Here is a 72,089-nt window from a genome sequence, read left to right on the forward strand (position 1 = left end):
TCTGCGTTTTTTAGTATTTTATTTAATTTAGGAGTCTTTAATTTATAGTTTAATTAGATTAGAAGAGTAGTTACTAATTTTAATTAGTTTAGGAAAAACCTCTTTTGAAAAACATGTTTTTACGGAAGACTTGTTTTGGAATTTCTGAATTTTTTTTAGACTTCCATAGAAATCATGTAAACCTAATATTTATATTATAAATAGTCTTTTTTCAGCATAAACCCACAATTTTACTTCTTGAAAACAAATGCAGTCATGTTCTCCCTCTTCTCTTTCTCCTAGGATTCGTCTTGCTTCTAACGTATCTTTGTCATCGATTCTTCTTGACTTACTGGATGAAGGTGTGCTTCTAAAGAAAAATACCATCTTCTTTTTCTTAACCCCTCCATCAAAAGTAAATCATGGTTTGCTTCTTTTCTCCTATCTCTGTAGTTTAGGTTCATTGTGTTTCATTGCATACATAAAAATCTGCATCGTCATAGCATATAGTGCATTAGATATTATTTTTTTAGTTTACATGCAGCATGCATATTGCATATAGGTACAGTTAGTTTAAATTTTTTTATAAGAACCCAACACAGCGTTTCACGTTGTGAAGAGATTTTCTTGAATAGACAACGTCAAACAAGCCAACTACATGTATGACGATGTCAAAGAACCAACGTGAAATTAATCTATGTTGCTAACGTTGTAATACCCATGATTTTTATCAGATAAATAAACTTGAAATTTAGGTCGTTAAGCTGGTATGAGGTTATTTTTATTGTTTTAATTGTTTAGTTGTACTTGAATCTCAGATATCCTATTTGGATCTTCAATGCTGGATTCTTAGTATCTTGTTAGGATTTTTAATAATCCATTTAGATCACAAATATTTTTAATTGGATATTTGGTAAAAGATTTCGGTCAAATGGATTAGATCTCTATTAGTGGATCCTCAGTATCATGATCAAGTGTGATATTGGATCTGGGTTGAATTGAGTGGATGCACAAAGTTTTAAATCAGATTCTTAATAAGAAAATTTTTATATCAGAATTATAACACCTTATGGGGATTCGTAATAGCCTATGCGATGTTTGGATCTACATTACTTCATTTGGATCTTGGACTTTAGAGATTTAAATATGGTAAGGGTCCAATTAAAATTCTAATTGGATCTTGGATACTGAATATTTTGAAATGTTAATGGAGATTGCACATTGGAAACCATAATGCCCAAATAAATATTTACTTTTGGATCCATGGTACTCTATTTGAAATCGTACCAAAAATTTTATAATGTTTTGGATCCTTCAGCTAATCTGAATTTGCTTAATTGGACCCATAGTAATTCAATTTGGATCCTTATTCAAAATTATGAATGTTAACACCTTAAAAATCTAAAAGAAGATCCAGATCCATCCATGGATCCAGATAGGCTAAGAGTGGACCCAAACTAATAAGAAGGTCACGGGTTTGGGTGAACCAAACTTGCACCCATTGGTGCATTAAAATGAAAGCACGAAAAAAAAAGGGTATGGCTCGATATGGGCTGCCCGATAAGAGTGTGTTAGGGTTCAGAACCCTAACACACGTTCAAGTAACAGAAAGAGGGAGGGGCGCAACATAGCCACCGGAGGAGAGCTCCTCTCTTCTCGGGCTTTCCCCTATAAAGGGGGGGGGGAGTCCGTCTCCCTAACTCACCTCTGCCTCTCATCTCTGATCTCTCTCTTGTTCTCGCCTCTACCCTCTGTCTCCCCTTCTTCATCTCGACTTCTCGTGTGACCCAACCACGACAGCCACCTTTCCTTCCATCATCGAAAGTAGTAGGGCCATCGAAACCGACGGCCATCGCCTCATGACAGCCACCTGCAGAGCGCCGGATAGTGGTAGGATTTCTTTTTTTTTTTCTTTTGGGTATGCTATGGGTCAAGAATGGGATGAGGGTTGCCGGGAAACCCTAATAGCAAGAAAAATGAGATTTGAGATACCCAAAAATCCAAATCTTTGAATTAGGGATCTTAGAGTTTCGATAGTGGGGTTTACGGTGATCCTTGCATGTAGTGGGCTTGTCGTGAGCCTCCAATAAAAAAAAATGGGGTTAGGTTTGTCGAAAATTCTAGATCTTCAATTCGGGGATTTTGGATTTTGGGTAGTAGGGTTGTTACGATTTTTGTAGGAGTATCCTGTTCTCAAACAGGAAATGTGTTACTGGTAAAGCTATCAAAATTTACTTTGGCAATTTTCGATTAGATGACAGGGTTCGATGTTTTGCATGATTAACAACCATCTGATTTTTGTTTTATATTCTTTTGATGTTCATTTGAATTGCATTTCTGCATCTTAATAGCCCATCGGCCTAGATTGAGCTTGCGTAGATGAGGTAGTGTTTTAAATGTTGTGGCTGCTGCGAGAAAAAAAATCCCTTGGGTTAACATTGTGAATTCATTTTCTTTTTGTTGTTTGTATTAACTGACAACAAGAACAAATGGTTACGTTTATTTTTGCATTAGTTGATTTTTAGTGTTGAGGTTCATGGCAATAAAATCGACTATTGTGTATGCTCTTGACACAGGGTCTGGGTGCATGCATTGTTCAAAGTTCTTTGTGTAGTATCAATAATGATAATTCATGTATGTGTGTTCTTTTACAAGTATTTTCTATTTTTGGTGTTAGATCTCCTGACATAGAAAAGTGGTTGCTGCAATCAGTGCCTTCTAAATTACAGTCAATGGAAATTATATATATATATATATATATATATATATATATATATAAAACAGAATCTTCATGTTACAGTAGCTAGTATCTTCTATGTAGATATATAAAAAAAAATACCAAGTTTTGCTTGAGTTAAATCGCAACCATTAATACATTAATGATACCTAGCCATATTGCGTGATGAGTATGAGGGATGCATGATACACTGCGTATGAATTGTATTCTTCTACATAAATTATTGCATACAAATATATTCCTGACTCAATTATTATTATTGCATTTATCAAACTCATATGTTGTTTTTTTTTTAGCTGCTATATCTCTGAAGTTGTAGGATGTGTATCAATCCTATGTAAATTGTTGAATTCTTAGTTTTGAAAAGCTGGAATACCTTGCAGAAACTAGAGCTATGAGTATGGATGTCAAATAGTTTTTCTTTTGCATATTACATGCTATCATATGGTACTGAAATCATGTTGTAACAAATGGTGCTTATACATGCATTACGAGGGAGGCATTGTAACATCCGAATACTTCAGAATTACTACCCTCATTTATTAAGTGAATCCATCTATCCTCAATCTCATAACTGAATGGTTTATCCTTTCGTTGATTTTGAAACTACCTCGATGAACCATGACATGTACTAGTGTATTATGTAAAAAAAAAATACAGGTACATTGGATTGCCCAAGTCTGGGCTCGAGGTTAAAATACACCAGTAAGGTGTCGTTGGTGCACCCGACTAAGAAAGTTAACTTTCTGCACACATATAATTAAATTTTTGAGCCTGATTAATTTAATAGTATTTGATTACTTAATGGGTTAATTTAAGAAGTTAGACAATGATTTATCCACTCCCATGAGCTGGTGGTTTGGGATCCTATGCCTTATAGGCAATGTGGTGGGGTACCTAATGTGAGTACCTGGGCTGCCAAGCCCATGCGAAATATCAATAGTACATAAGTGAAACTTAAATTAACTGTTTTGCCTGACTGGTTTAAAGGTACCGAGACTTGTGTGCTTGACTAGTTTAAAGGTACCAGAGCACTCTGAGTGAGTCTATGCAATCAAATAGACAAAAATTTAGCTTGAATACCCTTGTAAGATCACAAAGGGTGGGGATCTACTACTATGGTAGTAAATTTTGAGAAAACACCCTGGTACTTCGAGAAATTTAATTAAATGAAAAGATCAACCCACTTAGATTAAGACTTACCTTGGAGAGGGTAGGTGGTACAAAACTATAGGGACATGTGTTTAATTGTTTCGAGCAGAAATGACTCATTGGTCCCCAGTCCTCAGAGTTGGGGGACCCGAACTACCAATGTGTTCTGGGTGATAGCTCTTTGTTCTTCTGCAGAAGTTAGGGATGCATCTTGTTTTGGTTTGGGCCTTTGGGAGGTTCTCTCGGTCAGTGACCGCTCCTTTAGGATTTACAGTTTCAGTTAGAATGTTTGGGTTAATAAAACATCCATGAATAATAAACCCCCGAATGTTCACTTCCGTTATGGGTGATTCGGCCTGTGTGTACCCACAGGATAATTAAAGATAAACATTTGAATTAGATCATCTTAGGTATCACATCTGAATAGGTAGTGATAGATTTACAATTGTATATATATACAGTTACTTGTAACATGTGAATATTTAATTTCAGCATACAATAAAATTTGTGTCTATGTGATATTTAAATTCTGCTAACGATATTACTTACAAGTTAGCTTCTTATAAATTATTGACTGTTGTGGCATAGATCTTTACTTTTCGTTTGTATATGTTGGAAATCACACACGACACTTACTTCACATACTTGACACATGATGTACCTGTAAGAAAAATTACAGTAATTTCTACTTAGACAGTTGTAGTCTAATTCCTATAAATTTAACATTTTCAGATGAAAAATAGAATTTATGAACGGTTGTGGGATGAGACTTGGATCAAGATTTTGGATTTACTGTTCCTGAGATATTTTGGTTTTCTTTTAATTATTAGAACATGCCATTAAACTCTGATGTTATTATTCATTTGATAATGAAATGAAATAAATGATTTGGTTTGCTCTCCACTGTAATGTTCTGGAATGCTTAACCTCATAGTATTTGTTGTTTCTGCTGTTTTAAAGAGAAAAAAAAAATCCAAAAAAATTGGGTTAAAATTTTGGGATATTACAGTTATGGTATCAGAGTCTGGGAACAATAAATCAAAGATCACGGTCGTGCTACACCCTGTAATCGCTATGTGAGTATAATTTATTTTATTTTGTTAATGGTTATGTTATTTGTTCTTTTTACTGTGATGCTCATATTAGCATATAGGTGAATTCACGCTCATAAATGATTAGCTTTTAAGTTGTTGACTTATCACACCTACAAATCATTAGTATCGACCTACTAGGTGAATGATGTATCACCCCTACATAGTTTCATTATAGATGATTGTATTATGATTGTCTGAATGTATCTATCATACTTGTATAGCTTGATTGATGTATGTATCATGGATATCTGACTAAATTTTTTAGTAGATATGTGCATGTGTTTCACGTAAAAATAATCGAATAAGATATGATGTAAGAATTATCAATGCTTATGAAATGATCTGAGTGTCTTAGATACATATATGATTTGAATCCTATGTGCATAACTCAAACTACGTAGAAGTTACGTATCTTGAGGTTTAGTTGATTCTTGATATATACAGGATCACATTGTATAGAACTCATAGTTTGGTTACGCATGCTTTGAGGTTAAATTTGGAAAATGCAATGTTTTTGGTGTCAATGATGTGGTGCAAAGGATAATATGGTGGTATCAGAGTCAGGTTTACACAGAAAAATGTTTATTATTCATAACAAAATTCAATGACAAGATATAAGTCTCTGCTCGAATAAGGCACGTTAGTGATTAGATTGTTGCGTGATTAAGAATGGCTAGCGAATAAGGAAACAATGAAGACCCAAGGGCTCAAGACCCTGCTGAGCCTCTCGTTGGAGGGAGAGAGAAGTTCATCCCTGTAATGGCAATAGCTACCGAGGTTATCACAAGCATGGCTCAGGTAGTTAGAGATCTGACACCACGGCCTTCCTCGATCTACATTATAATTGGAGACTGATGTTCTTACCTTCATAACTACCCCTACACTAACCAAGGGCGACATCCACCACCTTACGGAAGTAGGACTCACTAGTTCAACTATCAGAGAGTGAGGTCTGCACGTGGGCGGATGATGAAAAACTGGATGGTGGCTCGAGGAGGAACCAGGAGAAGAGCATCCCTTGTAGTGAAACCTAATCCCTTATGAGAGGCATCACTATAAATAGTGGAACAGCTGGATCCAGAAGGTAAGACCAACACTAGAGCAGTGGTCAAACACTTCTTTATCTTCTGAAAACTTTGCTCACACTTGTCATTTCACTCAAACTTTATGTCTTTCTTAGTGAGCTTTGTCATAGAAGCCGCCAACAAAGAAAACCCTTCTACAAAATGTCGATAGTACCCAACGAATCCCAAGAAACTACAAATCTCAATAGGATTCTTGGGTCTAGACCAATTGGTGACTGCTTCAATCTTTATCAGGTCTACCATAATTCCATCTTTAGAAACAATATGTCTAAGGAAGGATACTTGTTCCAACCAAAAAACACACTTAGATAATTTGGCATAAAATTGGTGTTCTCTTAATGTCGGGAGAACTATTCTCAGATGTTCTACATGTTTCTCCCTCGTGGTGGAATCTATGAGGATGTCATTGACAAATACCACTATGAACTTATCCAAATAGGGTCTGAAGACCCTATTCATCATATCCATGAAGAATGTTGGTGCATTAGTCAGACCAAAAGGCATGACCAAGAATTCATAATGGTCATATCTTGATCTGAATGTCGTCTTAGCCACATCTTCTTTCTTGATCCTCAGCTGATGATAACCCGATCTCAAATCTAACTTTGAGAAGCATGCAACTCCTTGCAGTTGATCGAACAAATCATCAATTCTTGGCAATGGATATTTATTCTTGATGGTCACTGCATTTGGTTGTCGATAGTCTATATACATGTGCAGTGATCTGTCTTTCTTCTTAATGAGCAGGATTGGAGCACTCCAAGGAGATACTGACGGTCGAATAAAAAGTTTCTCTAATAGTTCTTGCAGTTGTTCCTTGAGCTCTTTAAGTTTTGCAGGTCCCATTCGATAGGGAGCCTTAGAAATGGGTGTTGTTCCCAGAACTAGATCAATTTGGAATTCAATCTCACGATCAGAAGGGAGGTCTGATAGATCTTCCAAAAAAATATCAGCATACTCACAAACTATGTCTACATCAAATATTGTGAGGTCATTTCTCTCTTTAGTTTTCATGTAGGCCAGGAATCTCATGTATCCTTTTTTAATATATTTATTGGTCTTTAGACAAGACATGATAATTGTGTTGGGTAACTTCCTAATACTCTTATATGTGAAAGTGGAGGTATGGGGTATTTGAAAGCTGACAAACTTTCTTCTACAATCGATAGTGGCATTATGGTCCAACAACCAATCCATGCCCAGAACAATGTCTATATCTTTGAAGTTGAGTTACAACAAGATCACAGGCAACTCACAATTTTTTATTTTCACTACACAATTAAAATACAATGTATCCACTATGGTGGTTGCTCCTATAGGTGTCTCTATTAAGTAAGAAACACTCAATCAATAAGGTGCCACTAGCAACCATTTTTTAAATGTTGAATAAGTGAAACTATGTGTGACTCCTGAGTCGAATAATACACGAGTAAGAACACAAGAAATAAGGAGTATACCTTTAACCACTTCAGGGCTAGCAAGAGCTTCTTAGAGAGCTACTGTGTAGGCGCGACCTGGTACTACAGGCTTCAACTTCGATGGGGTGTTGCTTCTCCGATCAGGTTGTGGGCAATCATTGGCATAATGACTCATCTGCTGGCAATTGAAACATCTCATGTTTCTCAAGTCACATTTACCCTTGTGCCTCTAGAGACCATAAGTCCTGCAAGTGTTGTTCAACTAGGCCGACTTCTGGATCTTTTGTTGCTTGGCTTGTTGATTGCCTGTTGTGATCATGCAAAATTTTTTCTCTCGTTCCTCTTTTTCTTTCTCATTGCCTTTCTAGCCTTTATTTCCTTTTTGAAGGAGAATAAAACGATAGAAAAGAAGAGAGAAAATAAAAGGAAGAAGAGAGAGAAACTCTTTTGTTAGGTCTCATTTGACCAAAGAAATGTTTTTGAAAATCACTCGCCTCCATTTTGAAAATTTGCGGGAAAATGGAGAGACGAGATTCGCTCGTCGGTACGAGGTTCAACCATTCCTAGCGCCTTTACCAGGGGTAATCGAACCAAGGATCAAATAAATGGCTTTTGCTTTGCCTAAATAATATCTAAGAAGTTATTCTAAAAGAAATGCACAAAGAATCATGCTTGTGCAATGCAAATGCAGATATGTATGCTTTTTGAGAAGTGCTTCAGAACTTTTGAGTTTTTTCCAAGTGATTTTGAAATAAGTTTGAAAAAAATATTTAAAGAAATTATTTGAATTTGGAAAAGAGCAATCTAGACTTGGAATCTGAAATGAATTTGAAATTAGAGATCGAATTGAGACTTTGATTTTGGAAATGAATTTGAGACTTGAAATTGAACTTAGAATTTAGATTTAAAAATGAATTTGGAATTTGAGATTGAATTTAAAATTTGAATTTAAAATTGAATTTAGAATTTGAATTTAGAGATAATTTTGGAATTTGGAATTGAATTTAAACTTTGAATTTAGAATCTCAAAGTCGAATGGGACTTTGATTTTGAATTTTGAAATAGAACAGAATTGAGAATGGAAAGATGAATTTGAGTTTAAGAATTAAAGATTGATTTGAGAAATAAGGAAAATATTTGAAAATACATCTCAAAATCACTTGGATTTTGAAGATAACTTGAAATAATTTGAAAGAATGATGCAATTCTATCCTAAATGATGAATTTAAAATTTATTTGAAGATTGAAATTTGAAAGCATGTTTCATTCTTTAGGTGAATTTGAAATAAGATTGAAAATATAATACATTTCTGACTAAGGCCATAAAATGTATTATATAATAATCATTTTTAAATTCAAATAAAGAATAAAACATATTTTTGGTGCCTTTATAGAGTTTAGAATGAAATTAACTCTTAATTTATATCCTGACTATGGCCATTGATATAATACTTTGAGTTGATTTTAAATTAAACTTTGATAAAGGAAGAAAATATTCGAAAAATATGATAATTTTGAGGAGAGATCCAGTGTGGATCCAATGTTATTCCATAAAAGATAAGAATCCAAAGCATTGTCCACATTTTGACTATGGCCATCAATGTGGGTCATTTGCTTAGAATTAATTACCTCTCATTAGAATGATGCACGTGTCATTTATGTTCCCATTTGTGAATTTTGAAATAGAAGAGAAAATGTTATGAAAACAAGCAATATCTAAGATATGTATGCTCACACATTCTAATCTAGTGCAAAGAATGTAAAATTCTCGTTATAGTCTTAGCTATTACATCATTGACTGAAAGTACAAAGAAAATGATATCTCTCTACATATTCTCTGCAAAAACTGAATTGATATGAAACAAGATGCAAAAGATGGGAGATAATAGGTAATGACAGATCAAAATTCAAGTGACCACATATATATCATACTGGAAAGGGAGATAATACAGAAATGTCAAATAGAAGGATATGCAAAAGCAAAAAAATGGAGAAGTATTAAATGGTTATGCAAATGCACTATCAATATATAAACATAAATTGGAAAGAAGATGAAAGTATGAGTGTTGTAGTGAGGGTGTGGCTAAGGTGTGGAAATGTAGCAAGAGATGATGAAGGTGTTAATGGAGTGTAATGTGATATGTTGCTTAGTGAAGGGTGACAACAAGTAGGGAGTTGATGCTGATGGTGGAGAGCATATGTTGTGTAAGTGGAGATACATGGAATGGATGTTGTAGACAGGTGTCGCTACCAGTGGGGTTTAGGTATACAGGGGAGGTTGTTGTGAAGAGTAATAAAGGGGTGATAGGCTGCCTGTGACTGTGCTATGCAAATGCAAGGCATGATACCGGGGTTTGAGGTAACAAAATGGCTGGAAGATATATGAATATAGGGGATATGATATAGCAAATGGTGTTGTGCATATTCAAGGGAAGGAGATATTATGCAATACAAGGTTGGATAAGGCAAACATAGGTGGTTGTAAAGGTGATATTACTATAGAAGCTTGTAGCAGGTATACAGGATGTGTACATAGTGTGGAAGTCCCACAGTGCAATGTTGTGAAGGCTACTGTGGAGAAAACAACGCTCATATAGAGCCTACTCCACCAGCGACTATTGTAGTGGGACCTTACCTGATTAGCAGTTGCCTGCCAGGGCCTTGCATGAACCAGGTAAAGTAAACTCAAAACCTGTTTTGCTGCTTCTGCAAGATGTGCAGGAAAAGCTGCAACAAATGGAATCACTGATGTCCCAGCTTTCGGCTATTATGGCTGAGATTGAAGACGGGGTCTGGCTGTCATTGGAAGCTTTATAGAGTTGAATGCAAATGCTTCTGCAAGGAGAGGCCTGGTTGATATCTTTGAGGTTAACCTCCACCTTCTTAGAGGTCGTGGCTTGAAAAACTTCAATTGTTTCCAAAAGGGTACTCTGTATCAGCAACATGAACCTGCGCAATCTTTACTATCTTGGTGCATTCGGTTACTTTGACAGCCATGGAGTGAAATGACTCCAGAATACAACAAGTACAAACAGTAATATCAGTCTGTTCATCTTAGATGTAGTGGCAACATAAATTTACCCTTCACTCTATATACTGCGAATCTTGGATCAATGATTCCAAATTCTTGACCTTTAAAAGGTTTTAACTAAAAGTTGGCCAAACATCTGGCTATGCTACTGTGGCCACAAAAAGGGGTTGGATATAATGAATAAAGAGAAACTGAAAACAAAATAAAGTGAAAGGAAGGCTATGAATTTAATTTAAGATGATGAAGCCTATGCATGGAATGCAGTATGGACATAGTGAAATATGATAAATATCCAACAAACTAACTTTTAAGCATTAGCATCTGCCCCCCCCCCCCCCCCCCTCTCGATTGAATTTCCCATATCACAAGATGCCTTGACATTTCGAGTGATAAAAATCTTACTCATTTCAATTTTCACAATGTCTGAAGAAATCTTATGGAAGATCATTCGTCATACCTGGTTCCTTTCTCTAGATGGCTTTGGTGGAAAGGTCCAGCTCATTTGCAGTTACCAATTTGCATAACATCTATAACAGGGAAGTCGTGACCACATGAGTTTGTTGCTCTACATAAAGAGATTTTGATACATGACACCTCTAAACCTTGAATACACCTCCCACAATTTGTTCTCCCATCTAACTTACATACTGAAGCATATATTTGATCATACCCCTTTTCAAAACAAATCTTAGAACTCATTCGGAAATCAACTGTAATTTTCCCTCAAATATTAAAGTTACTGGTGGCATGGTGTTTTTTTTAGCCCATGGAGCGTTGAATGTGGTTCAGTCATGTCGCTCTTCACACTGTGAGATTGACAGATGTTCAACAATCGGGGTCGAACAACCCCCAATCATGAATACTCTTCATGGGAGATTATTTAGCGCAAATGAGATAAAAGGAAACATGAATAACAACGGAATGCAAATGCACATGCACCTAATGGAGATACGATAATCTATGAAGAGGAAGTGTTGTGAAGAAAAGGGTAAATGTGTGTGACGTGATGAGATCCAAAGGATGTGAGCTTGTGTTTATGCTATGGCAAAGCATAAACGCATGCTTGCAATGAAACTTGAGTAACAGGAACACATGTTTGTATTACAGCCTCACCTGAACACCTATTGTAAACAAAAGTATGAGCCAACAAAAGAAAGAGGACAATAAATCAGAAGAAGAAGAAGAAAAAATAATATGACAAGGTGATGCAGATATAAGAATGAGACGATTGAGGATACAAAGACATTAAACCATGTTGGAAACCATATTTGGCATCATAAAATGAAACGAAACAGAGGATGATAAAAAAACCAACAAGAAGATTAAAAGTAAAAGAAGAAGACTATAATGAAGTGAGACATTAACGAGATACATAAACAAAATACAGAATGTAAACCAAGAGACGAAGCATAATGCTGGATGGGCTTAAGATAAACAGAAAAAAAGAAAAATAAGTAAATAAGGGAAAAAAAGGAAAAGAAGGAAAAAAAAAGAAATGGCAAAGAGCGAAAGAAGAAAGATAACAATCGACATCTTGCTGTAAAATGCAGGCCGACAAAAATGACATAGAAAATCGGCTGTGAAAGGGGAATCCAAACAAAATAAAAATAGAATAAAAAAAGGAATATACATTGAAGTTGTAATACACGGGGCGATGATGAGAGCATCGTTGTGTATAACTTACTGAAATTCAATAATGAGAGGGATAGGAAACAGAAGAAGAAAAACAAAACATAAAATTGTTGGAATTGGGAGATTCCTTTGATGTCGCACAGGGTGGGTCGATCATGTTATATGCAGGTTGATCCCATCCTTTGTGTTGTAAACCATAATAAAATAAAATTAAAATTGAAAGAAAGAGATTCAAAAGATAAGCAAAAAAGTAATATTTTGCAGAGAATTCAAAAGAGGAGAGAAAGATGGCTACTCACCTAATTGTTGCAAGGGGTGGGGGGGGGGGTGGTCTCCTTCAAACGACAGTAGACAATATACCTCGAGAGGCAACACTTCAGCTCTTACAGGGAAAGCCTCAGAGAGAGGAAGGAGAAGTGGAGGAGAGAGGATCAGAAGGAAAAAAAAAAACACGGGATCGTCAAAAGGGAGCAGGGTGCGATTAGTGGCTTTCCAAAGGGGGAATCGAACCTTCTTCAGTCGACCAAGAGAAGACCTGAAAGAGAAAAAAAATCGAATAGAAGATGAGAGTGGAGGGGTGAAGAGTGGTTCTTCTGTGAGGCTCCTTTCAGAACCGAAGTGAAGGAGAAGAAGGAGTTCGAGAAGAGAAGCGCAATGGAGGGGTAGAAGATGGATGAAAAAGTGGAGACCCCTGCGTGCCCCTTTTAAAGAGGGAAAGAAAGAATCGGGAGGGAGGAAGCATCAAGAAGGTGGAGGGCGATGGCCTCCATCTCCCCTCTTGCGGTTATCCTCGCAACGGATGGCCGTTGAGTTTTTGCAAATGGAGTATAAAATTTTAAAAAAAATCCAGAAGAATGACTCTCTCTTTCAAAGGTTTTCTAAAAGAAGTTTAGCAAAAGGTTTTTAAGCTAATATATATTTTTATTGAAAACTTTTTTATGATTTTGAGAAAAATTCTAAAGACACGAGAAGATACGAGAAAAAACCTGACGATTTTCAAAAGATGGGATCCAGACGAGGTCTTGAAGTATTTTTACAAAGTATTTGTTTTTTAAATTATAAGATTTTCTGAAAAATGAGGTTTCTGGAAAATATTAGGTTAAATTTTGAAAATTGGGATTTCAGAATGGATCCGGGTCCGATTTGGATTAGAAATTGGGTTAGAAATGAAAATTGAGTCTGGATTCCAGCGAATTCAAGAAATGAATGGAATTTTGGTTAAAAATTGACCCGATTATTCAGAGAATGTGAGTTAGGGACAAAAAGGGAATTTTTGGAATTTTTGGAAAAGTTGGGGTGTTCACAGATGCCCCACTTTGCTGCTAAGCCGATTATAAGCCGAGCTTAGCGGCAAATAAGACACGCCAAATTTTCTTTAAAAATGCCCCAGTCAGAAGGTCTGAACTGGGTGTGGAAGAATTTGTTTTGCAAAGCTTTATTTTTCAGGTTTTATATACCTTATCCTGAAAGGTTTTGGGAAGAAAACGAAATCCTTGAGAAGAAAGTAATTTGGACAAAAGAAATCGAGGAAATCAAGATGGGACTTTAGGATGATTATCCCGAAATGGTAAAATGGAGAGATTTTTGAAGAAGTCTCATGACTAAGACAAAGATAAGAATTCTTTTTTTTTTAAAGACACAGGTTTAGCCCTTAACCTAGATGGGACATTTTTGAAAAATACCTCGTGAGACAAGGTTCAGGTAAAATCTTTATTTGAATGGATTATAAAGCATGGATTCCTTGATGAAGAAAACCATGATGGGACTGAGAGAAATACCTCACCAGAATGAGGCAACTCTCTTTGAGAAATATAGATATTGAGCATTTATTTCAGTTTTAGATAACTAGAAAATTTTGCCAATAAGATGAAATTGTAGTCGATTCAAATGCTTGAAAGTGTACACATATGAGCGAAAGATATTCCCTCTTTTTACCTAGAGTATTTCCTCCAAAATGAGGTTGATTTCTCGGATTCCAGAGTCAGATTCAAATTTTTATGTTGTTGAGTTTCTTCAAGGAAGTTATCCATTCCCTTGATATGAATAGAGAAGCGATACTCTTAATTTCAAAAAAGCAAGTAGTGAAAAGACATTGATGAAAAGATTTCACATAAGAAAAGATGATTTCTGGAAATTTGGCAGTTTGATATCCTGGGGCTTTTCCCATAATGATCTTTCTGACACTCTTTTTTTGAGACATTGAGCTTTTTCGGGTTTCGGAGGAAGTTCATTACATCATCCTTTATTCTGGAGATGTCCTGGCTTTTCTCTTTTTCTTCGAGGAAGGATACGTCACAAACTCTTTCATCTTGGAGATGCTCGGATCCTTCTTTTTCTCAGGAATTATACTGATGATATTGGCTCATTAGTCAAAAATCTCTTGATGATAGCGGCAATCAAATATCTTTTAGGGTTTGTCGGGAGGCTCAGTGCAGTTGGCTTCATCTTGACGGTGATCTGAACGTTCCTTGGAAGGATCCATCACAAACTTCTTCATCTCGGAGATGATCCGATTCTTCTTTGGCCCTGGGGGTCTAGCTCGCATATTTGCCTTCAACTTGACGACAATTGAGAGATCCTCTTTGTGGATATTTGATTGTAGCTTAAAATGAATGAGGATATATGGATTAAGTAGATTCTTTTTATCGCTCAGGATATTTCCACTGCCAGATTGCCAGAAAAGTCATTTTCAAACATGCGTCATAGCTATGATCAATATCGATTCACTTCCAACTTTTCTACATCATTGAATATTTTTTCGCTAATCATACCAAGGATATTTCTTACATCCTCTTGGTTGATTAACAAAGAGAAGATTTTAATTTTACTCTTTTTCACAAAAAGCTTCACCCTTTTGAAAAGAATACTAGAGGTAATCTGAGGTGATTCTTTTGTGCAGTAAAATATTAGAATCAATGCATATTTTTAGCAAATTTGGCAAAGTTTTTGAGAATCCTTTGTGAAATAATCACTCAATATAGATTTTGATAGGACCTCGGGCTGAAAATTTTGATTTTGGCAATTTTGATCACTAAAACTGGATTTTACAGGACCAACTTAAAAATAAAGTTAAGTAAAGAATTTTGGTAAAGGACCTTGGTAAAAGAATTTGGTAAAGGACCAGTGTTAAACTGGAATTTGAGAAGGAATTTGGTAAAGGATTTCGGTGAAGGAATTTGGTGAAGGACCAGTGTTAAACTGGAATTTGAAGGACCAATTTGTGACAATTGGAATTTTGAGGGACTAATATAAATATTTGGAATTTTGAAGGACCAATGTACATATTGGAATTTTGAAGGACCAGTGCAAAAACAACTGGAATTCGAAGGACCAATTTGTGAAAATTGGAATTTTGAAGGACCAATATAAACATTTGAATTTTGAAGGACTGAATTGGGATTTTGAAGGACCAGTGTAAAACTGGAATTTTGAAGGACCAATTTGAGAAAATTGGAATTTTTTGAAGGACCAATGTAAACATTGGAATTTTGAAGGACCAATTTGAGAAATTGGAATTTGGAAGAACCAACGTAAACATTGGAATTTTGAAGGACCAATTGGGATTTTGAAGAACCAGTGTAAAACTAGAATTTTGAAGAACCAATTTAAAAAATTGGAATTTGGAAGGACCAATGTAAACATTGGAATTTTGAAGGACCAATTTGAGAAAATGGAATTTGGAAGGACCAATGTAAACATTGGGATTTTGAAGGACCAATTGGGATTTTGAAGGACCAGTGTAAAACTGGAATTTTGAATGACCAATTTGAGAAAATTGGAATTTTTAAAGGATCAATGTAAACATTGGAATTTTGAAGGACCAATGTAAACATTGGAATTTTGAAGGACCAATTTGAGAAATTGGAATTTGGAAGGACCAATGTAAACATTGGAATTTTGAAGAACCAATTGGGTTTTGAAGGATCAGTGTAAAACTGGAATTTGAAGGACCAATTTAAAAAATTAGAATTTGGAAGGACCAATGTAAACATTGGAATTTTGAAGGACCAATTTGAGAAAAATGGAATTTGGAAGGACCAATGTAAACATTGGAGTTTTTGAAGGACCAGTGTAAAAACTGGAATTTGAAGAACCAATTTGTGAAAATTGGAATTTGGTGAAGGATCAATGTGAGAATTGGATTTGATGAAGGACCAGTGTTAGGCTGGATTTGGAAGGATTAACATGAGAATTGGTTTTGATGAAGGACCAGTGTTAGACTGGATTTGTAAGGACCAACATGAGAATTGGATTTGATGAAGGACCAGTGTTAGACTGGATTTGGAAGGACCAACGTGAGAATTGGATTTGATGAAGGACCAATGTGAGAATTGGATTTGAGGAAGGACCAGTGTTAGACTGGATTTTGTGAAGGACCAGTGTTAGACTCGATTTGGAAGGACCAATGTGAGAATTGGATTTGATGATGGACCAGTGTTAGACTGGATTTGGAAGGACCAATGTGAGAATTGGATTTTGATGAAGGACCAGTGTTAGACCGGATTTAAAAGAACCAATGTGAGAATTGTATTTGGTGAAGGACCAGTGTTAGACTGGATTTGGAAGGACCAATGCGAGAACTGGATTTGATGAAGGACCAGTGTTAAACTGGATTTGGAAGGATCATTATAGAGGACTGCGCTGCCTCTATGAATGGTTTCAGGATTATCCCTTATCCTGAACGGAAAACTCAGGTTTATCTCTTAGCCTAAAGGGGAAAGAAGGAATTTTGAAGAGAATAAACCTAAAGCTTGGAATTCGGAAGGGATCAACTAGAATGCTGGATTTTAGAAGAAGGTCCAACCTGGTACTTGGATTTTTGAAAAAGGATTTCGAGTTAGAACTCAGATATTTAAAAAGGAAGATGGACCAACCTGAGAGTTGGGTTTTTGAAAAAGGGAAGAGTCCGAGTCAGAACTCGGATATTTAAAAAGGAAGATGGACCAACCTGAGAGTTAGGTTTTTGAAAAAGAGAGAAGAGTCCGAGTCGGAACTCGGATATTTGACAGAAAGTTTTAATTAGAAGGTTGAATTTTGAAAAATTGCCAGTGCGGGGACCGGATCTAGGATTGAGAATGACCAGTTTGAGGACTGAATTATTTGACTTGCAATGAAGCAGACCATCATAGTTAATTGTATGTGGTCCTGATTTTCAGGATTAACCCCTTATCCTGAACGGGAAAAGAATAAAATTGAAAAAATTGACAAAATTGATAAAAAGTTGAAAAATAATTGATAAAGAATGATAAAGAATTAATAAAATTGCTAAAATTGATAAAGAATAAGAATTAATAAAGAATTGACAAAGATTGACAAAGATCTGGTAAAAATTGATAAAATTTGGTGGAAAACTGAGGATACTTGGAAGACGATGAAAGACTTCAGGATTATCCCTTATCCTGAAGGAAGAAGGACCTCGCGGGATGAGGTTCAGGTTTATCCCTTAACCTGAGCGGGAAATTCAGGTTTATCCCTTAAGTTGTGCGGGAAATTCAAGTTTATCCCTTAACCTGAGTGAGAAATTCAGGTTTATCCCTTAACCTGAGCAGGAAATGAAGAAGGAAAAATGAATACCTCATGAGAAAGAGGCATCAGGTTTATCCCTTAACCTAAAAGGGTAATTGACATAAGATTTGATGAGAAAAATTAATAAATTTGATGAAGAATCAATAAAAGATGAATAAAATTTAATAAGACTAATAAAAATTGTCAAAAGAAAAGAATTGATAAAAATTGAGGAAAAAGAGTTTGCTTGATCCTGCCTGCACGTGGGATCTTTAAAGTAGGATGAAAATGTTCATGAGAAAATCATTTTTGGAAAGAGGATCAACCGTGAGGTTGAAGAATGATGAACACGAGAGTTGATCTTTGAAGAAGAATCAACACAAGGGTTGATTTTAAAGAGAGATCAACATGAGGGATGACTCTTTGAAAACAATTGTTTGAAACTGATTTTGAAAAGGGGGATCAACATGTTGGTCGATTTTGAAAAAGATTGGACCAAAATTTTAAACTTTTGGTGATCATGACGAAGATTTTGCAGAAATTTTTTTCAGATTTTTATGATTTTGAAAAACCCTTATAGGTAATATCATTTCTCTCATGGATGATGTCAGGATTGCCCCTTATCCTGAAAAGAATGAGAATTCGATGGCAAAAGAATATTTTGAAGTGTAAATGTAATTTTAACAATAAAAGATGCCCCAATATGGCGAAAGAAATAAGAATCAAAGATAGGAAAGAGATTGACATTTCATTTATAATTAAAACTGATAACAAAGACTAAAATATTTACAAGCATCTTGACCAAAAGGTCACAAAAGACTCGGGTTGACTTGCCCTTACAAGATGGTTTGGTAAAAAAAATGGAGGAAAGCAAAAAGACTTTAGCATTATCAGTTTTTTGAATGATCTGGGAAAGGCTTGGTCAGGACGACGGGCTGCTCTTCATCTTTGTCCTCTATCAGAAGGTTTTTATCTATGCAGTCTTGGATGATATTTTTTAGAACGAAGTAGTGCTTTGTGTCGTGCCCCATTGCTCGGTGAAACTTGCAGAATTTGTCCTTTCATTTTTCCAGAGGGATCAACAACTCTCGAAAGTTTAATCATATCTTTGCTCAACATATACTCCAGAACCTGCTCGAGGAACTGTTCCAGAGCAGTGAATTGGCGGTCATAACCCCAACCTTCACGTTTTATCTTTTCCTTCTGTTTGGCTAGTACCGGTTTGTTATTCTGCTTGGAGGGTTCTTCCCGCTGACCTGTCTGTTTGATCCTGCCATCTTTGCTGCTACTGCCGCCAGAGTTAGCCGAGAAAGTATAATTCGCCTTCTTTTGGGGATCTTGATTGCTCTTGATGAGGGTGATGCTCTCATACATCCCATTGTCCATCCCCATCTCGAGCCACTCAGCTCGTTCAATAAGTTCAATGAATGATTTCGATGGGTAGGTAGAAATAAGGCTCCTGAGAGGTTGAGAGAAATTATTCAAGATGACTTCGAGCATGTGCTCTTCTGAGATGGGGGTTCTCATCTTGTTGCATGTATCTCTCCACCTTCGAATGAAATCTATGGCCTTTTCTTTGTCCTCTTGCTTCAGATTGTATAAGTGATTGAGGGTTGGCAGTGCCTCAGTGTTGAACATGAATCGCACCACAAACAAGTTAACAACTTTATCAAAAATCTTGCAGCTCAATGGGGTTGATGTGTTCTACGTACCACTTAGCCGCTACGCCTTCGAGACTGCATGGGAAGCACAAGAAAAGAGCATGGTTGTCCTCACTGAATTTGGCACACTCTGCGAAAAACATGGCGAGATGGGCCTTTGGATTGCCGGACCCATCGAACTTAATGAACTTTCTGGGGAGGTCTTTCAGGCTGCTATCCTCATCCAAGCCAAGGTAGAAGTCTTGCCTGGTGTATGCTTTCTTCACTTTGTCTCGGATTTGCAGATCCTTGATCATCTTAGTCAGTGCTTGAATTGAATATTCTGCCGGGACCCCATCTCTAGGCTTGTTCACTGACTTAGGCTCTTCCGCCACTTTTTTGGGTTGTCGCTGATGTTTTGGGACGAACACAAATTGTTCTTCCTCGGAATCCTCCTCGACCGATTTTGTACCCTCAGAGGTGTTGTCCTGCTGAACTTTCTTCTTGTTGATCCTGACATGCTTTTTCACTGGCTTTCTCTTGATCTTGTTCTTAGCGGACGTTTTCTTTGAACCTGCCCCAGCTTGTTCGGACATCATTTTTGCCATCATCTTTTGGAATATCTTGTACATTGTTGGGTCGACATCATCCTCATCTGAATCATGTTTACGGGATAATCTGGGAGAGTTCACTTCCTCCACCTCACTGTCATCGTGCTGCTGAGCTGCCCTCCTTCCTGCTCTCGTTCGAACCATGATGGAAAGCCTGATGTTTTTTGTATAATAAAGGAAAGGTTTAAACTTGAGGAGCTTTCAGGAAAAAGAGACGATGAAAACGATTTTGAGAAGAGATCTCTTGATAAAAGAGACCTTTGGATGGAGAGATAGAATTTTAAAGACATATTTTTGAAGATGGATGACAAGACCTTGAATACTTTGAAAAATTGCAGGCAGCATCAAAAGAATAAATCAGAAGAAAAGAAGAAAATATGCCTGGACTTTTAAAAGATAGAGGAAAGACTTAGAAGAATGTCCAGAGTTTAAGAAGATTATAAAAGAATAAAGAAATGAGAAATATACAATCCTGGATTTTTGAGAAAATAAAAGAATTTTTGTGAAATAAACATCCAGGGTTTTGAAAAATAAGAACTTTCTAGATAATATCTACAAAAGAATCAAATTTATACAAGCAATTATGCAGAGAATAGCATTCCTAAAAGTTGACTCTAAATGCAATATTTGAAAAGGCTCGTAGGACCTTAATCCTAACTCTATGGTTCAGATCATCTGATTCCAATCAAGGTATGTTGATATACTTAAGCCGAAGCTCGAAGTACGTGGCAAATAAAATATTTCTCTGGTTCTAAGGTAATGGCTTTCCAACATCCTTGAGCACCTACCGATATACCTCAGACTATGGCCCTTAGGTACGTGTGTGAACACCCTAAATTTTTCAAAAATTTGTAAAAATGACTTTTTTTTTTCCCCTGGTTCCATTTTCTGAGAAAACCAAAGCTAAATTTCAATCATTCTTCAGATTTTCTGGATTGAATTCCATATTGATATACTCAAATTCAATTTTGGATCCAAACCCAGTGTTTTAAACCCAAATCTGAGCCTCGTCATCCAAATTTTCAAATTAAAATTTCAAAATACCAAAAATAAATTTTGAAAGACTCAGACAGCCCATCTGGTATCCTGTTGGATCCACAACTCTGTATTTCTCGATTCGAGGTTCTAAACCTCGAATATTTCCTCAAAATCCAGATATAAACTCGTTTTCTTAAGAATTTTTCAGAGAAATGGCCTTGAATTCTCAAAAAACCTCTCTTTGTAAATATTTTGCAAAAAATACAAAAAAAATTAGTCTTAAATCTTTATTTCCTCGTAAATTTTAGAATTTTATTCCAAAAATACAAAAATACAGAAAAACAACACAAAAGCCAAAAAAAAAAATCAGAAGAACTATGCAAGGAACAAGTGGTTTTAAATCTTTCTGAAATTGGTTTCACTAAAAAAAAATCCTTTTAAACCACTTTTTGAAAAATCATTGTAAAGGGGTCCACTTTTTGGAAAATTTAGAAATATGTAACGACCCCTCTCCTGCGCATTTCCTCCTCTAGAAACCTCCATCGAGCTGTTGTTCGCAGGATGGCTCTCCACCCTTCTCCCGCCGTTGATCTTCAACGAACCCCCTTCGAGAGCCTTCCTTTCCCTCTTTAAAAAGAGGCACCCAAGCTTCTTCTGGATCATCGATCATTTCTGAGCATCACCCATCTTCACGCAGCAATCCTCCTTCGGCATACCTCGATTCATTCCATCGGGCATCCATTATCGACTTTATTCACCCTCTGGTATTTATCCTCTTCAAGCGACTAAGAGATCGAAGCCCACTACAGGTAAGAAATCACTTTCCTCTTTTTTTTTACTAAACATTGTTTTCCCCTCATTTTCAGTATTACTCTATCTTGATTCCTTTTCGTTTTTATGTTCTGCTTCATTCCTCTTCATTCATTTGCTTATAAAGGCATGTAAGGATGGGATCGTTCTGCATATAGCAGGAACGGACCCTCTATTTGCTACAATTAATGGAATGTTCATTCCAACAGACTCTTTCTGTGTTTGTCAAATTCCTCCATTTTTTTTACTTGATTCTCTGTTTTCTCTGATATTCTGTTTATATCTGGTTTCTTTTCTCAATAATGTTTGGTGATTATTCTTCCCCTTTTGCTGTGGATTCACTCTCATCATCTTCGTAAGTCTCATAGCCATTATTGTTGCTTTAGATTAACACAGGATTATCCATTTAATTCTCTTATTTTCTTCAAATTTATGGTTTGGTTTTTATCATCATCATGCTTCATTATTTCTTTCTTGTTCCTTTTCTTACGTTTTTGTTCTATCTTCTGCACTTTGGTTGATTTCTCTACAATTAGTTCTGGTTTTTGCCTATTATACATAATAGCTTCACTTCTTCGATGGCATTATCATACATTTATGATCTGAAAATCAACTTACCGTTGGGACTGCCTGTTAGAAATCCATGGTGTCTTTTGAGATGGCTGGGTCCACGATAATATCCCTGTAAACACCCCAAATTTTCACTCACCTCCCCAACATTTCCACCAAGCATCAGTAGTCAGCCTTTGAAATCGCCGGAGGGCAAAATGGTCATTTTCTAAGCCCGGACCTTGCAAAAGTCCAAATTTCATCTGGAACTCTCAAAATTTCTATATTTTTTTCTTAAACATTCAAAATTGTACTCCTGACAGGAGACAGACATCTCCAAAGTCTTGGTTCAAGATTCTATTGCATAAGACATGACATTGCATATCCTTGCATGAGCATTTCATATCACTGCACTGCACAACATGTCATTTCGAGGTCCAGAACTCTTGATTTCAAAATTTTCAATCCATATTAGAATTTCAACTCTTTTCAAAATTGATTTCAAAACCCTGGGTCTTCAAAGTTATCAATTCTTCCCATTTTACCCCCAGGGCTCAGAATTTCAAAATATTTCCTCAAGAAAACAATCTGGATAATTTTTAATAAATTTCAACTCAGATTTTGCCTTTTGTCAGCTATTCAACTATTATTCTTTTACAAAATCGCCCTACAGGGGCCAACTCTTTCCAAAAATTTATGTTTTACCAATTAGTCCAGATTTTATAAAAATTCCAAAAAGAAGTTGTTGTCTTGTCCTTATTTCAATAAAGAAGCAATGTGGGACCCACATTGAGGTGGTGTCACACAGGCTTTTCTTTTGAAAATTTGAATTTTGAAAAACCCAAAAATATAGGAGCCTTGTCTCCTGGATTGGTGCCACTTGTCCTTTCTCTCTCCTCCCATTTACCTGCCAAGTGTCAGCACGGGGTTCACCTAGAGGTGGCGCCACATGTCATTTTCTCTCTCCTCCCATTTCCATGCCAAGTGTCAGTGTGGGGCTACCTTAAGAAGCCGCCACATGTCATCCCATTTATCTGCCATGTGTCAGTATCCACCATACCTATCATGCGCCATGTGTCATTTCAAAGATCACCAGGAGATGCCAAGTGTCATAGGTTGTCCTGTCTAGGAAAAAAGGTAGGCTTGTCCCCTCTGAGGTGGCACCACTTGGAGTGTGTCTCCTGCAGAGGACACATGTCATTCTCTGCTCTTCTCAGAAAAAGTAGATGCCACGTGTCATTTCCTGCTCTCTTCAGAAAAGCTAGAATTCAAATATTCAAATCTCCTCATAGGTGGCGCAGATCCTGAACTTCACCTTTTCCATGTTGTCTGAGATGGCGCCACATGGCTTGGCCCTCCTTCTCTTCCCTCTGCCACGTGTCATTCTCTGCTTCTTTCAGAAAAAGCAGGTGACACATGTCTCCTTCTACCTCCTTCAGAAAAAGTAGATGACACATGTCTTCTCCCTACTTCTCTCAGAAAAGTAGGAGACACATGTCACTCCTGGCTTTCTTCAGAAAAAGCAAACCATTCAAAAATTCAAACAAGGCCTAGGTGGCGCAAATCCTGAGCTCTGATTTTTCCAAATGGCCTATGAGGGCGCCACATGTCCCTTTCCCTCCCTCTTGCCACATGGCATTGTAGGAGCCACCCTGAGGTGGCGCCACATGTCCACCCTCCATTCCTCCAGGGCCAACCTCCATTTAAAATTCAAATCCCCCATGAGGTGGCGCCATCTGAAGAACCTCCTCCAGCAGGCTGACACTTGTCAGGTATGGAACCATCCTGGACTGCCACATGTCCAGATCTCCTTTCATCAGAAAAAGTAGAATTCAAACTCCTCTGAGGTGGCACCTTCTGAGCCCACTGCTCTGTTCTTCTGACATGTGTCAAACACCTTCTGAGGTGGCGCCATTCCAGAGCTCCCACTTGGCTTTATTTTTAATTTTTATTTTATTTTTAATAAAAGTAGCCCACCATGAGGTGGCACCACCTGAGGGCTCTCTGCAAAAGCCAAATTCGAATTTCAAACCCCCAGATAGCACCCCCTGAGATGGCGCCACATGGAGGGCTCAGATTGATCCTGTTTGAAATTCAAATTTTTTCAGAAAATCTATAAAAACAAGGCTCCATGCCCAGCATGAGGAGACCATCTTTGGATAACTCCTGTTGGACTTGAAAATTCGACCTAGCCTTCTTGAGAACCCGATTTTGCACTTTGGAATTCGCGCCCCCTTTGGCTCAGTGAAGAAGGCACGGTGGGTCGATTTTGGTGAATCATCCGAAGCTCGGATCGAAGGACGAACGAAGCTCGTGATAGCCATCCCTTTCAAGAGCTTCTACGCTGCCTAACGAAGCAAGGTACACTTCTTTTTCTCTTTATTTGATCTCATAATTCGATTCGGGAGTCGTTTGAAGAAAGAGCTCATCCGAGAGATGGATTGAGCTATTCTCATGAAACGACACATATAAAAATACATGATTATGATTCCTTGATGATTTTTAGCATTCATGCATTTAGATAGGTTTAATTTGCATTTTATTTCATTAATTTAGCACGTTTCATGAATTAATTAGGATTAATTTAGCATTTATTTCAATTCTGCTCATTTTCAGTAGTTCTCTGTTTTTGTAAGTCAGTCCACACGTCATTTCATGCATTTATTTTTTATTAAAAATCCCAAAACAATCACGGAATGCGCCCTTAGGTGTCCCTAGAATTGTGCCAAAAATTTGGAAGCATTTGAATTTGTTTACTACGGTAAACATTCAAAATGACAAGTCGGGGTTTGTTACCCGGGATGCGTTTTAAAAAGTATTTTCCTACTTGTAAAATCGATATCTCCCTCATGAGAGATTCGATTTTCGATCCTAAAGATGTTATGCGCTCGTGAAAATGTCTAGTTTTTAACCTGATTTTCTCAGATTTTTCAGATTTTTTGTATGTCTGAAAAAAATCCGAGAGTTCGGGACACGTGTCAGAGCCTGATTTGGGCCTCTGAGACTTTGGAACGACTTAGGTCGATGAGTTCTCTTTGTGTGTTTCTCCAAATCCAAAACTATAAAAAGTGAAAGTTATGTCTGAGGTGTCTTCTATTTGCATCTGAAAGCCTGTGATTTTTAGAACAGTGTTAATACCTGCTTCGGATTTTTCTTGGCAGTACTCTGTTTTGTCACATTTGTCTATTCTGTCAATTTAGGATTAACAAGTTATATTTTTATCCATGTTTCTGTTGATCCAATGCCCAAGTCATAAACATGAAAGTTGTCCATGTAGGTGTCGTGAGTAGCTCTGATTAATATCATAAATTTCCATGGCTGTTTTCTATTTTTTTAGCATTTTACATCAGATTAGGGTGATTTTTACCTCTGTCAAAACTAAATCCCTGTTACTGAACTCACCATGGCTCAAATCCCGAGGCTGTAAAAACCAAAAATGTTCAATTTTGGGTCCTTTAGCAGTCTGAAAAATATAAGAAGTTTTCATGGTGTAAATCTTGCATTATCATGTTAAGCATTGCATTTGGTTCGGATCCATAGGCAAAAGCCACCATTTTTAGGATTTTCTTCAAATTTTAGCATTTAAATCATATCATTTCATGATTTTTAGCATTATAGGCTGTTTATCAGAGTAGGAAGATGCTTCATACCGAATTTGGTGTGATTTGGAATCCATTTGAGGCTTGATTTAGCCATAATATCAAAACAGGGCCCCGCGGGACCCAGATCCAAGCGAAAAACAAGCGAAATTCGTTATTTTGGATAAATTGTAAAATGTCAAATTCTGATTTTATAGTCCTAATGTGTTCAGCAGCATGTCATCATATCTTATTATGCATTTCATCATCATTTGATTCAATTTGAATTTCAAAATATCAATTTTACCAAGTTTTCCTTCAAAAAAACCCTGATTTTAAAGGTATAACTTTATAATTAGGGGTATTTTGGTCATTTTGACCACCATTTCGAATTTCAAACTATTTTCTACTGAATTTCTTGCATTTTCATCATTTCAAATATCAAGGAAGCATGAGATTAGGGTTTATATCCAATTAAATCCAATAATTTCACAATATTACTGGAAAATCTTGGAAAAACCCACATATTTGAGCTAACCTTATTTCAAGTTTGGCAGGGACATTCCAAAGAAGAAGTTGAAGTCTGCAATTTCCATTTATTTCATTTACTTAGTGATGTAATAATGTAAATTTTGGAATAAGATTTTAATTTCCTGCTTAGACTAGGATGCATATCATATAGTTTAAATGTATGCAATATCCTGCTTATATGGTTCATACATTTTATTTCAAAGCACTATGGATGTACACGAATGGCACGGGCACCAACTCTTAGGGAGTTGATGAACTCGGTGGAATCCATATTTACGGCCCTAGTCGGAATATGGACGAGACCCAGATCCATCATCTTTCTACTAGTCACATTGAGCGTACACTCTTAGGCTATCTTAAAATGCATATCATATTTCCAATGTTTTCAAAGCATTGTGCATTAAATCAATTAAACTCGGAACATATTCATGGTCACAGTCAGAATATGTGAAGGATTTATTTTGACTTAATACACATTTTTCCAATAAATTTCTTAGAAAACCTTTCAAAGTGCATTCTTTTATTCATATCATTTGCATCATGAAATCATTGGTTTTCTTATGATTTTCTCAAAAAGAACTTCATCCTCAAGAAATCGATTTCTCAAGAAACTCTAAGAATCTTTCAAAATCGGTTTTCTCAAGTCAAGTTTTCCATGGGAAAAGGTCATTTTCCCAAGATTTTCAAGAGAAGTCTCTCACCTTTCTCAAAGTCAAAATCGATTTCCAAGTATTTCAAGGTTAAGATTCTCAGGTTTTCAACTTCCCAAGTTTCAATTTTCCTTTTCCACAAGGGCTTTCCAATGAATTTCCATCATTTTCCTAAGAAAACTCTCAAAGTCCAAGTTTTCCTAAGAAGTGTTTCCCTTTTTCAAAGGTTCACCCTTTTCTCAAGAATCACTCCCATTTTCCCAGGATTTTCAACTATTCATGATTTTCCTACATCTTTATGAACTTTCCCGTGATTTCAAAACCCTTTTCTTCTGAGTTTCCTGAGAAATTGACTTTCATCTTTTTCCTGAGAGATTCTTTTCAACTTCAAATATTTTCCAAGCATACATCATGTTTTCCCAAGTTGCATTTTCCAAAATCTCATAGCACATGCCTGAATTCTCTGTGCATTTAGGATAGAACATGATTTTATGATTTAACTAAGTCAAGCACAATTTTGGTCCTTGGTTCGATTACCCCTGTTAAAGGCGGCAGGAACGGTCGAACCTCATACCGACAGGTCGAGCCCCATCCTATGGATTTTCCCGTAATTTTCAAAACGGAGGCGAGTATTTCAAAACAATTTCCAAAATCCGGTCAAGTTTGAAGCGCGAAAGCATTTCCCTCTCTCTCTTCCGCAAGGAAGGGAAGGCGGGGAAAAATTTCACGACGATAACAATCCCTCGTTGGTAATTGATGATGTCCTGCTGCGACATCATCGGTTCCCCTACTAAACATTGTAAACCTCCATCGTCAATTGCATAAAACCCTCTCCATCGTGGGTAACCTTGAATATTTATCCATTTCAAGGCTGGTAACTCACCCCCAAAAGTCATCGTATGTCTGCCATTTTTTCAACATTTTAATACATCCCTGTTCATCTCCAGCACTATGCGCTTTCCATTTTCCTAAACACAAACATCACCTCCATACTGTTGGCCCAATATGCTTAATCAAAACCCCAGAACATAAGAGATAAGGAAGCAACTCGACTGCCATCTTTCCCAGGTTTCCTGAAAGGTCTGCAATGGAGGGCATGAGTTTGAAATAGGGACACACATATCATGCTATGAGTATGTCTGTCACATTATGTAAAGATGGCAGTATTACAGGATATTAGATTCAGGATTCCATTATCATATCTACCTGCATATTTGACATGATATGTCTGAATTTGGAGGAAGAAGCAGAGTTTAAAACCTCTGCCTGAAGTTGCAGTCCTTAATCCTCAATAGTCCCTTCAGTAAGTTTGTCTTGCTATCCATTCTATTAATTTTCTGTGAACATCGAGCAGGTATGGACAAATGGTGATTATGCAGTATTTCAAGATCTTGTGAATTGACCTAATTCTTATTTCATTCATCCTGTTTTAGGTTATCTTGAGTTCAGCATTCACATAGCATGGGTGAACTGATGGCTCGGTTCACTCCAGTCACCTGAGGCTCTTGGATATTCCACCTAGTCTTACAGGTAAGAGAGTTGCATGACTAGGGATGGACTGATGACTTGGTACAGGTCATTTTCCAATGGGTTTATGGTAAATCAAGGGATATGTTATTTTTGACAGCCATGGAGATATATGGCACGGTCATGACACACCAATTCATGTTAGGATTCTGTATATGATTTGGAAAATTTACAATTTATGTTCCTTTATTGTTGTTTTGAGATTTTGTCTCTTTACAGTTTATGTCTTTCCAAACATGATTATCTTTTTTTTTTAGCGATGACGAAATAAAACCATTTTGTCCAATGTTTGGCCAGTTGGAAGTTTCAATTTTGTCAATGTTAACATCCTTAAGACACTGTAAAGTCAAAAGCCCCCATTATAGTTCCTCCTGATTCTGTAGTGTTGAGATTAAAAAAAAAAAAAGAGGACAGAGGGAATCTCTGCTGAGACACATGTGGGCAAGACTATCCTATCCATCTGCAAGTTCACCAGAAACATCTGCAACTTTCTCCATTTAATGGAGCCTATTCCCCTTTCTAGCCTTTACATTTTTTTTCTTTCTATTAGACTATTATTATGTATTAGCTGCAGAGTTTGATTTCACTTAGTGTAAAACCCCTTATCATCTGTTAGGGAAAATATCGATTTCATAGGGAAAGCAGGTCGATATTTATCCACTTGATCCATTCTTTGAATTTGCTTTGGGATAATCAACTTGCGATAAGTAATTTTGTCACGTATTGGTCAAACAGTTGATAATCTGCTAATCATTTTTTTTGCTAAAAGGGAAATCTCCTGATTTGTTAATTTGTTTGAATTAATTTGTTTGATTTGTTCTCCTTTATACCTTCTGCCCCATTTCAACATCATCCCTTACAGGTATTTCCTACACTTGTCTTCCTCTTGTGTTTCCAAACACCTCATTTCCCTCCACCTGCACCCTGTAATATACATCTTCTCCGCATTTGCTACATGCTAACGCCTCACTCAAGCACCCCATCTATACCTGTTACACAGCACATACTCAATGTTTGCATAGGTTTACACAACACCATACCCATCGTGACCTCCAAACATCTATATCCTCCACTTGTAGCATACCTTCATATTTAGCACCATCAATTTGTGTACATTGCATCGGCAAACACCTCCCCTACCTGCTGTTACACAGCATCCCTCTCATTACCCTTCATTATATTATATGTAATCCCACCCCAGTATACCTATGACTCCATCACCCCCTGTGTCACCAACACAACCATTCATTACAGTCCTGTCAAATATCACGATTGTCGTTGTTCAATCCTATAACAACATCCCCTTTACCATCAACCCACGCGGCCCATTGTTGCACGCCAGGTCACGACATCCATTTCCCATGATCTTTCACGCAGCCTTTCATATACTTACAACTATGCTTTGCATTGTCTTAGTCTCCTACATAATCATAGTAATGACCAATGCATTGTCATGGCTTTTCCTGTTATGGCTACAACCCCTTATCTCATCTCCTTTCTCATGCCATATATATCTATATATATGTCTATATATATACCTATACATATACATATACATATGCATGTATATATATATGTATGTATAAGCATATATGTCATTTCCTCATCTTTCCATCATTTATATCTTGGTATATGAGCATTTTTTTTAACATCCATATGATATGTGCCATTTTCTTCTTTTTTCATATTAATCCAGTTGTTTTGTAGGGAATATATGGAAAATATCATTACTTGGAGTTTAAATTCAATTTTATATGTTGTAATAAGTTAGGTCTTAATGAGAACTTACATTTTCAACTTTTAGATAGAATGAATGAGCATTGTAAATGTCATAAATTGCTTGTTTTCATGCTTTTTACCTTTATTTTCCAAAATCTCACAATGGTGAAACACGAATGGCACGTGCACCATTTTATAAAAGATAATTAATCCTAAGTTGATCATTTACATCAATGTCTATAGTCAGGATGTAAACAAAACTTAGGATTTTTATCTTTTACAAAATAACATTGGATCCGCTCTAGATCCTTTCTCAAAAATCATCATGTTTTCCTAAATATTTTCTTCTTTTATCAGAGTTTAGTTTAAAATTAATTCAATACATATATCAATGGCCTTAGTCAGGATATATTGAGAGTTAATTTCATTCTAAACTCTATAAAAAGTACCAAAATATGTTTGATTCTTCACGTGAATTTAAATGTGATTATTATATAATACATTCAACGACCATAGTGAGGAGTGTATTATATCATTAATCTTATTTACATTCATTTAAAGAATGAAATATGATTTTCAAAATCCAATTTCAAATTCCAATTTTAAATTTTTTAAATTCATTCATCGTTTAGGATAGAATTGCATCATATTTTCAAAATTTCCTTTTCAAAATTCCAAGTGATTTTTTTTCTTCATTCCTCATATCAAATCTTATTTATAGATTCAAATTCAATTCTATCTCATTTCAAGATTCAAAAATTCAATTTCAAAGTCCAAATTGACTTTGAAATTTCAAAATCATCTTATATTCAAAACTTCAAATTTCCAATTCAATTCAAAATTCACTTTCAAAGTTCAATTTAACTTTGAAGTTTCTGATTCATCTTCAAAATCAAAACCAAGTTTATCTTCTTATCTTTAAAACCAAAGATTGAGATTGATTCTGAATCTCAAAAGCTTGACCCTTCCTAAGTTTTAAACTGGGTTTTCAAAACCCAGATCCATATTCAAAAGTCCCATTTGGACTTTCAAAATCCAAAAATCAAAAGTTAGATCCTAAATCCCAACTTGGATCCAGACTTCCAAAAACAAACTCCACTTTTTGGATTTCAGACTTCAGATCCAAATTCCCTTTCAGGATCCGGAATCTAATTCCATCCTGGATCTCATATTTCAGATCCAAATTTCATTTAGGATCCAGAATCCAACTTCACCTTGGATCTCAGACTTCAGATCCAAAATCCATTTTTAGGATCCCGAATCCAATTCCATCCTAGATCTCAGATTTCAGATCCAAAATCCATTTAGAATTCAGAATTCAATTTCATCTTGGATCTCAGACTTCAGATCCAAATTCCATTTAAAATCCAGAATTCAATTTCATCTTGGATCTCAGACTTCAGATCCAAATTCCATCTTGGATTCCAGATCTTGGATCCAACTCCATTTTGAAATCCAGAATTCAACTTTATCATTAGGTCTCAGATTCAATTCCCATTTAGGATTCTAAATGCATAACTCAATTTCATCTTAGATTTCAACTCTATTTAGGATCCATACTTTAGATTCTGATTCCATTTTGAATTTTAGATTTTCAAATCGAATTATGTTCCCAATTCCAACTTTCAAATCCAATTCCCTTTCATTCCAGATTTTAAAATCCAAGTTTACCTTGATTCCCAAAATCGATTCTGTTTCACAAATTCTATTTGGATTCCTCAAATCTCATCCTGATTTCGAACTTCAAAGCTAGAATTCATTTCCATTTCAAACATTCATCCAGGATCAAAATTCTAATTCAAAGTCCATTTATGACTTTGAAAAATTCCTTTCTTCTCCTTTTATCTCAACTTCAAAATCATTCCTTTCAAAGTCCAGATTTATTTTTTCCGAACTTTGATTATTCCAAAAACTTGGAACTTTAAAATCTTAAAGTTCTAAAGTTAGAAACCATTTCTTCACTCTATTTTCAGATTTATCTCAGAAATACTTGGAGATTTTCAAATCGTTTTCAAAAAGAGCATACATCCTGCATTGCACAAGCATAATTCTTTATGCATTTAGACTTAGGATAAATTCTTAGATAATATTTAGGCAAAGCAAAAAGGCATAAATTCGATCATTGGTTCGATTACCTCTGGTAAAGGCGTCAGGAATGGTCGAACCTCGTACCGACGAGCGAATCCCGTCTCCCCATTTTTCCGCAAATATTTTCAAAACAAAGGTGAGTAATTTCCTAAATATTTTCAAATCAAGGTCAACTGAGACCCCGCAAAAGAGTTCATCTTCTCTTCTTTTCTTTTCTCTTCTCTCTTTCTTTGTCTTTTATTTTCTTCCTTCAAAAAGGAAGAAATGAAGATTGGAAAGGAAAAGAGAAGGAAGAGAGAGAAATGCCAAGAGAGGAAACTTTTTGCGATGATCACAACGTGGTAGGGGAGCGTTAACCCAAATAAGTGGTCCAGTTGTGAGGTTCTCTCCCGAACTATGGTTCAGTGAGACAGCCCAGCAACGTGAAGACCGGGACAATATAGGTAGGGATGTTTTCAAAAACATGTTCAACATGCAAGAAATCATATGGCTCTAATGCAAGTCCTAAAGAAATAGATTTTAAATGAAGAGAAGCATACACTTGCATACATTGTTTGCATTCAATCCCTAGAATTGAGGAGAGTTGTATTTCAGACCTAAGTCTAATGTGAACATGGAATAATCTCCTCAATACGGTCCTACCAAACCATACCTAAATCCTATATGCAGTATGTCAGCTATGATGGAATCTAGGCTCCTGAGGTTTGCATGGAAATGAAGCTGACATTCGTAGAATAAAGAGTTGGGTAATATCAAAGCAAAGCAAAGGCACAAATTCGACCGGACGAAGACAGGTCTCATCTCGATCGTCAACTCTTGTGATCATGCAAATTTTTTCCTCTCGTTCCTCTTTTTTTTTCTCATCGCCTTTCTAGCCTTTATTCTCTTTTTGAAGGGGAATAAAAAGATAGAAAAGAAGAGAGAAAATAAAAGGAAGAAGAGAGAGAAACTCTTTTGCAAGGTCTCATTTGACCAAAGAAATGTTTTTGAAAATCACTCTCCTCCATTTTGAAAATTTACGAGAAAAATGAAGAGACGGGATTCGCTCGTCGGTACGAGGTTCAACCGTTCCTGGCGCCTTTACCAGGGGTAATCGAATCAAGGATTGAATAAATGCCTTTTGCTTTGCCTAAATAATATCTAAGAAGTTATTCTAAAAGAAATGCACAAAGAATCATGCTTGTGCAATGCAAATTCAGAGATGTATGCTTTTTGAGAAGTGCTTCAGAACTTTTGAGTTTTTTCCAAGTGATTTTGAAATAAGTTTAAAAAAAATATTTAAAGAAATGATTTAAATTTGGAAAAGAGCAATCTAGACTTGGAATCTGAAATGAATTTGAAATTTGAGATCGAATTGAGACTTTGATTTTGAAAATGAATTTGAGACTTGAAATTGAACTTAGAATTTAGATTTAAAAATGAATTTGGAATTTGAGATAGAATTTAGAATTTGAAATTGAAATTGAATTTAGAATTTGAATTTAGAGATAATTTTGGAATTTGGAATTAAATTTAAACTTTGAATTTATAAATGAATTTGGAATCTCAAAGTCGAATGGGACTTTGAATTTGAATTTTGAATTTTGAAATAGAATAGAATTGAGAATGGAAAGATGAATTTGAGTTTAAGAAATGAAGATTGATTTGAGAAATGAGGAAAATATTTGAAAATACATCTCAAAATCACTTGGATTTTGAAGATAACTTGAAATAATTTGAAAGAATGATGCAATTCTATCCTAAATGATGAATTTAAAATTTATTTGAAGATTGAAATTTGAAAGCATGTTTCATTCTTTAGGTGAATTTGAAATAAGATTGAAAATATAATATATTTCTGTCTAAGGCCATAAAATGTATTATATAATAATCATTTTTAAATTCAAATAAAGAATAAATCATATTTTTGGTGCCTTTATAGAGTTTAGAATGAAATTAACTCTCAATTTATATTCTGACTATGCCCATTGATATATACTTTGAGTTAATTTTAAATTAAACTTTGATAAAGGAAGAAAATATTTGAAAACTATGATGATTTTGAGGAAAGATCTAATGTAGATCCAATGTTATTCCATAAAAGAAAAGAATCCTAAGCATTGTCCACATTTTGACTATGGCCATCAATGTGGGTCATTTGCTTAGAATTAATTACCTCTCATTAGAATGGTGCACGTGTCATTCGTGTTCCCATTTGTGAATTTTGAAATAGAAGAGAAAATGATATGAAAACAAGCAATTTCTAAGATATGTATGCTCACACATTCTAATCTAGTGTAAAAAATGTAAAATTCTCGTTATAGTCTTAGCTATTACATCATTGACATAAAGTACAAAGAAAATGATATCTCTCTACATATTCTCTGCAAAAACTAAATTGATATGAAACAAGATGCAAAAGATGGGAGATAATAGGTAATGACACATCAAAATTCAAGTGACCACATATATATCATACTGGAAAGGGAGATAATACAGAAATGTCAAATAGAAGGATATGCAAAAGCAAAAAAATGGAGAAGTATTAAATGGTTATGCAAATGCACTATCAATATATAAACATAAATTGGAAAGAAGATGAAAGTATGAGTGTTGTAGTGAGGGTGTGGCTAAGGTGTGGAAATGTAGCAAGAGATGAATAAGGTGTTAATGGAGTGTAATGTGATATGTTGCTGAGTGAAGGGTGACAACAAGTAGGGAGTTGATGCTGATGGTGGAGAGCATATGCTATGTAAGTGGAGATACATGGAATGGATGTTGTAGACAGGTGTCGCTACCAGTGGGGTGTAGGTATACAGGGGAGGTTGTTGTGAAGAGTAATAAAGGGGTGATAGGCGCCTGTGACTGTGTTATGCAAATACAAGGCATGATACCGGGGTTTGAGGTGACAAAATGGCTGAAAGATATATGAATACATGGGATATGATATAGCAAATGGTGTTGTGCATATCCAAGGGCATGAGATATTATGCAATACAAGGCTGGATAAGGCAAACATAGGTGGTTGTAAAGGTGATATTACTATAGAAGCTTGTAGCTGGTATACAGGATGTGTACATAGTGTGGAAGTCCCACAGTACAATGTTGTGAAGGCTACTGTGGAGAAAACAATGCTCATATAGAGCCTACTCCACCAGTGACTATTGTAGTGGGACCTTATCTGATTAGCAGTTGCCTGCCAGGGCCTTGCATGAACCAGGTAAAGTAAACTCAAAACCTGTTTTGCTGCTTCTGCAAGATGTGCAGGAAAAGCTACAACAAATGGAATCACTGATGTCCCAGCTTTCGGCTATTATGGTTGAGATTGAAGACGGGGTCTGGCTGTCATTGGAAGCTTGATAGAGTTAAATGCAAATGCTTCTGCAAGGAGAGGCCTGGTTGATATCTTTGAGGTTAACCTCCACCTGCTTAGAGGTCGTGGCTTGAAAAACTTCAATTGTTTCCAAAAGGGTACTCTGAATCAACAACATGAACCTGCGTAATCTTTACTATCTTGGTGCATTTGGTTACTTTGACAGCCATGTAGAATTTTCTTGATATGAATAGGAAAGAGAATTTGATATCATGAAAGCAATTGATGAAAGGATATTGATAATAGAATTTCACAAGTTTAAAGAAGATTCTTGATAAATTTGGCAGTTTGATATCCTGGGAGCTTCTCTTATGATAATCTTTCTGCACTCTTTTGGCTCTCTTGAGTTTTTTGCTACATTATCCTTCATTTTGGGGATGTTCTGACTTTTTTTCTCTCTCTTTTTCCTCTCTTGCTCTCTTTTGGGAAGGGTACGTCACAAACTCCTTCAACTTAGAGATGTTTCGATCCTTCTTTGAAGGTACTGGCTCATGGGTTAGAGATCTTTGAAGGATAGCTGAAATTAAATATCTTTTAGGGATTGTCGGTAGGTTCATCGCATCTGCCTTCATCTCGACATTGCTTTGGACTTTCCCTAGAAGGATCCGTCACAAACTCCGTCATCTTGGAGATGTTTCAAATCTTCTTTGGCCCCGGGGATCTACTCGCTTAATTCGTCTTCATCTTGACGACAAGTGAGAGATCCCTTTTGCGGATATTTAATTGCAGCTTAGGTGGTTTTGAGGAGACAGGGCTTGGATGAATTCTCTCTTTTCTAGCGCTCATGATATTTCCACTGCCTCATCTTCACAAGAATGGTCTTTAAAAATATGCCATTGACTGCGATCAATATCAATCATTTGTGGCTTTGCAATAACATTGAATCTTCTTTTCTGGCCATATCGAGGATTTATCCTTCATCCTTTTGGTTGGCCAATAGAAAGAATTCGAATTTTGAATCTCTTTTCGTAAAAGCTTCACTCTTTTGGAAGTAATGCTAAAGGTAAACTGCGGTAAAATTTATAAGACAAAGTTTTTGGAATCAACAAATAATCTGGTTGTCAAATTGACAAAATTTTCTTGAAATCCTTGGTGAAAGAGAGCTTTTGAGGTTCGGCTTAACGCATCCATGACGAAAATTATCCTCTCCTTTCCCCAAAGGAGGCGACTATCAGTTCACTGGGAACAGTATCAAAACAACCATCGGTTCATTGGAAACAATATCAGTTCAATTAAGAATGCCCATCGGTTCGCTGGGAACAATATCAGTTCAATTAAGAACGATCATCGCTGGGAATAATATCAGTTCAATTAAGAACGATCATCGGTTCGCTGGGAACTATATCAGTTTAATAAAGAACAACCATCGGTGGGAATAATATCAGTTCAATTAAGAACGATCATTGCTGGGAATAATATCAGTTCAATTAAGAACGATCATCGGTTCGCTGGAAACTATATCAGTTAATTGAAGAACGACTATCAGTTCACTAGGAACAATATCACTTTAATTAAGAACAACCATCAGTTCATTTGGGAGAGCAATATCAGTTCGATTAAGAACAACTATCAGTTCACTTGGGAGAACAATATTAGTTCTATTAAGAACGACTATCAGTTCACTTGGAACACTATCAGTTCAATGAAGAACGATTATCAGTTCACTTGGGAACGCTATCAGTTCAATAAAGAACAACTATCAGTTCACTTGGAACACTATCAGTTCAATGAAGAACGACTATCAGTTCACTTGGGAACGCTATCAGTTCAATGAAGAACGACTATCAGTTCACTTGGGAACACTATCAATTCAATGAAGAACAACTATTAGTTCGTTTAGAACACTATCAGTTCAATGAAGAACGAAGACCATTATAGAGAGTTGAATCGTTTCTATGAATGGTTTCAGAATTATCCCCTTATCCTGAACGAAGAATGAAAATTGGATGACCCGAAGGTCGAAATCGAAGAATTGAATGACCCGAAGGTCGAAATCGAAGAATTGAATGACCCGAGGGTCGAAATTGGAATTTGGTGGGCAAAATATCAAATTTAAGCAATTGACAGACCCTGAGGATTGAAATGACTTGGATTAACAAAGGAGAATAATGAGTTCGAGTCAGAGCTTGAATAAAACACAGAGATCACGAGTCAGAACCCGGATAAAAAAATAAAGAGCTTGAATCAAAGCTCGAATGATGTAGAGAGATCACGAGTTGGAACCCGGATCAACAAAAGACAAAGAAGAGCTCGAATCTGGGCCCGAATGAATAAAGAGATCTTGAGTCGGAATCCGGATCAACAAAAGAAAATGAAGAGCTCGAATCTGAGCTCAAATGAATAAAGAGATCTCGAGTCGAAACCCGGATCAACAAAAGAAAATGAAGAGCTCGAATCTGAGCTCGAATGAAGTAACGAGATCACGAGTCGGAACTCGGATCAACAGAGAAAAATGAAGAGCTCGAGTTAGAGCTTGAATAAAGTAGAGAGATCACGAGTCGGAACTCGGATCAATAGGGAAAAATGAAGAGCTTGAGTTAGAGCTCGAATAAGGTAAAGAGATCACAAGTCGGAACTCGGATCAACAAAAGAAAATAAAGAGCTCGAGTCAGGGCTCAAACAAGGTATAGAGATCACGAGTCGGAACTCGGATCAACAAAAGAAAGATATGGATCAACTTGAAAGTTGGAGTTTGAAAGAAAGCTGAATCGGAATTCAGATCTTCAGAGGAGAACCCGGTTAGGGGATCACAATTTTGCAAATTATCAGTGCGAGAACTGGATTTTTGAAAAGAGGATTCTATCTGCAGAATTTTGAGGAGAAATCAACAGAGATTGTAAACTGGAGTTAGAGATTGATGATTAAGATGGGAAATCATTCATAGTCTCAGAATTTATCCCTTATCCTGAATGGAAAATGGAATTGGGTGCATAGTTAATGCAAATGCAATGCACATGCACATGAAATGCAAATGAAGTGCAAATGAATGCAAATTGATGCAAATGAGTGCATATATATGCAAAATGAGAGAATGGTTTATCCTGCTAGCATACAGGATGTTTTGAGGTAAAGATAAATTTTCAAAAAAAATGCCCCAGTGTAACTAGGGAAGAAAATTTTGAATAAAAGAAGGATAATTGATTAATAAGGCAACAAGCTTCTTGACTGATAGATGTCCTCAAGATCATTCCTCACAAGAGAGACATTATGAAAAGGAAGAGGAAGTAAATAAGATGGCGCCAAGCTATTGAAAAATTTGATGACTTTATTGATGCTTTAAAATCAAGGAAAGAGAATGGGATTACATTATTCTTTTGAAAAAGCAAGATGAGAAATGGGAAATTGTTGGCATTGTCATCTTCTTGAATAATTGTAGAAAAAATCTTTGTCAGGATGACTAGTCCTTTTTTTCATCTTCAACGAGGAGCATTTTGTCAATGCAGTCTTGAACAATGTTTTTAAGGACGAAGCAGTTTTTTGTATCGTGCCCTACTGCTCGATGAAACTTGCAAAACAGTTCTTTGAATCTGCCTATAATTGCTGGAGAATCAGCGGCTTTAGGCAACCGAACAATGTCTTTCGCAAGCATATACTCGAGGATACTCTCGAGTGTCTGATCCAGAGGGGTGAATTCTCGATCAGTTCTCCAGTCTTTGCGCTTTACAACAAGTACAAAGAGTAATATCAGTTTGTTCATGCTAGATGTAGTGGCAACAGAAATTTACCCTTCACTTTATATCCTGCGAAGCCTGGATCAATGATTCCAAATTCTTGACCTTTAGAAGGTTTTAACTAAAAGTTGGCCAAGCATCTGGCTATGCTACTGTGGCCACAGAAAGGGGTTGGATATAATGAATGAAGAGAAACTGAAAACAAAATAAAGTGAAAGGAAGGCTATGAATTTAATTTAAGATGATGAAGCCTATGCATGGAATGCAGTATGGACATAGTGAAATACAATAAATATTCAGCAAACTAACTTTTAAGCATTAGCAGCCCCCCCCCCCCCCCCCTCTCGATTGAATTTCCCACATCACAAGATGCCTTAACATTTCGAGTGATAAAAATCTTACTCATTTCAATTTTCACAATGTCTGAAGAAATCTTATGGAAGATCATTCGTCATACCTGGTTCCTTTCTCTGGATGGCTTTGGTGGAAAGGCCCAACTCATTTGCAGATACCAATTTAAATAACTTCTATAACAGGGAAGTCGTGACCACATGACTTCTGAGATACATACTCTAAGTCATACTGCATAAGGAGGACTTTCCATTTTGCAATTCATCCAGTAAGGAAAGGCTGCTCAAGGATGTACTTGAGAGGATTGAGCGTTGACAGAATTTTGATTTCTGATGCCAACATATAATGTCTCAGCTTCTGACACATCCACACTAAGGCTAAACATGTCTTTTTCATTTGAGAATATCTTTTCTCGTAATTGATGAAAGTCTTGCTTATGTAGTAGATGGCGTGCTCTATCCGGCTGCCTTCCTCATACTGCGCAAGAAATCTGCCACAAGCATTTTGGTTGACGAAAATGTGCAAGAGAAGTGGCTTTCCAAGTTCTGGTGGCTTCAGAACTGGTGGATTGAGGAGATACTGCTTGATGCGTTCAAACGAAAGCTGACATTCTGACCCCCATTCAAATTTCACTTCTTTTCTCAACAAGTGATTGAAGGGATCGCATCTCATGGCCAAATTAGAAATGAAGAACCGAATCGATTGAATGCACCCTTGAAGGCTCCTCAGTTCTCTGAGATTGGAGCGTTGAGTGTGGTTTAGTCATGTTGCCCTTCACACTGTGAGATTGACAGATGTTCAACAATCGGGGTCGAACAACTTCCAATCGTGAATACTCTCCATGGGAGATTATTTAGCGCAAATGAGATAAAAGGAAACCTGAATAACAATGGAATGCAAATGCACATGCACCTAATGGAGCTACGATAATCTATGAAGAGGAAGTGTTGTGAAGAAAAGGGCAAATGCGTGTGACGTGATGAGATCCAAAAGATGTGAGCTTGTGTTTATGCTATGGCAAAGCATAAATGCATGCTTGCTACGAAACTTGAGTAACAGGAACACATGTTTATATTACAGCCTCACCTGAACACCTACTATAAACGAAAGTATGAGCCAACAAAAGAAAGAGGACAATAAATCAGAAGAAGAAGAAAAAAAATAATATGACAAGGTGATGCAGATATAAGAATGAGACGATTGAGGATACAAAGACATTAAACCATGTTGGAAACCGTATTTGGCATCATAAAATGAAACAAAACAGGGGATGATAAAAAAACCAACAAGAAGATTAAAAGTAAAAGAAGAAGACTATAATGAAGTGAGACATTAACAAGATACAGAAACAAAATACAGAATATAAACCAAGAGATGAAGCATAATGCTGGATGGGCTTAAGATAATCAGAAAAAAAGAAAAATAAGTAAATAAGGGAAAACAAAAGAAATGGCAAAGAGTGAAAGAAGAAAGATAACAATCGCCATCTTGCTGTAAAATGCAGGCCGACAAAAATGACATAGAAAATCGGCTCTGAAAGGGGAATCCAAACAAAATAAAAAATAAAAATAAAATAAAAAAAGGAATATACATTGAAGTTGTAATACACGGGGCGATGATGAGAGAATCGTTGTGTATAACTTACTGAAATTCAATAATGAGAGGGAGAGGAAACAGAAGAAGAAAAACAAAACATAAAATTGTTGGAATTGGGAGATTCCTTTGATGTCGCACAGGGTGGGTCGATCCTATTATATGCAGGTCGATCCCATCCTTTGTGTTGTAAACCAGAATAAAATAAAATTAAAATTAAAAGAAAGAGATTCAAACGATAAGCAGAGAAGTAATATTTTGCAGAGAATTCAAAAGAGGAGAGAAAGATGGCTACTCGATTGTTGCAGGGGGGCGGGGGGGGTGTCTCCTTCAAACGATGGTAGACAAGATACCTCGAGAGACAACACTTCGGCTCTTACAGGGAAAGCCTCAGAGAGAGGAAGGAGAAGTGAAGGAGAGAGAATCAGAAGAAAAAAAAATGGGATCGTCAAAAGGGAGCAGGGTGCGATTAGTGGCTTTCCAAAGGAGGAATCAAACCTTCTTCAGTCGACCAAGAGAAGACCTGAAAGAGAAAAAAAATCAGATAGAAGACGAGGATGGAGGGGTGAAAAGCGGTTCTTCTGTGAGGCTCTGTAAACACCCCAAATTTTCACTCACCTCCCCGACATTTCCACCAAGCATCATCATTCAGCCTTTGAAATCGCCGGAGGGCAAAATGGTCATTTTCCGAGCTCGGACCTTGCAAAAGTCCAAATTTCATCTGGAACTCTCAAAAATTTCCCTATTTTTAGCTCAGATGTTCAAAATTTTACTCCTGACAGAAGACAGGAATCTCCAAGTCTTGGTTCAAGATTCTATTGCATAAGACATGACATTGCATATCATTGCATGAGCATTTCATATCACTGCACTGCACAACATGTCATTTCGAGGTCCAGAACTCTCGATTTCAAAATTTTCAATCCAGATTAGAATTTCAACTCCTTTCAAAATTGATTTCAAAACCTTGGGTCTTCAAAATTATCAATTCTTCCCATTTTACCCCCAGGGCTCTGAATTTCAAAATATTTCCTCAGGAAACAATCTGGATAATTTTCAATAAATTTCAACTCAGATTTTGCCTTTTGTCAGCTATTTCAACTATCAGTCTTTTACAAAATCTCCCTACAGGGGCCAACTCTTTTTTAAAATTTATATTTTACCAATTAGTCCAGATTTTATGAAAATTCCAAAAAGAAGTTGTTGTTTTATCCTTATTGAAATAAAGAAGCAATGTGGGACCCACATTGAGGTGGTGTCACACAGGCTTTTCTTTTGAAAAAATTGAATTTTGAAAAACCCAAAAATATAGGGGCCTTGTCCCCTGGATTGGTGCCACTTGTCTTTTCTCTCTCCTCCCATTTCCATGCCAAGTGTCAGTGTGGGGCTACCTTAAGAAGCCGCCACATGTCATCCCATTTATCTGCCATGTGTCACCCTGTCCATCCTGCGCCAGGTGTCATTCCAAAGATCACTAGAAGATGCCAAGTGTCATGTGTTGTCCTGTTCAGAAAAAGCAAAGCTTGTCTCCTCTGAGGTGGCGCCATTTGAAGAGTGTCTCCTACAGAGGACACATGTCAATCTCTCATCTCCTCAGAAAAAGCAAATGTCATGTGTCATCCTCTACTCTTTTCAGAAAAAGTAGGTGACAAGTGTCATTCTCTGCTCTTCTCAGAAAAAGTAGATGCCATGTGTCATTTCCTGTTCTCTTCAGGAAAGCTAGAATTCAAATATTCAAATCTCTCCATAGGTGGCGAAAATTCTGAACTTCTACCTTTTTCATTTTGTCTGAGATGGCGCCACATGGCTTGGACCTCCTTCTCTCCCCTCTGCCACGTGTCATTCTCTGCTTCTTTCAGAAAAAGCAGGTGACACATGTCGCCTTCTACCTCCTTCAGAAAAAGTAGAGGACACATGTCACTCTTGGCTTCCTTCAGAAAAGCAACCATTCAAAAATTTTAAGACAAGATCTAGGTGGCGAAAATCCTGGAGTTCTACCTTTTCTACTTGGCCTAAGATGGCGCCACATGTTCCTTGCTTTTCCCTCCTGCCACATGGCATCGTAGGAGCCATTCTGAGGAAATGCCACATGTCCATTCTCCATTCCTCAAAGGCCAACCTCAATTTGAAATTCAAATTCCCCTCTGAGGTGGTGCCATTTGAGAAGGCCTCTCCAGACAGCTGACACTTGTCTGCCACATGTCCAAACCTCCCTGCATTAGAAAAAGTAGAACCCCCCCCCCCCCTCTGAGGTGGCGCATTCTGCTTATTCCAGTCCTGTTCTCCTGCCACATGGCATTGTAGGAGCCACTCTGAGGAACCGCCACATGTCAGCCTCTCCTTTCTTGCAGAAAAGTAGAATTTGAATTCCTTTGAGGTGGCACAGTCTGATTCTTCCACTCCTGTCCTTCTGACACATGTCAAGAGCCTCCAGAGAGGGTGCCACATGGCGTGCTCCTACTGTTTCCAGCTTTACACCTCAGAACACCTTTTGAGGTGGCACCAATCCAGAGTCCCACTTGGCTTCAAATTTTATTTTTTATTTATTTTTAAATAAAAGTAGCCCACCATGAGGTGGCACCACCTGAGGGCTCCCTACAAAAGCCAAATTTTGAATTTCAAATCCCAGGTAGCACCCTCTGAGGTGGCGCCATCTGGGAGCTTCCTGTAGAGAAAATCAAGCAAACCCAATTTTGAAATTTTTCAAATTCTGCTGAGGTGTCTCATCCACAAAATTTCCCATTTTATTTTCTCAAAAAATCAAAATAGCATCCCTGAGATGGCGCCACATGGAGGGCTCAGATTGAGCCTGTTTGAAATTCAAAATTTTTAGAAAAAAATCTATAAAAACAAGGGTTAATGCCCAGCCTAAGGAGACCATTTTTTTTAGCTTTTGTGAACTTGGAAATTCGACCTAGCCTTCTTGAAAATCCGATTTTGAACTTTGGAATTCACGCCCCCTTTGGCTAAGTGGAGAAGGTGCAATGGATCGAACTTGGTGAATCATTCGAAGCCCAGAGCGAAGGACGAACGAAGCTCGTGATAGCCGTCCCTTTCAAGAGCTTCAACGCTGCCTAACGAAGCAAGGTGCACCTCTTTTCCTCTTGATTTCATCTCATAATTCGGTTCACGAGTCGTTTGAAGAAAGAGCTCATCCGAGAGATGAATTGAGCTATTCTCATAAAACAACATACATAAAAATATTCAATTATGCTTCCTTGATGATTTTAACATTCATGCATTTATCTAGATTTAATTTGCATTTTATTTCATTCATTTAGCACGTTTCATGAATTAATTAGGATTAATTTAGCATTTATTTCAATTCTGCTCATTTTCAGTAGTTCTTTGTTTTTTTCAGTCCGTCCACACGTCATTTCATGTGTTTATGTTTTATTAAAAATCCCTAAAAAATCATGGAATGTGCCCTTAGGTGTCCCCAAAAATGTGCCAAAAGTTCGGAAGCATTTGAATTTTTTTACTGTGGTAAACATTCAAAATGGCAAGTCGGGTTTTGTTACCCGGGATACGTTTTAAAAACTTTTTTCCGATTTGTAAAATCAAGATCTCCCTCATGGAAGATCCGATTTTAGATCTGAAAGATGTTAGGAACTCGGGAGAATGTCTAGTTTTTCACATAATTTTCTCAAGGTTTTCTGATTTTGTTTATTATCTGACAAAAATCCGAGAGCTCGGGACACGTGTCAGAGCCTGATTTGGGCCTCTGAGATGTTGGATCGACTTAGGGCTACAAGTTCTCTTTGTGTGTTGCTTTAAATACAAAACTGTAAAAAGTAAAAGTTATGTCCGAGATGTTTTCTGTTTGCATCTAGAATCCTGTGATTTTTAGAACAGCTGTGGTATCTTTTTCGGATTTTTCGTATCAGTCCTCTGTTTTGCCACATTTGTCTGTTATGTTGATTTAGGGAGAAAAAGTTATATTTTTATCTGTGTTTCTGTTAATCCAATGCCAAAGTCATGAACATGAAAGTTGCCCATATATGTGTCGTGAGTATTTATGTTAAATATTAGAAATTTCCATGGCTGTTTTTTATTTATTTAGCATTTTATGTTAGCTCAGGTTGATTTTTACCTCTGTCAGAACCAAATACATGTTACCGAACTCACCATGGCTCAAATCCTGAGGCTGTAAAAACCAAAAATGTTACATTTCGGGTCCTTTAGCAGTCTGCAAAATATCATAAGTTTTCATGGTGTAAATCTTGCATTATCATGTTAAGCAATGCATTTGGTTTGGATCCATAGGCAAAATCCACCATTTTAGGACTTTCTTTAAATTTTAGCATTTAAATCATATCATTTCGTGATTTTTAGCATTCTAGGCTGTTTATCAGAGTAAGTAGATGCTTTATACAGAATTTGGTGCAATTTGGAATCCATTTGAGGTTCAGATTAGCCATAATATCAAAACAGGGTCCCGCAGGACCCAGATCCAAGCGAAAAACAAGCGAAATTCGTTATTTTGGATAAATTGCAAAATGCCAAATTCTGATTTTATAGTCCTAATGTGTTTAGCAGCATGTCATAATGTCTCATACTGCATTTCATCATCATTTGTTTCAATTTGAATTTCGAAATCTCAATTTTACCAAGTTTTCCTTCAAAAAACCCTGATTTTAAAGGTATAACTTTATAATTAGGGGTATTTTGGTCATTTTGACCACCATTTCGAATTTCAAACTATTTTCCACCGAATTTCTTGCATTTACATCATTTCAAATATCAAGGAAGCATGAGAATAGGGTTTATATCCAATTAAATCCAATAATTTCATAATATTATTGGAAAATCTTGGAAAAACCCACATATTTGAGCTAACCTTATTTCAAGTTTGGCAGGGACATTCAAAAGAAGGAACTGAAGTCTGCAATTTCATTTTATTTCATTTATTTAGTGATGTAATAATGTAAATTTTGGAATAAGATTTTAATTTCCTGCTTACACTAGGATGCATATCATATAGTTTAAATTTATGCAATATCCTACTTATATGATTCATGCATTTTTATTTCAAAAGCACTATGGATGTTCACGAATGGCATGTGCACCAACTCTTAGGGAGTTGATGAACTCGGTGGAATCCATATTTACGGCCCTAGTCGGAATATGGACGAGACCCAGATCCATCATCTTTCTACTAGTCACATTGAGCCTACACTCTTAGGCTATCTTAAAATGCACATCATATTTCTAATATTTTCAAAGTATTGTGCATTAAATCAATTAAACTCTGAACATATTCATGGCCACAGTCAGAATATGTGAAGGATTTATTTTGACTTAATGCACATTTTTCCAACAAATCTCTTAGAAAATCTTTCAAAGTGCATTCATTCACTCATATCATTTGCATCATGAAATCATTGGTTTTCTCGTGATTTTCTTAAGAAAACTTCCTTCTCAAAGAAATCGATTTCTTAAGAAACTCTGAGGATTTTCCAAAATCGGTTTTCCCAAGTTAAGTTTTCACAGTTTTCCATGGAAACTAGTCTCTCAAGAAACTTCTAAGTTGGATTTCCAAAATCAAAGTTTTCCCTCGATTTTCCTTGGAAAATGCTATTTTCTTAAGATTTTCAAAAAGAGTTTCCCAATCTTTCTCAAGAATCAAAAATCAGTTTTCAAGGGTTTCAAGGGTAAGATTCTCAAGATTTCAATTTCCCAAGTTTCAATTTTCCTTCTCCACAAGGGTTTTCCAATGAATTTCAATCATTTTCCAAAGAAACTTTTCAAAACTTGAAGCTTTTCCTGACAAGCATTTTCCTTCAAACGTTTACCTTTTTCTCAAGAATTCTTTCCATTTTCTCAGGATTTCCATCATTTTTCTAAGAAAATTCTCAAAGTTCGGGTTTTCCTGAGAAGTGTTTCCCTTTTCAAATGTTCACCTTTTTCTCAAGAATCACTTCTATTTTTCCGGGATTTTCAACTATTCATGATTTTCCCACATCTTTATGAACTTTCTCGTGATTTCAAAAACCCTTTTTTATCTGAGTTTTCTGAGAAATTGACCTTTTCCCTGAGAAATATCTTTCAACTCCAAAAGTTTTCCAAGCATACATCATAGTTTTCCAACTTATATTTTACAAAGTCTCATAGCACATGCCTGAATTCTCTGTGCATTTAGGATAGAACATGATTTAGATGATTTAACTAAGTCAAGCACAATTTTGGTCCTTGGTTCGATTACCCCTGTTAAAGGCGGCAGGAACAGTCGAACCTCGTACCGACAGGTCGAGCCCCATCCCATGGATTTTCCCGCAATTTTCAAAACGGAGGCGAGTATTTCAAAACATTTTCCAAAATCTGGTCAAGTTTGAAGCGCGAAAGCATTTCTCTCTCTCTCTTCTGCAAGGAAGGGAAGACGGAAAAAATTTCGCGACGATAACAGGTTTGGCGACCGTGATGGGACCTGTCCTTGTCTGACCTAAATTATGCTTGACTTAGTTCAATTATCGAAATTATGTTCACAACATGTCAGCTCTTTACTTTTATCATGCGAACCTAGGAGCCTAGATTCTGACCTAGCTGACATTGACTGCATATAGCTTAGGCATGGTTTGGTAGGACCAGATTGAGGAGATATTTTTCATGTTCACATAGACTTAGGTCTGAATACAACTCTCCTCAATTTAGGATCTGAATGCAAACAATGTATGCTTCTTCAAAGATTTTCAAAAGTCTATCTCTCTAGGATTTTGAGCCATCTATTTCTTGCATGTGATCATTTTTCAAAACCCCAATTACCTATCATTACCCGGTCTTCACGTTGCTGGGATCTCTTCCAGAACCCTAGTTCGGGACAGAGCCTCACAACTGGGCCACCTATTTGGGTTAACGCCCCCCTACCACGTACCGCGGGCCACAGTCCGAAGTATATCGGTAGGCGCTCAAGGATGTTGGAAAACCTTACCTTAGAACCGGAGTTGAGATTATATGCCACGTACCTCAGATTTCGATTCGGGTATATCGGCATAACTGGATTGGACAAAGATGATCATAGCCTAGAGTTAGGATTAAGGTCCTACAACTGTTTTTCAAAATGATGCATCTAGAGTCACCCTTCAGGGAATGCTGAATGTGCATGAATGTTTGTGCAGGGTGTGATTGTTTGTATGTTACCTCTATTTCCTTACATTTTCCCAAAAATATTTTCAAATACCCATATTTCTCATCTTTTCCCTTTATTTTCTCAAACCCTGGATGATTTTCTCAAATATCCAATTTCTTTCAAAACTCCAGGTGATTTTCCATTCTACCTTTCTACTGGATCTCGAATTTCCAGCTGCATTTTTTTATCCTGCCTGGAATTTTCTAAAATCATATGTTTTCTCTCATTGGATTTTCAATCCTTTTGTCTATTTGCAAAATTCTTCATCTTATTTTCCTCGTGCATACCTTGACTATTGCGGTGGAAATTGTTTACCTACTTGCCTTTTGCCTTATTCTAAATCCGTTTGCAGATTGTTTTTTCAAGAGGTATCTCTTTCCTTCAAAATGGTATTTTCCTCGTGGTTGACGACCTCGCCTAGGTAACAAGGCACATTTTCCGTTATTCATTTCTCTTACAAAGAATGACAACACAATTATCGTGATTCCAGCGGCGACTCCATCCCTAGTAATGGGATATTCTTCCAATTGTCCACCATACAATTTTCTTCTCAATCCAAAAATTTCCTCAGAGTCTAATCAAGACTTTATCCTACAGAGAGCCTTCGCAGCATTTGATGGTTCAGACAAGGTCAGGGAAGAAGACCGCACCAATTCAACGTATCAGCTACTCATTAACATCAGAAGGAGAGATGAATTTTCCAAGGTCAGACAAAGACCAAGAGCAGCCAGAAGATGACGATATCGACCCTCAGATGTACGTGATGTTTCAGAAAATGATGAAGAGGATGATGAGTGAGCAGGCTGGCACCAGCTCAGACAAAAATCCATTCAGTCAGAGAATTAGAGATCGTGTGGCCAAGAGGTCAACCAAGTCCTCTGAGGAGAATGTTCAAGATACTTCAGACGAAGATGATACCGATAAAGAATATGAGGTGCCTCCGGCATTTCAGAAACGTGGCCAAAGGAGGAGTCACAAATCAAAAAGTCAGGTCGCAGAAGAGCCTCTGCAGACACAATTCAGGGAAATGGCCAGAGTGGTAAAAGATCTGCAAGCCCGCGACAAGGGCAAGAAAGTCTTCACCAGCGAGGACTTCTATGATGGCCTTGAAGGAGAGGATGATCTCGAAAACCTGCCTCGTAAATTCATCAAGTTCGATGGTTCTGGCGACCCGAAAGCACATCTCGCCATGTTTTTCATTGAATGTTCTAGGTTTAAGAGAGACAATAGAGCACTGTTCTTATGCTTTCCCCGCAGCCTGGAAGGAGTCGTGGCTAAATGGTACGCGAAACATATCAATCCTATAGAACTGAAAGAGTTCGACAAAGTCGTGAATTTGTTCGTTGAACGATTCTTGTTCAATACTGAAGCGCTCCCAACATTGAGCCATCTCTGCAACCTAAGGCAGAATGAAAATGAAAAGGCAAGGGACTTCATTCGCAGATGGAGAGAGACCTGCAACAAAATGAGGGATCCTATATCAGAAAGACATGCTTTATCATTGATCCTCAATAATTTTTCGCAACCTCTGAGAGGATTAATTTCTATCTCACCATCCAAATCTTTCGTTGAACTCATTGAACGAGCTGAATGGCTTGAAATGGGAGTGGAGAATGGAGTCTATGAAGGCTTCACATTTTCCAAGAATAACCCTCAAGGTGAACAAAAGAAGAAGTCTCACTTCACTTTTTCAGCCAAATCTTTCAATAATAGCAAGAATGATCATGACAATAGTTTGGAGAGAATCAAAAGACAAAAAGGGAAGGACATCAACAATGATAAACCTCTCCAATCCAGCCCTCAGCATCAAAAGAAAGATTAGGAAAAATCAAAGCGCAAGGACTGGAGAACTGATCGAGAATTCACCCCTCTGGATCAGACACTCGAGAGTATCCTCGAGTAAATGCTTGAGAAAGACCTTGTCCGGTTGCCTAAAGCCAATGATCCTCCAGCAATTATGGGCAGATTCAAAGAACAGTTTTGCAAATTTCATCGAGCAGTAGGGCACGATACAGAAAACTGCTTCGTCCTTAAAAACATTGTTCAAGACTGCATTGACAAGAAGCTCCTCGTTGAAGATGAAAAGGAGGACTAGTCATCCTGACAAAGATTTTTTCTACAATCATTCAAGAAGATGACAATGCCAACAATTTCCCATTTCCTATCTTGCTTTTTCAAAAGAATAATGTAATCCCATTCTCTTTCCTTGATTTCAAAGCATCAATAAAATCATCAAATTTTCCAATAGCTTGGCGCCATGTTATTTGTCTCTTTTTCCTTTTCACAATGTCTCTCTCGTGAGGAATGATCTTAAGAATGTCTATCAGCCAAGAAGCTTGTCGGCTTATTCATCAATTATCCTTCTTTTATTCAAAATTTTCTCCCTAGTTACACTGGGGCATTTTTTTGGAAAATTTATCTTTACCTCAAAACATCCTGTATGCAGGCAGGATAAACCAATCTCTCATTTTGCATTAATTTTGTATTCATTTGCATCAATTTGCATTCAATCATATTCATTTACACTTCATGTACATGTGCATTGCATTTGCATTAACTATGCACCTAATTCCATTTCCCCTTCAGGTTAAGGGATAAACCTGAATCATTTTCCATAATTCTTCAATTTCGACCCTCGGGTCATTCAATTCTTCAATTTTGACCTCCGGGTCACCCAATTTTCAATTTTCAAATTACAAAATTTTTAATTTCGACCGTCAGGTCATCCAATTTCCATTCCCCGTTCAGGATAAGGGGATAATCCTGAAACCATTCATAGAAGCGACCCAACTCTTTATAATGGTCCATGTTCTTCACCGAACTGATAGTGTTTCAAGTGAACTGATAGGCGTTCTTCATCGAACTGATAGTGTTCCAAGTGAACTGATAGTCGTTCTTCAGCGAACTGATAGGCGTTCTTCATTGAACTGATAGTGTTCTAAGTGAACTGATAGCCGTTCTTCATTGAACTGATAGTGTTCCAAGTGAACTGATAGTCGTTCTTCATTGAACTGATAGTGTTCCAATCGAACTGATAGTGTTCCCAAATAAACTGATAATCGTTCTTCATCGAACTGATAGCGTTCCAAGTGAACTGATAGTTGTTCCTCATCAAACTGATAGTGTTCCCAAGTGAACTAATAGTCGTTCTTCATTGAACTCATAGCATTCCCAAGTGAACTGATAGTCGTTCTTCATCGAACTGATAGTGTTCCAAGTGAACTAATAGTTGTTCTTCATTGAACTGATAGTGTTCCCAGTGAACTGATAGTCGTTCTTCATCGAACTGATAGCGTTCCCAAGCGAACTGATAATCGTTCTTCATCGAACTGATAGTCGTTCTTCATTGAACTGATATTGTTCCTAGTGAACCGATGATCATTCTTCATTGAATTGATATTATTCCCAGCAATGGTCGTTCTTAATTGAACTGATATTGTTTCCAGCGAACCAATGGACGTTCTTAATTGAACTGATATTGTTTCCAACGAACCGATGGTCGTTCTTAATTGAACTGATATTGTTCCCAGTGAACTGATGGTCGCCTCCTTTGGGGAAAGGAGAGGAGAATTTTCGTCACGGATGTATTGAGCCGGACTTCAAATACTCACTTTCACCAAGGATTTCAAGAAAATTTTGTCAATTTGTCAAATCAATTATCTGTTGAGTTTAGAATCTTTATTACACAAATTCCTATCTCTATTTACCTTCAGCATTACTTCCAAAAGAGTGAAGCTTTTGCGAAAAGAGATTCAAAAGTCAAATTCTTTTTATTGGCCAACCAAAAGGATGAAGGATAAGTCCTCGATATGGCCAGAAAAGAAAATTCAATGTTATTGAAAAGCCGTAGATGATCGATATTGATTGCAGTCAATGGCACATCTTTAAAGGCTATTCTTGTAAAGACGAGGCAATGAAAATATCCTGAGTGCTAGGAAAAGAAAGAATTCACCCAAGCCCTATCTCCTCAGAATCACCTAAGCTGCAATTAAATATCCGCAAAAGGGATCTCTCACTTGTCGTCAAGATGAAGGCGAATTAAGCGAGTAGACCCCCGGGGCCAAAGAAGATTTGAAACATCTCCAAGATGACGGAGTTTGTGATGGATCCTTCCAGGAAAAGTCCAAAGCACTGTCGAGATGAAGACAGATGCGATGAACCTTCCGACAATCCCTAAAAGATATTTAATTTCAGCTATCATCCAAAAGATCTCTAGCCCATGACCCAATATCTTCCAAGAAGGATCGAAACATCTCCAAGATGAAGGAGCTTGTGACGTACCCTCCCAAAAGAGAGAAAGAGAGGAAAAAGTCAGAATATCTCCAAAATGAAGGAGAATGTAGCCAAAAAACTCAAAAGAGCCAAAAGAGTGCAGCAAGATTATCATGAGAGAAGCCCTCAGGATATCAAACTGCCAAATCTATCAAGAATCCTCTTTAATCTTGTGAAATTCTATTATCAATACTCTTTCATCAACTGCTTTCACAATATCAAGTTCTCTTTCCTGTTCATATCAAGGAAATTGATAGCTTCCTTGAAGAAGTTCAATTGCAAGCAATTTGGGATTCCAATCTCGATTCTACGAAGTGAACCTTGTTTGAAGGTAATGCTTTGGGTAGACTAGAAAGAATATCTCTGCGACCATGTGCAACATTTTCAAAAAATTTGAATCAACAGCAAAATTTCCTAAATTTCCAACATTTTGACAATATTTTCTAGCTATCCTGACGTGAAGTGAGAGCTTGATGTCCGCTTTCGATGCATCCTGACACCAATTTTAAATCCCTCCTAAGGACTTGATTCCTTCCCTTCTTTGAGAGCATGAACTCTAAGATTTGCACACTTTCTTGTGTCCCCACTGTCCCACCATAGACAGTCCCATTTCGGTTTGAGGTCGAACCACCAATCATTTCTCGTAAAAAACAATTTCAAAAGCTGATTTTAGTCTCAGCAATGAGACGCCCAAGATCAATCCCTTTTCAAGCTTTAGGGACTCCATTTTTCTTCCTTTTGCAAAACCCCTATCGGATTTATTGTGCAAAATCCGAAGGTTCCATCACGGTCTCTTTCTTCGAGGATTCCATTTCATTTTCCGCCCGATCAGGATAAGGGTACAAACCTGAGCCTCACTCAAAGAGGTATTTCATTTTCCGCCCGATCAGGATAAGGGTGCAAACCTGAGCCTCACTCAAAGAGGTATTTAATTTTCTGCCCGATCAGGATAAGGGTACAAACCTGAGCCTCACTCAAAGAGGTATTTCATTTTCCGCCCGATCAGGATAAGGGTACAAACCTGAGCCTCAATCAAAGAGGTATTTCATTTTCCGCCCGATCAGGATAAGGGTACAAACCTGAGCCTCAATCAAAGAGGTATTTCATTTTCCGCCCGATCAGGATAAGGGTACAAACCTGAGCCTCAATCAAAGAGGCATTTCATTTTCTGCCCGATCAGGATAAGGGTACAAACCTGAGCCTCAATCAAAGAGGTATTCCATTTTTCGCCCGATCAGGATAAGGGTACAAACCTGAGCCTCATTCAAAGAGGTATTTCATCTTCCGCCCAATCAGAATAAGGGTACAAACCTGAGCCTCAATCAAAGAGGTATTTCATCTTCCGCCCGATCAGGATAAGGGTACAAACCTGAGTCTCATTTCAATGAGATATTCCATCCCCCAATCAGATTAAGGGTTAAAACCTGAGCTTCGTTCCATACGAGGTATTTCTGTCCCATCCAGGATAAGGGCAAAAACCTGAACTTCACTCTCATAGAGTGAATCTTTCCTCTTCATTCTCCATTTCATATCTATCATCTTCCTCAGGCTAATTTCTTCACACCCAGTCAGATCCTTCTAACTGGGGCATTTTATATATATATATATATATAGCCCAAATTTGGTGTGTTTTTCTTTGCCACTAAGCTCGGCCATGAGCCGGCTTAGTAGCAAAGAGGGGCATCTGTAAACACCCTAAATTTTCACTCACCTCCCCGACATTTCCACCAAGCATCATCATTCAGCCTTTGAAATCGCCGGAGGGCAAAATGGTCATTTTCCGAGCTCGGACCTTGCAAAAGTCCAAATTTCATCTGGAACTCTCAAAAATTTCCCTATTTTTAGCTCAGATGTTCAAAATTTTACTCCTGACAAAAGAAAGAAATCTCCAAGTCTTGGTTCAAGATTCTATTGCATAAGACATGACATTGCATATCATTGTATGAGCATTTCATATCACTGCACTGCACAACATGTCATTTCGAGGTCCAGAACTCTCGATTTCAAAATTTTCAATCCAGATTAGAATTTCAACTCCTTTCAAAATTGATTTCAAAAACCTGGGTCTTCAAAATTATCAATTCTTCCCATTATACCCCCAGGGCTCTGAATTTCAAAATATTTCCTCAGGAAACAATCTGGATAATTTTCAATAAATTTCAACTCAGATTTTGCCTTTTGTCAGCTATTTCAACTATCAGTCTTTTACAAAATCGCCCTACAAAGGCCAACTCTTTTTTAAAATTTATATTTTACCAATTAGTCCAGATTTTATGAAAATTCCAAAAAGAAGTTGTTTTATCCTTATTGAAATAAAGAAGCAATGTGTGACCCACATTGAGGTGGTGTCACACAGGCTTTTCTTTTGAAAAATTTGAATTTTGAAAAACCCAAAAATATAGGGGCCTTGTCCCCTGGATTGATGCCACTTGTCTTTTCTCTCTCCTCCCATTTCCATGCCAAGTGTCAGTGTGGGGCTACCTGTTATCATCGCAAAATTTTTAACTTTTGCAAATCAAACTGACCTTTGAAAATAACTCACCTCCGTTTTAAAATGCGGGAAAATTCCGTAGAATGGGACTCGCCTGTCGGTACGAGGTTCAACCGTTCCTGCCACCTTTAGCAGGGGTAATTGAACCAAGGATCAATCTTATGCTCTGCTCTATTCAACTTGTCTAAATCATATTCTAATTTCTAAATGCACATAGAATCAGGCATGTGCTATGAATTTTCTAAAAATGCACATTTGAAAACATGATGTTTGCTTTGAATGATTGAAATATTTAGAATAGGTATCACATGGAAAATCGTGAATTGGGATTTGAAATATACTTCTGAGGGAAATAAAAATCGATTTTGAGGAATCCTTGATATTTGGTGAAAATCAATTCTGAGATACTTGGTTTCTCTGAATTCAAACTTTGAAATTGAAATTCTAACTTAGAAAATTTGAATTTGGAACTTGGGAAATACTTGAAATATCATTGGCAAATCCATATTCTTTTGAATAAGACTTAGAAAAATTCTAACTTCAAACTTTGAAATTGACTGCATAACTTTGGAAAATTGAGTTTATGAACTTGAAAAACACTTGAAATATTCTTTGAAATTCAATGCTTTTGGGAAAATCGATTTTGCTATAAGACTTAGGAGATTTTGAGAAAATGAACTTCTTTGAATTGAAATTTGAATTGGAATTGGCAAATGCATGAAATGAATGAATATGGATTTGAGGAATTGAGAAATACTTTTTGTATTTTTGAGAAATGCAGTGCATTTTTGAAGTTAGCCTAAGAGTGTAGGCTGAATGTGGCTAATGTGAAGATCATAAATCTAAGTATCATTCATATTCTGAATATGGCCATAAATACAAATTCCACCAAGTTTATAAACTTCATAGAAGCTAGTGCATGTGCCATTCGTGTAGACCATGGTGAATTCGTAAAAATATGCATGAATCATCATCCATCACACATTAAAATTATAAAAATAAACTATATGCAATGCAACCTAAGCTAAGCAGGAAATGTAAATTCTTATTCCAAAGTTTAATTACAAATTACATCACTATTGGAATTTAAATACATGAAAAATAAAATCTTCAATGTACCTGCAAAACTAGAAAACTTGGTTAATGAATATATGTTGGCTTTTCTAGATTTATCCAACAATATCAGGAAATTGTTGGATTTTGCTAGATATAAGCCTTTTTGCCATGATTCCCTTAAATCAAAATGATAAAGTATGAAATAAAATTGAATAAATAAGGAGGAGAAGATATGAAATTTCGAAATTGGTGTCAAAATGACCAAAATACCCCTAATAACAAGACTATGGCCTTGAAATTAGGGTTTTTAGAAAGATATTTTGATAAAATGCAAGTTTTGAAATTTGAATGGAATAAACTAAGCTAAATATGATGTGACATGCTTAAAAATATGAAAATTAGGGTTATGGATTTCGAAATTTAGGTCAAATGACCAAATTGCCCCCGATAGCAAGACTATGGCCTTGAAATCAGGGTTTTTAGAAAGAGATTTTGGTAAAAATTTGGGTTTTAAGACCTAAATGAAATCAAATAACTACAAAATTAAACCTAAAGCATCCTAATATGATTATGAACATGATTAAACCCTAAAAATATATGCTTATACACGAAAATCCTATAATATCACAAAAACTGTGATTTTAGCAGTGTTTTTGGATCTTTCAGGAACCCGATTTTGCAATTTGCTTAATTCAGCCATCAAATGGATTCCAAAATCCATAAAAATTGGTACCTGGACTTGTTATAACCCTAATGTCGAATTGGAATTATAAAAATAATTTTTTGACATTAAATCAATCCGAAAATTGCATTAAAGCCTAAAAATATGCTATTTTTGACCTAATTCACCAACCAGTTTCAATCCAAGACCTGAACCAGGGGTCAAATCTCCATGGAAATTTATGAAATTTTACAGAGACTAACTAGGAAGAAAAAACGAAATTTCCTAATTTACAAATCGGAAAAATCATCTCCGGTTAGGGAGAAACTCTTTCGGCAATCTGAGCTAAAATATATCACTCTTAACAGGGATTAAAACAGCTATTCCATATTGAAAATACAGACATAAATAGCAATCCTAAACAAAAATCTCTGAAATTTTAGTGGTGAACAGTAGACAAAAAAATAACAATACTCACTTTTTACAGATCATGAATCGGATCTGTGGTTTTGGATTTATGACTAACACAACTCTGATTAGGGTTTTGGTAAACCCTAACGAGTTTTAAATTTAAAAACAGATTCTCTAAAAGGGGAAAAATACTAAACAGTAATAAAAATTCTGAAAATTTCACAGTAGACAGATCTATTCAATGTGAATCCATAGCACTTTACAGATCTAAAATCGGATATAAGATGAGAGAAATATCATAACAGCAAGTTACCTTCTTGATTTTAACCATGATTTTAAAGCTTTAAAAACCCGATTTGATGTCTGATTTTTGACAGGGTTCCCGAGATCCAAAAACTCTGATTTTTTTACAGTAGATCAATAACATATGCATGCATCACATATAAAAAAATCAGAAATAAACAATGAGTACTTCAATCCGAAATAACATTATCTTTACTGTTCTAAACCTAAAACACACAGAAATTTAAGAAACTTGAAAAACCATGCATTAACTAATGTAAATAAATAAAATAAACCATAAAACAGTAAATAAAACTTATTTCTATGATATAGAACGTAAAACAAACATAAATAAACCATAAAAATAAAATAAAAACAGGGAATCAATGGCTGGAATTTGATATCACCTTTAAAACATAGATTTAACCCATTAAAAGGGGTAAATCATATATTTTATTGGTTAATAATGTAAAGAATCATATTAAAATCAATTCTAATGGATTAAAATCTCTGTAAATCACCCAAAACAGGGTTAGATCACCTTCTTGGATTGTTCTTGCTGATTCTTGATGGTTCTTGAGGTTGAATCCATGGTTGATCTTCCATAAGGAGGGGTATCTAAGCCTAGATCTAGGTTTAAAACATTAAAATCATTAAATAAAATATGAAAAAGCAAAGGAAGTCATACTTTGGAGTTGCAGAAACGGAGGAGGGGCTGGAGAGGAGAGAGAAGCTCCAAGAATCCAATAAGAGAGAGATGATCAAATCGACCCCCCTTATGGCATCTATTTATAGAAAAAATTTTAGGTTTAAAAATTGACAATTTTGAAAATTTTGGACTCTAAAGGGGGGGGAGATTTTTGGGTGAAGTTACCTATATGCCCTTGACCTAAATTATCCTAATTAATACCTAATTAACCCCTAGCTAAACCTAAGAATCCCCCAAATGTGGTGCCACTTGGCATTTTCTCACATTGGGTTTTTTTAAAACACCTTTAAAAACCTTTAAAAACACTAGTTTTAAAAACTAACCTTCAAAATGAGTTTTTCAAAATGGTTTTGACTCTTCTAAACCTCTAACACTAACCAAGACATCAACTAACCCTAGTCTAGCCCTGACTGACTCGAATATGGCGCCACCCCGAGTGGGCCCTGCTTGAGTTTTTCAAAAAAAAATGATTTTAAAACTTGAAATTGAAGGAGTTTTCAAAAGGATTTTCAAAAGCAATTTTAAAATTAGAATTTTTGAAATGGCATAGGGTCCTAACTTGGTTAGAACTCCTCTGGATATGGTGCCAACTGAGTGGGCCCACATCAAGTTTTGGAAATTTTGGAATAAACACTAAAAATGGCTTTGAAAAAGGGTTAAAATCGACATTTGAAATTCAAGATCTTTGAAAATAGGGTCCCAAGCGAACTGGGACTCCGGGTTAGAGTCCTGGATTTTTAGGACTCTGTGATTTTGGTTTTTAAAAGCCAAATAAAGAAACTTTTGAAAAGATTTCAGCGAAAATGGTGAAACAAGTCAGAAAATACAGTTAGGGTTAGACTCCTAACTTAATCAGAACTCTAAATTAGAGTCCTGAACTAACTGGACTCTGTAAAATGACCTAAATTTTGAAAATAATCGAAAAAGACTAAAAATGGAAGTAAAACAGACTCCTGACTGGATTAGGACTCTGAGACAAAGTCCTGATCGGACTGAAACTTTCAAAAATTTGAGAAATTTGATGAATAGAGGAATTCAGAAGCGACACCACCTCAATGGGTCTCATCTGTGAATTGAAATCGATTAAAATTTGAATTTGAAATGAATCCAGATTGTTTCCTTGAAAAAATATTTCGAAATATAAAGTCCTGGGGTTGGAAAATGACAGAGTATTGAATAAAAACCCAGGTTTTGAAATTGATTTTGAAATAAAGCTTTAAAATTCAAATCTGGATTGAATGTTTTGAAATAGGAGTGCTGGATCTCGAAAATGAAATGCAATGACATGCAATGCTATGCAGAATACATGCAATGACATGCAATGATCTGTAATGACTTATGAAATGGACAAACACTGGATGAGGGTGAAAATTTGTGGTGTTTACAGATGCCCCTCTTTGCTGCTAAGCTGGTTGAAAGCCGAGCTTAGTGGCAAAGAAAACACACCAAATTTGGATTATAAAAATGCCCCAGTTAAATGAATCTGACTGGGTATGAAAGAATTAGTTCAAGTGATGATGGTAGATATGAAATGGGGAATAAGGAGACAATTTTATTTCAAAAAGAAATGAGATTCAGGTTTTACCCTTAACCTGGATGGGACAGAAAATACCTCGTGTAGAAACGAAGCTCAGGTTTGACCCTTAACCTGATCGGGCGAAAAATGAAATACCTCATCAAAGGAGGCCCAGGTTTATGCCCTTAACCTGATTGGGCAGAAAATGGAATACCTCATCAAATGAGGCTCAGGTTTATACCCTTAACCTGATTGGGCAAAATATGGAATACCTCATCAAAGGAGGCCCAGGTTTATACCCTTAACCTGATTGGGCAGAAAATGGAATACCTTATCAAATAAGGCCCAGGTTTATACCCTTATCCTGATCGGGCAGAAAATGGACGGAATCCTCGAAAGAAGAGACCGTGATGAAACCTTCGGATTTCCGCACAATGAATCCGATAGGGGTTTTGCAAAAGGAAGGAAATTGGGGTCCCTAAAGCTTGAAAAGGGTTTGTTTTTGGGCGTCTCATTGCTGAGACTAAATAGCTTTTGAAATTGCCTTTTGCTGAAATTGGTGGCTTAACCTCAAGCCGAAATTGGACTGTCTATGGTGGGACAGTGGGGACACAGGGAAGTGTGCGAATCTGAGAGCCCGTGTGCTCAGATTATACCAAAGAAGGGAAGGAATCTTGAAAACTCCCGTTATCAAGTCCTAAAAGGGATAACAACTGATGTCAGGATGTGCCAAAGATGAACCTCAAGCTCTCGCTTCACGCCAGGATAGCTAGAAAATATTATCAAAATGTTGAAAATTGTTGTTGATTCAAAATAATTGAAAATGATGCACTTTGTTTTGAAAGTATTCCCTCTTTTCTACCTGAAGTATTACCTCCGACTGGGCTTAACTCCGTAGAATCAAGATTCGAATTCAAATTGCTTGCGATTGGTTTTCTTTCAAGGAAGCTATCAATTTCCTTGATATGGACGGAAAAGAAAGTATTCTTGATATTGCGAGAGCTATTGGTGAAAGAATATTGATAAAAGAATTTCACAAAGTTAAAGAAGATTCTTGATAGATTTGGCAGTCTGATATCCTGGGATTCTTTTCTCATGATGATCTTTCTGCACTCTTTTTTTAGCAGATTGGAGCTCTCTTGGATTTTTCGGGAATTACATCCTCCTTCATTTTGGATATGTCCTGACTTGTCTCTCTTTTTTTTGTTTTGGAAGGGTATATCACAAACTCCTTCATCTCAGAGATGTTCTGATCCTTCTTTTCTCTCAGAGGTTATCATGATGATTATTGGCTCATTGGTTGGGAATCTCTTGATGATAGCAGAAATTAAATATCTTTTAGGGTTTGTCGGTAGGCTCATCACACTCGCCTTCATCTCGACGGTGATCTGAACTTTCCCTGGAAGGATCCGTCATAAACTCTGTCATCTTGGAGATGATCCAAATCTTCTTTGGCCCCGGGGGTCGACTCACTTAATTCGCCTTCATCTTGATGACAATTGAGAGATCCCTTTTGCAGATATTTAATTGTAGCTTAGGTGATTGAGGAGATATGAAAATTGAGTGGATTTTTCTGTATCACCCAGGATATTTCGACTGCTTTATTTTTCAAGAATGGTCTTTAAAAATGTGCCATTGACTGCGATCAATATCAATCACTCATGGCTTTGCAACAACATTGAATTCTCTTTGCTGGCCATATCGAGGATTTATTCTTCATCCTTTTGGTTGGCCAATAGAAAGATTTTGAATTTTGAATCCTTTTTTGCGAAAGCATTGTCCTTTCGGAAGTAATACTAGAGGTATTCTGAAGTAATAATTTTGTGCAATAAAGATTTTTGAAATCAATAAATATTTAATGACAAATTGGCAAAAATTTTCTTGAAATTCTTTGTGAAAGCGAGCATTTGAAGCACAACGCAACACATCCATGACAGAAATTCTCTTCCCCTTTCCCCAAAGGAGAAGATTCAGAAATTAGAATTGGGAATTACTCCTCTCTTCCCTGAAGAGGAGGTGTTTGCAAAATGAACTTTCGAAGAGAAATTAAGCTTTCGTCAAAACTTCCTAACATTAGGCTTCTCTTATGGAAAGGGGGCCGGAATTGGTGAGGTTGGTAAATTGGGAATTTAAAAATTGGAAATTGATTGACTCAAAAGGTCGACATTTGAAATTGGAAATTGGATAACCTGGAGGTCAAAATTGTGAATTGGTTTACTGGGAATGACATTGGGTTTTGTAGGGATTCAGCCTAAGAACGACATTGGTTTCGCAGGGGTTCGACCTACGAACTATCAATTCCATAGGAATTCAACATAAGGATCATAGCTTAAGAAGGAATGGTTCCAACTTGTGAGCTTTGAATGGACCAGGTGCTAAACTGAGTTTTTGAGGGAAGATTCGAATCGGAATTCAACTCTTCAAGGAAAACTAGATGAATTGGATTTTGAAAGAAAATTCGGGTCGGAACTCGGATCTTGTAGACCAACTTGCAGGGTAGTTTGAGTAGAAGTTCAAACTTGTAAAGGAAAGCTAAGCGAATTGGATTTGAAGGAAAATTCGAGTCGGAACTCTGATTTTCTAGACCAATTCTGAAGGAAAAGAAAACTCGAGTCGGAACCCGAATCTTCGAAGGAAAACCAGGTCCATTATGGAAGGAAAAGAAATCTGAGTCGGAACTCGAATCCTGAAGGAAAGGTAGATCAATTTGGAAGGAGAAGAAATTTGAGTCGGAACCCGAATCCCAAAGGAAACTAGATTAACTAGAAGGAAAGAGGATCCAAAGGAAAGAGGAAACTGAAGGAGAAGCTTAATTTATTCTTCGACGGTTCCAAGAATATGGCAGGCATAGGAATCAGAATTCTGCTAATTACACCAGAAAAGGAGATGATTCCCTTTTCTCTTAAACTGGATTTTCAGTGCACTCATAATATGGCCGAGTATGAATCTTTGATACAAGGTTTGAAAATTCTACAGGACTTCAATGTCAAAAGAGTGCATGCTTATGGCGATTCTTTGTTAATCGTCAATCAAGTTCTGGCCAAATGGCAAGTGAAAGATCAGAAATTACTTCCTTACCAGAAGATTGTCTCAGCTCTTGCCAACAAATTCGAAGAATTCCAACTTTTCCATATCAAAAGAGACTTCAATCAAGTTGCAGACAGCTTAGCCAATCTGGGATCCATCATGTCTTTCAAAGGTGGAGAATCTTGTCGCTCATTTGAAATTGGCAGACTTAATCAAGCCGCTTTCGTCCCAGTAGAGCAGATAAACCAGGCTGAGCAGAAGAAGAAGCCTTGGTATCATGATATCAAGAATTTCATTAAAACTGGCGAATTTCCTCCAGAATTATCAAAGAGAGAGCGGCGAGCAATTCAACGCATGTCTGCTCGATATTTTATTCTTGCCGACGTCCTTTATCGTCGTGGATTCAGTTCTGAGTATTCCAGATGTTTGGACGAAGAAGAAGCCAAAGAAGTTGTGCAAGAAGCACATGAAGGCATTTGCGGTGGTCATGTTGGCTATCAGACTATCGTCAAACAAATCATCCGAGCAGGATATTATTGGAGAACTATGCAACAAGATTGCTATCGTTTTGTGAAGAAGTGTGTTCAATGTCAGATGCATGCGCCTTCCATTCATGCGCCAGCGACATACTTGCAATCTGTCGTCTCGCCATGGCCATTTTCCATGTGGGCTTTCGATGTTGTAGGCCCCATCACTCCTTCAGCCTCCAATGGTCATAAATATTTTCTGGCCGCAACAGAATATTTTACTAAATGGGTAGAAGCAGTCACTGTACGCACAGTAGAAGGTCGACACGTGGTATCTTTCATCCATAAGAATATCCTTTGCCGTTTCTGTATACCGCATGATATTGTGTCGGATAATGGCAGTCATTTCAAGAATGAGAGAATGAGGACATTCTGCTCAAAATTCAGAATTCATCATCATTTTTCCGCTCCTTACTATCCTCAAGGGAATGGTCAGGCAGAGGCCACCAACAAGATTCTTATTCGAATCCTGGAGCGAACTTTAGAAACGGGCCGTGACTGGCATGAAAAGATTCATGATGCATTATGGGCATACAGAACCACCATTCGAACTCCAACGAATGTTACTCCGTCAGAACTTGTCTACGGAACTGAAGTAGTACTGCCTCTACATGTTCAGAAACCTGCTCTAAAATTTGCATCACTTCTAGAATTACCTCTTGATCAGTATCAGCAACAGCGACTGGTACAACTTGATTTGCTCGATGAAAGAAAGCTCAGAGCAGCAGAGCATGCTCAATCCTATCGCCAGAGGATAGCCCGACAATATGCAAAATATGTCATTGAGAGAAAATTTCGGGTCGATGATCTAGTGCTCAGATCAACAGCTTATCTCAGGCACCGCCCGGGTGGCAAATGGTCGCCAGATTGGGAAGGTCCTTATGTTGTCAAAGAGGCACTTCCTCGCAATTCATATCAGCTCATCAATGTTGATGGAATAGAATTACCAGATCCCATCAATGCTCGACATTTGAAAAAATTCTATACTTGAACAATTTCCTATTCTTTGTAATTCTTCCAAATTTTCTTCAATAATGATCAAAATTCTTTTTCCCAGTTACACTGGGGCATTTTAAAATTTTGTTTTTATCTACAAATATCCTGTATGCAGGCAGGATAAACAAATCTCTCATTTCACGCACTTATGCATTCACGCGCACCCATTTACATTCATTTGCATTTACATGCATTCATTCGCATTCATCTGCATCAATTTGCATTTGCATCGATTACCCATTCAGGATAAGGGATAAATCCTGAGACCCCGACAGTTGTCCAAGTCGTCGTGAGGGTGAAGACTGAAAATTTTCCATCAAAATCAATTAGTGATTCTCCTAAATCCAGTTTTCGCTGGTCGAACTTCCTAAATCCAGTTTTCGCTGGTCGAACTTCTTAAATCCAGTTTTCACTAGTTGAACTTCCTGAATCCAGTTTTCACTGGTCGAACTTCCTAAATCCAGTTTTCGCTGGTCGAACTTCTTAAATCTAGTTTTCACTGGTCGAACTTCCTAAATCCGGTTTTTACTGGTCGAACTTCCTAAATCCGGTTTTTACTGGTCGAACTTCTTGAATCCAGTTTTCGCTGGTCGAACTTCTTAAATCCAGTTTTCACTGGTCGAATTTCTTGAATCCAGTTTTCGCTGGTCGAACTTCTTAAATCCAGTTTTCACTGGTCGAACTTCCTGAATCCAGTTTTCACTGGTCGAACTTCCTGAATCTGTTTTTACTGGTCGAACCCTCTAAATTCAGTATTCACTGGTCAGACTTTTTCAAAGCCCAGCGTTCGTGCGGGTACTTTTTTTTCCAGTGCTCATGCTGGTATCCTTCCAAAATCCAGTGCTCGTACTGGTAGCCTTTTAAATCCAGTGCTCGTACTGGTAACCATTTAAAATCCAGCGCTCGTACTGGTAACCTTTTAAAATTCAGTGCTCGTACTGGTAACCTTCCAAAATCCAGCGCTCGTACTGGTAATCTTCCAAAACCCGGTATTCGTACTGGTAATTTTTCAAAACATAATGCTTGTATTGGCACATTTTCAAAATCCGGTGTTTGCACTGGTACACTTTAAAATTCAGTGTCCATTAATTTAGTTTTCCTTTGGGATTCGAGTTCTGACTCGAATCTTCTTTCCTTCTGGTTAACCTAGTTTTCCTTCGGAATTCGACTTCCGACTCGAATTTCCTTTCCTTCCACACCGGTTTAAGTTTGCCTTTGGGATTCAAGTTCCGACTCGAATCTTCTTTCCTTCTGGTTAACCTAGTTTTCCTTCGGAATTCGAGTTCCGACTCGAATTTCCTTTCCTTCCACACCGGTTTAAGTTTGCCTTTGGGATTCGAGTTCCGACTCAAATCTTCTTTCCTTCTGGTTAACCTAGTTTTCCTTCAGAATTCGAGTTCCGACTCGAATTTCCTTTCCTTCCACACCGGTTTAAGTTTGCCTTTGGGATTCGAGTTCTGACTCGAATCTTCTTTCCTTCTGGTTAACCTAGTTTTCCTTCGGAATTCGAGTTCCGACTCGAATTTCCTTTCCTTCCACACCGGTTTAAGTTTTCCTGCGGGATTCGAGTTCCGACTCGAATCCTCTTTCCTTTTGGTTAACCTAGTTTTCTTCCGGAATTTGAGTTCCGACTCGAATTTCCTTTCCTTCTAACCGGTTTAGTTTTCCTTTGGGATTCGAGTTCCGACTCGAATTTCTTTTCCTTTTGGTTAACCCAATTTTCCTTCAGGAATTCGAGTTCCGACTCGGATTTCTTTTCCTTCCAACCGGTTTAGTTTTCCTTTGGGATTTGAGTTCCGACTCGAATTTTCTTTCCTTTTATTTGATCTAATTTTCCTTCAGGAATTCGAGTTCCGACTCGAATTTCTTTTCCTTCTAACCGGTTTAGTTTTTCTTTGAGATTCGAGTTCCGACTCGAATTTTCTTTCCTTCTAATCGATCTAGTTTTCCTTCAGGATTCGAGTTTTGATTCGAATCTTCTTTCCTTTGGGATTCGGGTTCCGACTCAAATTTCTTCTCCTTCCAAATTGATCTACCTTTCCTTCAGGATTCGAGTTCCGACTCGGATTTCTTTTCCTTCCATAATGGACCTGGTTTTCCTTCGAATATTCGGGTTCCAACTCGAGTTTTCTTTTCCTTCAGAATTGGTCTAGAAAATCAGAGTTCCGACTCGAATTTTCCTTCAAATCCAATTCGCTTAGCTTTCCTTTACAAGTTTGAACTTCTACTCAAACTACCCTTCAGAGTTGGTCTAGAAGATCCGAGTTCCGACCCGAATTTTCTTTCAAAATCCAATTCATCTAGTTTTCCTTGAAGAGTTGAATTCTGATTCGAATCTTCCCTCAAAAACCCAGTTTAGCATCTGGTCCATTCAAAGCTCACAAGTTGGAACCATTCCTTCTTAAGCTATGATCCTTAGGTTGAATTCCTATGGAATTGATAGTTCGTAGGTCGAACCCCTGCGGAATCAATGTCGTTCTTAGGCTGAATCCCTACAGAACCCATGTTGTTCCAAGTAAACCAATTCACAATTTTGACCTCCAGGTCATCCAATTTCCAATTTCAAATATCGACCTTTTGAGTCAATCAATTTCCGATTTTTAAATTCCCAATTACCAAATTTCAAATTTCCAAATTTTCAATTTCCAATTTCCAATTTCCAATTTCCAATTTCCAATTTCCAATTTCCAATTTCCAATTTCCAATTTCCAATTTCCAATTTCCAATTTCCAATTTCCAATTTCCAATTTCCAATTTCCAATTTCCAATTTCAAATATCAAATTTCAAAATTCCAATTTCCAAAATTTGACCCTTTTGAGTCACCCAATACCCAATTTCAATTATTTTCTCTTGCGAGAGACCCTTTTTATAGGGAGAGTTCGAGGGAGCTCGCTCTTTTCGCATGCTATCCAATTCGCTCACTTAGTCCCTTTTCAGGGAGAGTTTGAAGGGACTCGTGTCTTTGTGAACCGTTTGCAAAACAAAATTCCAAATTTCACACAAGGAACCCATTTTATAGGGAGAGACTCGACGGAGACTTGTTTTCCTTGTAGCCCCATAATTTCAGACTAGGCCATTTCATCATGAAGGACCCTCTTTTCAGGGAGAGTGTGATGAACTCGTTCCTTCATGACCAATTTACCAACCTCACCAATTCCGGACCCCTTTCCATAAGAGAAGCCTAATGTTAGGAAGTTTTGACGAAAGCTTAATTTCTCTTCGAAAGTTCATTTTGCAAACACCTCCTCTTCAGGGAAGAGAGGAGTAATTCCCAATTCTAATTTCTGAATCTTCTCCTTTGAGGAAAGGGGAAGAGAATTTCTGTCATAGATGTGTTGCGTTGTGCTTCAAATGCTCGCTTTCACAAAGAATTTCAAGAAAATTTTTGCCAATTTGTCATTAAATATTTATTGATTTCAAAAATCTTTATTGCACAAAATTATTACTTCAGAATACCTCTAGTATTACTTCCGAAAGGACAATGCTTTCGCAAAAAAGGATTCAAAATTCAAAATCTTTCTATTGGCCAACCAAAAGGATGAAGAATAAATCCTCGATATGGCCAGCAAAGAGAATTCAATGTTGTTGCAAAGCCATGAGTGATTGATATTGATCGCAGTCAATGGCACATTTTTAAAGACCATTCTTGAAAAATAAAGCAGTCGAAATATCCTGGGTGATACAGAAAAATCCACTCAATTTTCATATCTCCTCAATCACCTAAGCTACAATTAAATATCTGCAAAAGGGATCTCTCAATTGTCATCAAGATGAAGGCGAATTAAGTGAGTCGACCCCCGGGGCCAAAGAAGATTTGGATCATCTCCAAGATGACAGAGTTTATGACGGATCCTTCCAGGGAAAGTTCAGATCACCGTCGAGATGAAGGCGAGTGTGATGAGCCTACCGACAAACCCTAAAAGATATTTAATTTCTGCTATCATCAAGAGATTCCCAACCAATGAGCCAATAATCATCATGATAACCTCTGAGAGAAAAGAAGGATCAGAACATCTCTGAGATGAAGGAGTTTGTGATATACCCTTCCAAAACAAAAAAAAGAGAGACAAGTCAGGACATATCCAAAATGAAGGAGGATGTAATTCCCGAAAAATCCAAGAGAGCTCCAATCTGCTAAAAAAAGAGTGCAGAAAGATCATCATGAGAAAAGAATCCCAGGATATCAGACTGCCAAATCTATCAAGAATCTTCTTTAACTTTGTGAAATTCTTTTATCAATATTCTTTCACCAATAGCTCTCGCAATATCAAGAATACTTTCTTTTCCGTCCATATCAAGGAAATTGATAGCTTCCTTGAAAGAAAGCCAATCGCAAGCAATTTGAATTCGAATCTTCATTCTACGGAGTTAAGCCCAGTCGGAGGTAATACTTCAGGTAGAAAAGAGGGAATACTTTCAAAACAAAGTGCATCATTTTCAATTATTTTGAATCAACAACAATTTTCAACATTTTGATAATATTTTATAGCTATCCTGGCGTGAAGCGAGAGCTTGAGGTTCATCTTTGGCACATCCTGACATCAGTTGTTATCCCTTTTAGGACTTGATTACGGGAGTTTTCAAGATTCCTTCCCTTCTTTGGTATAATCTGAGTGCACGGGCTCTCAGATTCGCACACTTCCCTGTGTCCCCACTGTCCCACCATAGACAGTCCAATTTCGGCTTGAGGTTAAGCCACCAATTTCAGCAAAAAGCAATTTCAAAAGTTAATTAGTCTCAGCAATGAGGCGCCCAAAATCAATCCATTTTCAAACTTTAGGGACCCCAATTTCCTTCCTTTTGCAAACCCCCTATCGAATTCATTGTGCGGAAATCCGAAGGTTCCATCACGGTCTCTTCTTTCGAGGATTCCGTCCATTTTCTGCCCAATCAGGTTAAGGGTACAAACCTGAGCCTCCTTTGATGAGGTATTCCATTTTCTGCCCGATCAGGTTAAGGGTACAAACCTGAGCCTCCTTTGATGAGGTATTCCATTTTCTGCCCGATCAGGATAAGGGTACAAACCTGAGCCTCCTTTGATGAGGTATTCCATTTTCTGCCCGATCAGGATAAGGGTATAAACCTGAGCCTCCTTTGATGAGGTATTTCATTTTCCGCTCAATCAGGTTAAGGGTATAAACCTGGGCCTCCTTTGATGAGGTATTTCATTTTCTACCCAATCAGGTTAAGGGTATAAACCTGGGCCTCCTTTGATGAGGTATTTCATTTTCTGCCCAATCAGGTTAAGGGTATAAACCTGAGCCTCATTTGATGAGGTATTCCATTTTCCGCCCAATTAGGTTAAGGGTATAAACCTGGGCCTCCTTTGATGAGGTATTTCATTTTCTGCCCAATCAGGTTAAGGGTATAAACCTGAGCCTCATTTGATGAGGTATTCCATTTTCTGCCCAATCAGGTTAAGGGTATAAACCTGGGCCTCCTTTGATGAGGTATTTCATTTTCCGCCTGATCAGGTTAAGGGTCAAACCTGAGCTTCGTTCCATACGAGGTATTTCCCGTCCCATCCAGGTTAAGGGCAAAACCTGATTCTCATTTCTTTTCGAAGTAAAATTTTCTCCTTATTCTTCATTTCATATCTATCATCATCACTTGAACTAATTCTTTCATACCCAGTCAGATTCATCTAACTGGGGCATTTTTATAATCCAAATTTGGTGTGTTTTCTTTGCCACTAAGCTCGGCTTTCAACCGGCTTAGCAGCAAAGAGGGTCATCTGTAAACACCCCAAATTTTCACCCTCATCCAGTGTTTGTCCATTTCATGTGTCATTGCATATCATTGCATGTATTCTGCATATCATTCCATCGCATTGCATGTCATTGCATTTCATTTTCGAGATCCAGCACTCCTATTTCAAAATATTCAATCCAGATTTGAATTTTAAAGCTTTTATTTCAAAATCAATTTCAACCTGGGTTTTTATTCAATACTTTGTCATTTTCCAACCCCAGGACTTTATATTTCGAAATATTTTCTCAAGGAAACAATCTGGATTCATTTCAAATTCAAATTTTAATCGATTTCAATTCACAGATGAGACCCATTGAGGTGGTGTCACTTCTGAATTCCTCTATTCATCAAATTTCTCAAATTTTTGAAAGTTTCAGTCCAATCAGGACTCTGTCTCAGAGTCCTAATCCGGTCAGGAGTCTGGTTTTTAAGTCTGTTTTACTTTCATTTTCAGTCTTTTTCGATTATTTTCAAAATTTAGGTCATTTTACAGAGTCCAGTTAGTTCAGGACTCTACTTTAGAGTTCAGTCGAGTTAGGAGTCTAACCCTGACTGTGTTTTCTGACTTATTTCATCATTTCTTGATAAAATCTTTTGAAAATTCTTTCATTTGGCTTTTAAAATCTAAAATCTCAGAGTCCTAAGAGTTCAGGACTCTAACCCGGAGTTCCAGTTCGCTTGAGACCCTATTTTCAAAGATCTTGAATTTCAAATATCGATTTTAACCCCTTTTCAAAGCCATTTTCAGTGTTTATTTCAAAATTTCCAAAACTCGATGTGGGCCCACTCAGTTGGCACCATATCCAGGGGAATTCTAACTCAGTTAGAACCTTATGCCATTTCAAAAATTCTAATTTTAAGATTGCTTTTGAAAATCCTTTTGAAAACTCCTTCAATTTCAAGTTTTAAAATCATTTTTTTTTTAAAAACTCAAGTAGGGCCCACTCGGGGTGGCGCCATATTCGAGTCAGTCAGGGCTAGACTAGGGTTAGTTGATGTCTTGGTTAGTGTTAGAGGTTTAGAAGAGTCAAAACCATTTTGAAAAACTCATTTTTGAAGGTTAGTTTTTAAAACTAGTGTTTTTAAAGGTTTTTAAAGGTGTTTTAAAAAAAAACCAATGTGAGAAAATGCCAAGTGGCATTACATTTGGGGATTTTTTAGGAAAGTCTAGGGGTTAATTAGGGATTAATTAGGATAATTTAGGTCAAGGGCATATAGGTAACTCCACCCAAAAATTGCCCCCCCCCCTTTAGAGTCCAAAATTTTCAAAATTGTCAATTTTTAAACCTAATTTTTTTATTATAAATAGAGGCATAAGGGGGGTCGATTTTCCCATCTCTCTCTCCTATTGGATTCTTGGAGCTTCTCTCTCCTCTCCAGCACCTCCACCTTCCTCCATTGCAGCTGCAAGCACCAAGGTAATATTTTTAATATTTTTTAGTTTTATTTAATACTTTTTCATGTTTTAAATCAATTTTAGCCATTGGCGTCATCCCCTTCATGGATTAAACCATGGATTTCACCTCAAGAACCATCAAGAATCAGCAAGAAAGATCCAAGAAGGTGATCTAACCCTGTTTTGGATGATTTACAGAGATTTTAATCCATTAGAATTGATTTTAATATGAGTCTTTACATTATTAACCAATAAAATATATGATTTACCCCTTTTAATGGGTTAAATCTATGTTTTAAAGGTGATATCAAATTCCAGCCATTGATTCCCTATTTTTATTTTATTTTCATGGTTTATTCATGTTTGTTTTACGTTCTATAGCATAGAAATAAGTTTTATTTACTGTTTTATGGTTTATTTTATTTATTTACATTAGTTAATGCATGGTTTTTCAAGTTTCTTAAATTTCTGTGTGTTTTAGGTTTAGAACAGTAAAGATAATGTTATTTCGGATTGAAGTACTCATTGTTTATTTCTGATTTTTTTATATGTGATGCATGCATATGTTATTGATCTACTGTAAAAA

The sequence above is a fragment of the Nuphar pumila genome, chromosome 5 (genome assembly GCF_984573655.1).
Source record: "Nuphar pumila chromosome 5, dmNupPumi1.hap1.1, whole genome shotgun sequence".
Classification (NCBI taxonomy): Eukaryota; Viridiplantae; Streptophyta; class Magnoliopsida; order Nymphaeales; family Nymphaeaceae; genus Nuphar; species Nuphar pumila.